The sequence below is a fragment of the Nicotiana sylvestris genome, chromosome 1, assembly GCF_000393655.2.
Source record: "Nicotiana sylvestris chromosome 1, ASM39365v2, whole genome shotgun sequence".
NCBI lineage: Eukaryota > Viridiplantae > Streptophyta > Magnoliopsida > Solanales > Solanaceae > Nicotiana > Nicotiana sylvestris.
Genome location: NC_091057.1, coordinates 181,866,672 through 181,938,760, shown reverse-complemented (window position 1 = coordinate 181,938,760; position 72,089 = coordinate 181,866,672). Strand labels below are relative to the sequence as shown.

General features: G+C 38.1%; 2 protein-coding genes and 1 long non-coding RNA gene across 4 annotated transcripts; 2 read left to right on the top strand and 1 right to left on the bottom strand.

The window, feature by feature from the left end:
• Nucleotides 1-20,339: 20,339 nt before the first annotated feature.
• Nucleotides 20,340-29,466, top strand: LOC104214353 (uncharacterized). 2 transcript variants are annotated; one of them, XM_009764008.2, is made up of 5 exons: nt 20,340-20,749; nt 20,839-21,150; nt 25,256-25,348; nt 28,972-29,039; nt 29,139-29,466. In XM_009764008.2, the coding sequence occupies exons 1-5, from the start codon at nt 20,408-20,410 to the stop codon at nt 29,251-29,253; spliced, it is 930 nt and encodes a 309-aa protein (XP_009762310.1). In that variant the 5' UTR covers nt 20,340-20,407; the 3' UTR covers nt 29,254-29,466. The 2 variants fall into 2 exon arrangements, with proteins under 2 accessions (XP_009762310.1, XP_070017486.1); XM_070161385.1 differs by having other exon boundaries at nt 25,253-25,348.
• An 11,971-nt stretch (nt 29,467-41,437) lies between these two features.
• On the top strand, nt 41,438-49,929 carry LOC138881172 (uncharacterized). The gene is made up of 3 exons (XR_011403379.1): nt 41,438-41,744; nt 41,820-41,915; nt 49,260-49,929. It is a non-coding gene; the product is annotated as an uncharacterized lncRNA (long non-coding RNA).
• A 1,822-nt stretch (nt 49,930-51,751) lies between these two features.
• Nucleotides 51,752-54,935, bottom strand: LOC104214354 (transcription factor bHLH63-like). Its single transcript, XM_009764009.1, has 7 exons — nt 54,077-54,935; nt 53,494-53,730; nt 53,262-53,396; nt 53,084-53,155; nt 52,786-53,004; nt 52,596-52,698; nt 51,752-51,947 (listed from the first exon to the last, which is right to left on the bottom strand). The coding sequence occupies exons 1-7, from the start codon at nt 54,602-54,604 to the stop codon at nt 51,907-51,909; spliced, it is 1,335 nt and encodes a 444-aa protein (XP_009762311.1). The 5' UTR covers nt 54,605-54,935; the 3' UTR covers nt 51,752-51,906.
• Between the last annotated feature and the right edge of the window lie 17,154 nt (nt 54,936-72,089).

Sequence of the window (72,089 nt, the reverse complement as noted above, 5' to 3'; positions counted from 1 at the left end):
GGGTATTTCATGGGTGCCTCCGATCAAAACGCCTACAAGCACTTGAAGGGGTTTGTGGATACATACTGGGGTAGCAAGCAGACAAATGTGTCCGAGGATGCGTTGAGATTGAGGCTTTTCCCGTTCTCTCTTCAGGGTGAAGCATTGGATTGGTTAGAAAGGCTCCCCAGTCATTCTATTACAACATGGGATGAATTGGTGGACAAATTTATTTCCAAGTTCTTTTCTCCAAGTCATATGGCAGCTCTACGGGATGAAATTCTAGCTTTCAAGCAAGAGCCAACAGAACCTTTGCACGAGATATGGGAAAGATATAGAATAATGGTGAAAGAGTGCCCTAATAACGACATGACCGAGGCTATGATTCAACAAACCTTTTATCGGGGCATCAACACCACGAATCAATGCATTGTGAACCAATTGGCCGGAGGGAACTTTATGAAACTTTCTTACCAAGAGGCATGTGATGTACTTGATGAAATGGCCGACACCTCTTCGGCATGGCAAAGCCGAGAAAATGTGCCCCAAGGTGACCCCACGGTCATCCATTTGCACAAGGAATTGCATGATTATGGCCAAGCCATCGCCGAGCTTACAACAACTATGAATCAATTGGCAAAGGCGCAATTGCAACAAGTCCAAAACCCGCGCCAAGTCAATGCAATGGAAGGTGTTTCTATGTTGAAAAGGAGGCAAAGAGGACAACAACCTCAAGGTAATTGTGAATAATATGACAACAACAATGATGGTGGTGGTTATTCAAATGAGTGTTATGATGATCAAAGCGGAGAGGTCCAATATGTCAATAACTACCAAGGAAATATAGGCAACTCTTCGAATCAACAATCGCATCCTCCAGGAAATTGGGGCAATCAAGAACAAGGCGGAGGTAATTGGAATAACAACAATCAACAACAAGGTGGAGGTAACTGGAATAACAACAACCAAAACAACAATTGGGATAATCAAAGCAACCAAGGAAATTGGAATGGCAATAACAATAATTGGGGCAACAACAACAATCAAGGAGGGTGGAACAATAGCGGGAACCAAGGCAACCGGGGGCAAGGCTTTCAAAGACCCCCCATGTACCAACAACCAAACAATCCACCCCTTTTCCTTCTCAAGGTCCGAGTTCGTCCGGAAGTGATATGGGAAGAATTGAAAGCATGTTCGAGCAAATGATGAAAAAGAACCAAGATTTCGAGGCTCAATTAGCTTCGCATAACACATCTATCCGGAATTTGGAGGTGCAATTAGGCCAAATCTCTCAAGGATTGAATACTCGTCCCAAGGGTGCTCTACCAAGTGATACGGTGGTGAACCCGAAGGGTGGGAATAATAATCATGTGATGGCAGTTACAACAAGAAGTGGGAGAGGTAGTGATGTGAATGCCTCGATGCAAAAGCAAGCTATGGATGAAGATGTTAAGTTGCAGGATGATGATGTACCTTTGATTGTTGATGATATGGTTAATCAAAATGTGAACAATGATGTGTGGATTGATATTGATGATGAAGCCGAGGTGGAGACTCAAGATGACGTGAACCCGTCTAGAGAACACGTGATTGACATGCCCGAGCGGATTGTACAAAAGGCTAAGGCACCTTTGCCTAGGCCACCTCCACCTTATCCTCAACGGTTAGCAAAGCAAAAGAGTAACAATCAATTCAAAAAATTCATTGACATGATGAAGAGCCTCACAATCAATGTCCCTTTGGTTGAGGTACTTGAGCAAATGTCGGGGTATGTGAAGTTCATGAAAGATTTGGTTACAAAGAAGAGGTCGATGGAGTGTGAAACAATTAAGATGACTCATCAAGTGAGTGCCATAGTGCATTCAATGGCACCCAAGCTTGAGGATCCCAGAGCTTTTACTATCCCTTGTACTATCGGAAGTGCGGATTTTTCTAAGGCCCTTTGTGACTTGGGGGCTATTATTAATTTGATGCCGTACTCGGTCTTCAAAACTTTGGGAATTGGGCAACCTCGACCTACCTCAATGAAACTTCAAATGGCGGATCGATCGATGAAGCGACCCTTGGGCATAATTGATGATGTTCTTGTCCGTGTTGATAAATTCATATTGTCGGCCGACTTTGTCATATTAGTTTGTGAGGTGGACTTTGAAGTGCCGATTATTCTTGGTAAGCCTTTCCTAGCTATGGGGAAGGCATTGGTTGATGTTGAAGTGGGTGAGTTGACATTCCGAGTGGGAGATGAGAAGGTGGTATGCCATGTTTGCAAATCAATGAGACAACCCAATAGCACGGAGGTGTGTTCATTTGTGGACATTGTCACAGCTGTGATAGTGGATGACACAAGTTCCATGATCAATGTTGAAGATCCTCTTGAGGCCGTGCTTCTTAATATGGATGTCAATGATGATGCTAGTAGAGTGGAGTGCGTGAATGTATTGCATGGTATGGGTTCATATTCTTATGAGCATAGAAGTCTATCTTTAGATCTTGAAAACCACAAAACTCCACCAACAAAGCCATCGATTGAGGAACCACCGGTGTTGGAGTTGAAGCCACTTCCTCCACACCTCAGGTATGAATTCTTGGGTTCAAATTCTACTTTACCTACTATTCTTTCTTCTTGTCTTACTAACATGCAGGTTGAGGCCACCTTGGTGGTTCTTCAAAAGCAAAAAACGGCAATCGGATGGACTCTAGCTGATATTTGGGGTATAAGCCCTGCATTTTACATGCATAAAATCATATTGGAGGAGGATGTGAGGCCTTCACTTGAGCATCAAAGAAGACTAAATGAGGCTATGCAAGAAGTAGAAAAGAAAGAGGTTATCAAGTGGCTTGACGCTGGTGTGGTTTATCCCATTTCTGATAGTTCATGGACTTCTCCGGTGCAATGTGTACCGAAGAAAGGTGGAATGACTATGGTGACCAATGACAATAATGAGCTTATTCTGACTCGGACAGTGACGGGTTGGAGAGTTTGTATGGATTATCGGAAGCTTAACAAGGTGACTAGAAAAGATCATTTCCCGTTGTCGTTCCTTGACCAAATGCTTGATCGTCTTGCAGGCCGGGCTTTCTATTGCTTTTTGGATGGTTAATCGGGGTACAATCAAATTCTAATTGCCCCGGAAGACCAAAAGAAGACCATCTTTACATGTCCTTATGGCACATTTGCTTTCTCTAGAATGCCATTTGGATTATGTAATGCTCCGGCGACCTTCCAATATTGCATGATGGCTATTTTCACCGACATGGTGGAGGATATCTTGGAGGTCTTCATGGATGATTTCAGCATGGTTCGGGATTCTTTTGAGGAATGCTTGGTAAAGTTGGATAGAGTGTTGTCTCGGTGTGAAGATACCAACCTTGTTCTAAACTGGGAAAAGTGCCATTTTATGGTAGAAGAAGGTATAGTGTTGGGTCACAAGATCTCGAAGTAAGGAATTGAAGTTGATAAGGCCAAGATCGAGATTATTTCAAGGATTCCTCCCCCTACTTCTGTCAAAGGGGTGAGGAGTTTTCTTGGGCATCGGGGTTTCTACCGGAGGTTCATCAAAAAAATTTCTAAGGTAGTTAACCTGTTGTGCAAGTTGCTAGAGAAAGATGCCAAGTTTGTTTTCGATGAGAAGTGCATGGAGGATTTTGAGCTCCTTAAACAAAAGCTGACAACTACCCACATCATCACCGCACCAAATTGGAGCTTACCATTTGAGCTCATGTGCGATGCTAGTGACGTTGCAGTGGGGGCGGTTTTAGGCAAAAGGATCAACAAGATGTTCCATCCGGTATACTACTCAAGTAAGACCATGAATGAGGCTCAAAGGAACTACACAGTCACCAAAAAGGAGTTATTGGCTATTGTTTTTGCTATGGAAAAGTTCCGTCCTTACCTTATGGGGGCCAATGTTATTGTGCACACCGACCATGCCACCCTTAGGTATTTGATGACCAAGAAAGATTCGAAGGCAAGATTGATGAGATGGGTTCTTCTTCTTCAAAGTTTGATTTAGAAATTGTTGACCGGAAGGGTAGTGAGAATCAAGTGGCGGACCACTTGTCCTCTTTGGAGGAGGAGGGGAGGCCTTGTGACGGCCTTGAGATCAATGATACATTTCCCTATGAGCAACTCCTTGTGGTGTCAATGATTGGAATGTCGTGGTTCGCTGATGTTGCCAATTACCTTGTGACTGAAATAATCTCGTGTGATCTCTCTTCTAACCAAAGGAAAAAGCTCAAGCGGGATAGTTTGGATTTCTATTGGGATGAGCCGTACTTGTTCAAGATTTGCACGGATGGTATGATTCGTAGATGTGTTCCGGAAGAGGAACAATTAAGTATCCTAGAGGCTTGCCATTCTTCACCATATGGTGGCCATCATGGCGGGGAGAGGACAGCCTTAAAGGTACTCATTTGCGGATTTTATTGGCCTACCTTGTTTAAATATGCTGGTAATATGGTCAAAATATGTGATGAATGCCAACGAGCCTGCGGAATTTCAAAAAGGGATGAGATGCCCCTCAATACGATTCTCGAGGTAGATATTTTTTATGTTTGGGGCCTCGACTTCATGGGTCCTTTTGTGAGCACTTGTGGAAATACTTATATTCTTGTGGCGGTAGATTATGTCTCCAAGTGGGTTGAAGTCGTGGCTTTACCCAACAATGAAGCCTGGAGTGTTGTGGCATTTCTCAAAAGGAGTATCTTCATGAGGTTTGGCATTCCCCGTGCTATCATTAGTGACGGGGGATCTCACTTTTGCAACAAGACTTTTGATTCATTGATTGCCAAATATGGAGTTAGTCACAAAGTGACCACCCCCTATCATCCTCAAGCTAGCAGTCAAGTGAAAGTCTCCAACCGAGAAATTAAGAGTATCTTGTCTAAAACTGTCAATGCTAGTAGGACCAATTGGTCGAAAAAATTGGATGATGCTCTTTGGGCTTATAGGACAACTTATAAGACCCCAATTGGTATGTCTCCGTACCGGTTGGTGTTTGGGAAAGCTTGCCATCTTCCGGTGGAATTGGAGCACAAGGCTATGTGGGCCTTGAGGAAGTTGAACTTAGAATGGGATGTTGCTGCAAATCTGAGTGTTGAACAACTTAATGAGCTCGATGAGTTTAGATTCCATGCATACTCCAGCTCGTCCTTGTACAAGGACAAAATGAAGTACCTTCACAGCAAATATGCTCGGGGCAAGGAGTTCAAAGTTGGGGATATGGTTCTCTTGTTTAATTTCCGGCTACGTCTGTTTCCGAGTAAGCTCAAGTCAAAATGGAGTGGGCCATTTGAAGTTGTGTTCGTGAGCCCGTTTGGTGCTCTTGATCTAAAAAACAAAAATGGTGAAGTCTTTAGAGTTAACGGCCACCGGGTCAAGCATTATCTTGGAAAGTTCGATGGCAGCCACGTAGTGGCGCTTCTTCATCTAAAGTGATATGGTGGTAACATGTGTCGTGCCGCGACGTAAATCAGGCACTTCTTGGGAGGCAACCCATATCTTTTTTTCTTTCTCTTTGATTTTCTTTGTAGCTTAGAAATTTTTGAGCTAATTGTTTGTGAGATGTTGCAGGGATTGTGTTGAAGCAGTGCAAAACAAAGTATGAAAATTGCATAGTCTCTGAAGTTACCAGTGTGGCCACGGTGCACTTTGCGCGGTCCGCACCGGCATGAGTTTAGAAGGGGACTCTCTGAAGTTCTTCACCGCAGCCGCGGTCAAGTTAGTGCGGTCCGTGGAGGACTTACACTGCCGCATTCCACTTGTGTGCGGTCCACATAGGGTGATTACTGAAGGGTCACACAAATAAACCCAGCGCGGTCCACGGTCACTTTTGTGTGGCCGTGCTAGTAGGTGAGTACGGGTCCCACTGGGTATCCATAAATAGAGACCAAGGGTCTCATTTTACCCTTTTCGTAATTTGAAAACCTAGAACCCTAATTCTACTATTCATCCTCTGCCAAGACTGAACTTATTGCTTGTTTGGATAGAATGCATTCATTCTTCCTAATCCTGGTAACATTTCATGCATTCATGATTAATTGCTTTATTATTTTTATTTTATTTTCTTGCCAGTAGTCTGTAACTTCTTTTTTTCTTCATGATTTCTTCGAATTTGTTAGTCTAGGGTAGCTTTCATGTTAGTTTAAAGTAATTAAGGATTGGGTACCTGAGTAGGGACAAGTAGGGGTAAAAATTTGAACAAAAATAGAAGAAAACATGCAACCCTAGCTTAGTCCCTAAAATTGACCCAGTGCGGCCCGCGGTCGCCTTAGCGCGGTCCGTGGTGCCCTAACATTGTCCGCGTTATACTTCCACGTGGTCCGCGATGCTTGATTGACTGAGTAATAACTTGTGTCCAGCGCAGCCGCGGTAACTTTTGTGCTGTTCGCGCTAGCCCAACGCGGTCGCACTCCCTTGTGCACGGGCTGCGGTGATAGATTCTGCAGTAGTGTCTGCAATAATTTTGTTTGTTGTCTGCAACTTTAATTCATTCACCTGTTTCAATGCCTGTGCTTCAAATAACAATGTTAGATGTGTTTGCTTGTAGACAATGGTAAAACAATGAGGAAGAGGTGCCAAACAGCCTGACCGAGGTGACTCCTCCCGGGGAGGAAAAGGGAAACAAGTTAAACTCACTCCCCGACCTAAACTGAAAACAAGGAAACAAGTTGTTATAGATGACCAATCGGGGAGTAAGTACGTACCCTCTCAAGACCTCTCTTCTGACTCAGGCCCAGCTCCTGCAGTCCCAGCTTCACATACTGCCCAAGCCCCACAACGTGTACCTTCTGAGTCGTCTGATGGCTCAGCAGCAGGTAGCGGTGAATACTCCACCTCCCTCATAGCTTTAGTATTTGGGGAGAGTACAAAAAGTGGGTCTAATAGTGATAATGAGGTACCGGACAGTGGAGTGCCCCAGGTTGGGGGTGTTGAACGAACTAGAAAACCTGAAGTTTGGGAAGATCGATTTGTCAGCCAGGTGGCGTTCCACAAGTTTAAGGAATGGTGGCCGTTACAGAAGTTGATTCTTGAGAGAAGCTTCATTGACAAAGACCTTCTACCCCTACACCCCAATGTGCATAGACAGTTTCAGGCTCGAGCGGGTTAGGAGTTCTTTAAAGACAATTGTTTGAAGGTGAATGAGCATATGGTCAAGGAATTTTACAGCAATGTGGCCCATATCTTGAAGGGCACTAAGGTGACCAAGGTGAGAAACAAAAATGTGGTATTCACCGGGAGGGCACTGAATGAATACTTGGGGTTCATTGATGAAGATGAGTCCCTTTACAATGAAAAGTTAGCAATGGGTGAGGAGGTTCGTCCGTGGTTAGCTTCATACCTGGCAATCCCAGGTATGGTTCCAGAGTGGTTACAAGCAGGGGCCAAAATACTTCGGAGAACTTTCAACTTCGAGGCTAGAGGGTGGTTGACCTTTGTGTGCAGTCGGCTCGACCCGACCACCTATGATCAGACTATTCCATGTGCCCGAGCAGTTCTTGTTGCTTTTATTATAGCAGACTATCCTATCAATGTGGGCAATGTGATGTCCCGCACCATTTCTGCAATGGGGATTGAGCATGACCGGAACTACCCTTTTCCCAGCACCCTCACTATGTATTTCCGGGACTTGGAGGTGGAGAAGAGATCGTTTGACATCAAGGTCAAACCTGTGGCTCCGTTCTTCTGGTACAGTTTGAAGGGGTCAGACAACCCCAAGGACAAAAATTACAAGCCACCTGCTTCTACCCCAACTAGCCAGTCTGAGGAGCCAGTTGCGGTAGAGTCTTCTGTTGAGCCCTCCACAGAGCATTCCACCATGCTTGTTGCCACCACTGTTGATGATTTACCTCTATGACCCTCCTCTTCTACTGGCCCTAGTACTTCAGCTGACCCGGGGGTCCTTTTTCCCGGACGTATCTTTCACAGCCCATCAGTTGATCCGGACACTAGCCAGTTGTCTAGCAGACAATGGAGAGGCATCCCGGACGTATCTTTAATCCAAGTTGTCTCAATTGCCTCTCCATTGACCCGGGGGTCCTCTCTATTGTCTGCTATAGCTGAGGCCCACTCAACACCTTCCACTGCTCATATTCCTCAGTCCATTGAGGATACACAGAAAAAGCTCCTGGACAATCAGGAGAAGATTATGAGGACTCAGGATGCCTTGACTAAGGCGGTGGATTCACATGGCAAGGCTTTGAGGGAGCTTGCCAAGGAGCACAAGAAGATGAGGAAGTCAAAGGCTTCCAAGGAGTCGGTGAGAGTACTAAGGACTGATGTGGACAAGCTATTGGCATACCAGATGCCTTTAGACTTGCTATTTGGGGATCCAGCCCCAGCAGCAGCACCAGTGCCATAGCCACAGTAGGAGAAGGAGCAGGCACCCAGGCCTCCAAGGAAGAAGAGGAAGCTCCCCAGTTTAGTTGGTGCAGTTATTGAGCTAGCAAAGCCACAGGAGACCCCCTCCAGTGATGCACCTATCATCCAGTTGGTCCAGGAGCAGGCCCCAGTCCCAGCAACTGAGCAGCAGGAGATCGGGAACCAGTCTGAGGTTCCCGTACATACAGAGGACTTGGAGACCACTGATAATCCCATGCAGACGGACCAGGCCTAGGAAGCTCCTATATCCTTTACTTTGTTTTTTATGCTTATTTGATAGTTGGCATTGAGGACAATGCCAACTTTTATCCGTGAGGGTGCGCCCTACTTTTATCTGGATAACTATATATATAGATTCTTAGTCTATGTTTTTGTTGATTCTTTTTATTTTGGGTTGTATATAACTTTACATTTCTGTATATATTCATCCCCCGTTGTATATTCTACTCCCATATTGTACATATTCATTCTATTTTCTATTTTCACAAAAACAATTCATTTTTAGCTTTGTAGTTAGGCTCGTAGCCTCTCGTTTTGTTTTTGATGCCTCCAATAAGCCCTTGGTTTTCTTAATGACACGGTTCTTTCCAAAGGTGGAGTATTGTGCGAACCGGGTGGCTCTTCCCAATGATAGATGGTGTGACTACCTTCTTAAGGGTTTGAGTCCGTTTCTTTGATTTTTCTTTTGTTTTTGATAGTTGTAGTTAAAGGTACCTCAAGCAAAGCTTCACTTGGGCCTAGCACATTTGCCTTTGATCCCATGGTCAAAGACATAATATTGTGTTTAGGATGGTGAAAGTCGTGGCTTTGAGACTCTTGCATTGACCAAACAATCATCATGTGGTCTTTTCGGACCATTATGTGCTTGAATCGTAACTAAGGTCGCGGTGGGCCCTCGACTCGATGTCTTTAGCAATCTCCTAGCGTGTGTGGTGAGGAATCGAAATGTGAGTCCAAGTCCCGAGCCAATGGTCTAGAACTTGCCCTGAATGTTTGTTGAGGCGAAATCCTAAGTGAAATTTGACTTGAGAAGTGATTATAGGCTCTCCTTGATCCAAATGTTAAGTTGAACAATTCCATAGCTTACCAATGAGATGATCCCTAGTTAACCCTTTTGAGCCTTAAACCTATTTTTTTCAAGAATCAATGCTACAAGCCTATACCCGTTCTAAATGATTACCCTCTCTTGGCACCCAAATTTTCCCTTGAGTAATGGCAAATATATAAGTTTGTGGGGAGAGACAAGAAAGGAAGCAAAGTGGTAAAAAGGTACAAAAGCAAAAGAAAAGGAAGGCAATGAAAAAGCAAGAAAAGAAAAAGACAAAAAGAAAGTCCAATGTGAACAAGAATAAAAGAAAGGGACTCAAGGAAAACAAAAGCGAAAAAGGCGTGTGGAAAAAGTAGAAAAGGAGAAATGTTTTGAATTGTATAAGAAAGAGTGACAATGTGTCTCTCTAACCCCTTGTAAAGAAGTGAAATACTCAAAAGAGTCAAGAGAGTTGTGCCAAAATGAATCAAAAGAAGTGCTTAAGGGAAGATTGAACCCACTTGAATAAAAATATGTCCTACCCTTACCTAAAAGCCTTTACAATGACTCCACAAAAGCCCTATTTGATCTCGAGTTTAAGGGAGCTTACATTAGTGGATACTTACATAAGGGTCAAGCATATGGTATTTAGAGCCGGACTTGTGACCTTCTTCTTGAGAGAGATGAGCAAAATTCCCTTAACCTCGGTTTGTGTGTCAATACTTAAAAGGTGAGGTTCACTTAGGGAGAGTTGAGGATGTGGGAGTTTGGGTTCCACAATGACCAAAGTAAGTAAAAAGCTCTTTGATGAAATGTGTCAACTCTTGATGCTCTTGTGTCACACTTGATCCATAGTTTTCAAAGTTTTAAATGTGTTAATGATGCATTCGTATTGAGGGCAATTGTTAGTCCCAATTGATGCTTATTGAGGTTATTTCAGGATAGTTGGAATTACTTGGACGTTCCTTTAAGGGGTGGGTTTTATTTTGTTTGCTTGAGAACAAGCAAAGGCTTAAGTTTGGGGGAGTTGATAACTTAGGATTTTTACGTGTTTATGCCCCTACTCGCCTATGCTTTGAGTATAAATTGATACAAAATAGTCCCAAAATGCTCACAAGTTGTGCTTGATTGCAGGTTTGATCGACAAAGTGACGAAATATTAAAGATCGGCTCAAAAAGGAGTGAAACCTGCTCAAGTATCAAAGACCAAGAGAATTGAAAAATAAAGGGCCTAGTGCGGACCGCGTAACAGTGACCACGACCGCACTAGGAGGTTCAGAGACATGACATATTCAGGATTAAAGTCACACGGCTGCGATAGGATTTTCGCGGTCCGCGGTGAAGCTTCGAGGCCGCACCCCTGCTTTGTGAGGTCCGCATTCATAAGGTTCAGAGAAGGGCACTTTTGATCACGCGGTCTGCGGTCACGACTGCGCGGACCGTGCCAGTTGTCATCGCAGCCGCGGTACACTTCCAAGCGGTCTGCGTCCCCCAGTTCAAGTTATCAAACAGTTGAAGTCCAAGAGCCAGTGCGGCCGCGGTCCGTTTTGTTCGGCCCGCACTGACCCCGCAGGGGTATTTTTGTCCAGTTTTTCAAACCTAGTATAAATAGAACATTTTACTATTATTAGGTATCGGTTTTTATTTGGGAACTTGAGATGAAAGTTGCGCTTGGTGTTGTAGTCATTTTTAGCATATTTTGCTTCCCATTAACAATAGATTATTGTAGTTTTTTTCTTAGTAATTAATTAATATGTTTAGTTCTTCATTTATTTCTTCAGTTTCTTCTTTAATTATGTGTAGCTAAACCCATTAACTAGGGTTGTGGCTCAACCCTAGTGTGGGTAATTGATGGGGGTTGCCATCTAGGGTTAGATTGATATTGGGTGTTTGCTATTTGGGTTGATTTTATGTTTTTATTCAAGAATTGGTGGTTGCAAACGCTGATTCAAGCTTAGTGGGTTTAACTCTTCTTGAGAAAGAGAGTCTATGTCCCCAAAGTTGACTCAACAAGAAATTGGGATGGACCCATGAGAAATGGTAGTCCCAATTAACGGGTTAAATCTCGAGAGAGTAATCACCCTACTTGAACCCTAGTTGCTTGGTCTCATTGGCCTATCCAATTGGTCTCGAGAGAGTCAATTGGGAAAAATCACTCTCTCTACTGAGAGGTGTGAGAGTGGGTGCAATTGTGCAATGGTTTCATCATAATCCCAAAATATGTCAATCTATCCTTAGTAACATCTACTCGTCAATTAGCCACCTAGGTGATGCTACGACCCTAGTGCTCTTCTTCCCATTAATTACAACTTAGCAATATTCTCCTAGCATAATTTAGCTTTAATCCTTAGTTTTATAATAGTGGTTATAAATACAAAAACTCAAAAAATGTTTGAAGTGACATTAGAAGCACAACCGCAACTCTAGGCTAGACAGAAAATACAACTCCACTATGCTCCCTGTGGAAATTCGATCCCGGACCTCTATTCGGGTAAAAGCTATTGCAACCCGCTCTTTCTACCATAGTGTAGTGTCGAGTCGGCAGCGATCAGCTGGTACTGCTCCCGAGTGCTGATCCCTCCAGTTCGGGCGAGCGTTCGGAGACTACGAGGTAGTTGTTGACGTCCGCAGCCCCGTGTCTACTTTTTTATCATTTCTATTTCCCTTTAAACATTTGTACTTGTTTATGGATTTAGAAGAGTTGTATCATGGCCTATAGACGCTCATAACTTGTGACACCCCGGTTAGGGCTGTGTCGGGTTGTATTTTCCGCACCTTTATCAATATTTTTTCGCTATTTAGTGTTATTAACTCATGCTTAGACTACTTTCATGTTGATTATCTGTTTTAAAAAAGTGAATTGAGTTTAACTGGCTAGCCTTGTCTTCACGAGAGGCGCCATCACGATCGGGTTCGGGGTTAGGGTCGTGACAGAGATTTTCATCGAGCAAAATGAGATAAGTGATTCCCACTTATTGCAAGTTAAATACATGAGTTATATACGAATTTAAACATGAAAAATCATGGAAATTGTAAAATTTTAAGAGAAAACCTAGAAATTGGTATTTTTAGATTTTTACCATGAAATTGGACGTGGAATTTGGAATAAATCATATATTTGAGTTCGTAGCTTTATGGGTAAAGTTTATCTTAAAAAGTTTTTAGAATCCGGGTACGTGGGCCTGAGGGTTAACTTTGTTGACTTTTTTTAGCGGGGTTGAATTTTTTTATAAATTAATTAATTATAATGTTGGAGTATATATTTATTGGTTTTCCTGATAGTTTGACTAGTTTCGGATTGATGGGCATCGGTTTGAGGTATTAGAGAGGAATCAGAGCCGGTTATGGAATTTCAGAGCGAGGTAAGTTTCTTGTCTAACTTTGTGAGAGGGAAATTACCTCGTAGGTGTTATATTTATTTCATGCTACATGTTGTGGGAGTTATGCACGTATGAGGTGACGAGTATCCGCGCGTATGCTGGAATTATTGATTATAACCGAGTAGAATAAGATTCACGCTATGTTTTAAATGTACTATTTGAGTTATCCTTGCATGTTTGATTACTTTATTTCGCATTACAACCTGAGGTTAGACTTGCTAGAGTAATGGACTCACTATTGTAGAAATTGGACGAGCCACTTGATTAGCCGTGCAAATTGTGCTTCCCTTACGAATTTCTCCCGCGTTGTGCACATTCATCGCAAAGTTTCCTTAAACTTTGTAACTCACATGTATATCCATAAGTGGGGTCAAGGACCCGTTAAAGCTTCTTATTCCAATGGGATCAGGTTGTTCGCCTCGGCAGGATTATGTATCACACTCTTATGGGATCGGGTCGTTCGCCTCGGTAGGATTATGTCGCACACCCTTATGGGATCAGGCCATTTGCCTCGACTGTATCTTGTATCATATTCTTATGGGATCAAGTCGTTTGCCTCAGAATTTCTGTAGAACACTCTTATGAGATCGGGTCGTTCGCCTCGACAATATTATGTATCACACTCCTATGGGATCGGGTCGTTCGTCTCGACAACTTTATTAAATACTCTTATGGGATCGGGTCATTCGCCTCAGCAGAATCGTACATAATATTTGACAAGAAACCATTGTATCTATGAGTTTTCCCTGACTTGAGTTGTGATGACTTATCTGGTGGGAACAATATTATATATACTCAATTTGCGAAGGTAACTGATATTGAGGACTTGTGTTTACCGTTCATAGGAGGGTCATATCATGTACCTATACTTGTTTTCACTGTTTAATTAACATGATTTATACATGTTTACTTTCTACTGTACTTGATGTATTGGACCACTAGTAAGTGTCGATGTCGACCCCTCATCACTATTTCTCCCGTGTTATGCTAGATACTTACTAGGTACGTGTTGATTTACATACTCATGCTACACTTCTATACTTATTGTGCAGGTATATATATTTTTGGTGGTCTTTTGGGTGCAAAGGCGCAGTTATTGTGGGGGCTTTACAGTGAGCTACAACTTATATTATGATCCACAGCATATGAAGTCTCCAACATAATTATTTACATTTTCCTGTCTATCTTGTATTCCAAACAGATGTTGTATTGTTATTGTACCTTCTAGTAAATGTTCATGCACTTGTGACACAGGGTTTTTGGGGTTCCTAGTAGATGTTCACTATTGTAGTTCACATTATTATTATTATTTCACTTTATGATTTATTTATATTCGAAAATTGTAAAGTATACCACAAGTTTCTATGAACGCCAGATTTGACTCTATTTTTTAATGGGATTCATGATTTCAAAAATAATAAATGAATAATTAAGTTGGTAGTTCATCGTTGGCTTGCCTAACGGCGACGTTGGGCGCCATCACGACCTATAGTGGATTTTGGGTCGTGACATCTTGGTATCAGAGTTTTAGGTTCACTTAGGTCTTCATAAGCAAGTCTAGTAGAGTTTGGCGACCTTAATTCCATCTAAGATTATGCCTTCATTTCCTTCCTACTCATTCTTATACGGAGTGGAGTGCTTGTTATAAATTAGGCATCGACGAGTTGAGAAGATGCTACAGATGCGGTGCAGGATGCTATTCCCTGCAAATGCGGACAGACCATTATCATCACCTTGTGGAGGAGTATTTTATCATTTCAACCTATTTTTGATATTGCCTACGGTCGAGATTTGATATCTCCAAATTTGGTAGAATTCTTGTTAATATTGTGGTATCGTCGTCCTTGATTGAATGCATTGAGGATCATCGACATGTTGGTCTTTATTTATTTTCCTCTGGGTGCGGTGTTGTGAGATGGAACCTAAGAGGAGGTCATCAGAGATGGTTGTATATTGTGACTTCAGGATCGAATAGACTTTTCTAGTGTTGATGGTTCGAGGGAGATGATTTCTATGCTTAGAAAATTTTGAATGTGATGAGAAGGTCTTGATTGGAATATAGGAAAAAAATGAAGTATTCGATCATTGTCTTAGGTGCAATACGACTTCGAGTTTCAAGCACGTTATTGGACCTTCGAGTGATGTTAATGAATGAAAGGATTCTTACGGCTGGTGGATCAGTGTGGGCCCAGGTAGGTTAGTAGATTTCATGATGGATGTAACTATAGCAATGACGTGGGAGGAGGTCGATATGAGGTTACACATATGGGGTATCTCTTGTGAGCAGGTTAGCGGTTGTGTGGTTTGATGAGGTCCCTACGAAGAGTTCTACTTTCTGCCCAACATGGGATGAATGTATTGCTATATAAGCTTGGATCTCTTGAAGAAGATAGTACAATAGTTAAGAGGTCGAGTGTACGATTGTGGCTGATAATTCGGGATGTGTTATGATTAGTCCAACAAGAACTTATGAGAACTTTAGTTTACCAACGGTGTGGGATCATGGTAACTAGGAAGAATAAGTCATTGTAGGGTCTGGATCTATGAGGTTGTAGCGAAAAGTTAAGTGAATGAGCCCATCGTCTAGGATCGGGTCACGTGGTTATGTGTCCTTGTAGTTTTTGGCTAGCGGTATGTTGGAGGATTTGTTATGATCGAGGAAGAGGACATAAAGGGAATTTTGGGCAAGGAATTTGACATATATGTGCTATATTTCACCTTATCGGTTCATGTGCAAATGTTAGGGCGACTCAGAATTTATGCTTCTTGTGGATATGTTGTGCAAGGAAGAGGATTCATCTAGTTGCTTCTTTGAAGGTGTTTCATATGCTAATGGAGCATTAGAGATTGGTTATATATTGGGTACCAGGTCAGAGTGAGTGAGTTTCAACAATGGTTCTCATGGCTTCAATAATTAAAGTGCAATATTTAAAGATTTTGTGTTCGTTATGTGGCTGAGGACTGGGTTTTGTAACAGAGTGTGAAGAATACTTGGGGGAATTTCTAGGCTATCATCGGGTCCACGTTGCAGTGTTAGAGAAATGGGAGAAACAACATAGGATTCGCGGAAGGTCTTTCAGAACGGGTGTATCAGTTGGAAATACTATTGAGTGCCTAAGGAGTGTATGAGATGGCTCATAGGTATTGAGTCTCATGATTTTGGTCACTCGAGATGAGTGTTGTTTGAGGTCCTTAATATGTTTGAATAGAGATCATATTTCAAAGGCAAAGTCAAGAGTAAGTTGGAAGAAGCTAAGTTAGTTCGTAATGGTTGAATCAGCCTAGTTATGGTAATGATCAGTTTCTTCAGTATGGTAAGGCTATACCAGTGGTTTGTGTCCGTTTGTGCGGGTTTGAAAGTCGTCGTGGTTTGATTGATTTGGAGGTATTTGATTATGATGGCATGTTATGTGTAAATGGATCCCAAAAGAGTTATATTGGTTTAGACCACAACTTAAGGTTGGATTTTCTACGGTTATGGAAATTTGGTTGTGTGTTGCAATGGTTCTTCTAAAATAAGGAGTGTAAAGATTTCTAGTCGATGAAGTGTTTATTCTACTAGTGGTTAGTGTTATTATGGAATTCTTGGACTCTCATATAGCGGCATGATAGGTTCAGTGAGCGGTATAGAAATTGGAAGTTGAGTATCAAGGTTGCGATTCGGTTTTGGTATGAATGTCACAAGCTCGGAGGAGCGGGGGGGGGAAGATTTCAAATGTTCAGAGTATGCTAGCACTATTTTTGGGCAGCCTGAGGATGGCTTGTTTTGGTGGAAGAAGTGTTGAGTGTTGAAATGCATGTTTGGCTAGCACTATGGAAATAACATGGTCGATGGCCATTAATGTTCAAATTTTGCTACCTGGTGCGAAAGGTTTTAGGGATATATCCCACGAAAAGATCATATTAGTGTGACGTGTTAGTAATTCAATTGTTAGAGATTTAAATCAGGTATGGAGATTTTGGCACGATCGCCAATGAGAGAGGTTATGACTGAGAGGCACTCCATCCCTTTGGTTGGGGACTGTGGAGTTTGTTCCAGATTTTATGGCTACTCTTATGTGTCATGGATAGGGTCATGGTGGATCCTTGAAATATTATTTGCCAATATGGGATGACTGAAGTCGGCTTGAGGTCCGTTAGTAGATCTAGTGTGAATGTCTGCTCTACATCAGGCCGGATGTGTTCATTCAGCATAATATTGCTTATAGAGGAATCTTCAGGTGTTGGATGATGTTCCTATCGTCAGCTATTCTCTGTAATACTTTATGATGCTATGTGGTTGTGAGAAAGGCTTGACTATTCGCACGTGTGTTGTGGTCCTGTATAGCTAGTCGATATTGCACCTTAGTCGTGCTTGAGTTTTATATCTCAGGGCGTTATCCGTTACCTAGGGTCGTATTCATGCACTTGGTGTACTTGTGGTCGATATTCAAGTGTTTCGTAGTATGAGCATTATGGCTTGATGTGTATTTCCTTATTGATTGTTATATGTGGATCGGGTGGCACGTCGTCACAGGTATAATTTTTGGATCGGGTTGCATGCCGCAACAGTAACATGTGTGGATCGGGTTTCACGCCGCAATTGAGTACGGTCCCCTACACTTATTTTATGTGTCTTGTTTCTCATCCCTAGGGAAGGTTTAATAGCATCTGTTGGCCGTTTATTCGTTATGCGAGCTAGGTAGTTCTTTGTCAAAGTTCGTTCTTCCTTATGTGTCATATTTGAGTTGTAGTTTGTTGGCGCATTGGTAGCGTCATATGAGATTTTAGTCGGTGTTTGAGGTGGCTATTATCTGAGCAACTTGTACTAGGTAAGGCGAGGTCATTGGACCTAAAAGCAGTATGATCAAATTTATGTAAGGTATATTCAAGAGAAAATGTCAATGATCCGTTCAAAATAAGGAATGGTTCTTGTCGAGTGGAGAAAATCTTGGAAATTTTGATTTGGCAGGTGGTTATGAGCTTCTACGTGTCGTTTTCATCATTGTGGTATTGCTAAGGTTAGATAAGGGCTTATACACATTATGAGGTATACTACGGGCATCGTGTTAGTAAATTTGCAGTTGTTGTGCTTGGAGGAGGTTACCATGAGAAAATGAGATATGCGGTGCATTGAGTGATATCATCATTGGTGTATGATCATGTTTTTGGTGCTTGTGGAGATTGATAAGGTGTTTGTATGTTAGAATCAGGTCTTGTAGAGAAATTCAGATGTTGGAATTTGGTCCTAAGACTTGTTGGTTAAAGTAAAAGGGAGGATCTTTAGTCTGGCTTGAGCTAATGTACTCACGTGCGTTCTGGTGGCACGGGCAGGTGCACGAGGTGTTAAATAGTGATTTTTTTTGTCAACCCCAGAACGGTTCTTGTCACATTCGAGGACGAACGTATGTTTTAGTAGAGGAGAATGTAATGGCTAGACCTGTCATTTTGAGCTCTACCACGTCGTTCGGTGGTTTGAGGCCTTTAGTAGCTGCACTTCATGTATTATGACTTGTACGTGTGGTCGGAATTCAATTTGGGGGTTGATTCGGATAGAAAATTCTCAATTTAGAAGCTTTAAGTTGGAGGAGTTGACTAAGGTTTGACTTTTGAGTAAACAATCTCGGGATCGAGATTTGAAGGTTCCAATATGTTCATATGATGATTTCAGACTTGTGCGTATGTTCGGGTTGAGTATCGGGTCGCCCGGGAGCATTTTGGCGCTTATTGTGGAGAGTTTGCATTTTGAAAGTTTTAGAAATTCCTAAGTTTGACTTGAAGTGGACTCTTGTGTTATCGATGTCCGTTTGGAATTTCGAGCCTAGGAATAGGTTCGTATTGTGATTTATGACTTGCACGTAAAGTTTGGTGTCATTCCGGATGTTTAAGTATAATTCGGACGTGTTCGGCGAAGTTTAAAAATTTGAAAGCTTAAAGAAAGGTTTTGATCGTCAATTCGTAATTTTGATGTTGTTTGACTTGATTCGGGCTTCGACTAAGTATCGTATCATGTTTTGAAACTTGTTAGTAAGTTCGGACGGGGTCCCGGGGGCCCCGGGTGTGTTTTAAACGAGTCGCAGATCATTTTAGAACCTTGTTGTATTGCTGAAGGGCTTGAGTACTGATGCAATCGCACCTATGGAAAAAGGGTCGCAGATGCGACGCTACAGAAGCGGCCAAGCAAGCGCAAAATCAAATTTTGGTTGGGCAGTGCTGGGACCACAGATGCGGTCGTTTGCCACAGGAGCAGAATCGCACCTGCGGATGAGGCAACGCAGAAGTGCTACAGGGACCGCAGATGCAGTCGACGACTTGGGCTGGGTTCTCGCAGGTGCGAGCTTTATGCTGCAGAAGTGGCTGTCGTAGAAGCGACCATGGAACCGTAGAAGCGAGATTACCTGGGCAGATTTGGATTTAAGACGGGATTTTCTTTCATTTTCACTTGGGTTGGCCGGGAGCTATTTTGAGGAGATTTTCATCGAGCAAAAAGAGGTAAGTGATTCCTACTTATTGCAAGTTAATAAGATGAATTATATACGTATTTAAACATGAAAAATTATGGAAAGTTCAATGTTGGCTTGCCTAACAGCGACGTTGGGCGCCATCACGACCTATAGTGAATTTTGGATCGTGACAGCTTGGTATCAGAAACGATGCCCTCAGAGTTATTTTATGATAACCATGCTGCATTGCATATTGCATCCAACATGGTTTTTATGAGCGTACGAAGCACATAGAAGCGGATTGTCACTTTGTGCGCGAACATATTGCCTCGGGGGACTTGGTCACTTGTCATGTTTCAACAAAAGCTGAGTTAGCAGACATGTTCACTAAAGCGTTGGGACAACGAGATTTTCATACATTCCTTGGCAAGATGGGTATTTTTAATCCATATGTGCCGCCTTGAGGGGGAGTATCAACAAGAATCGGAGAGTTATACTAGGACTCTAATGGATAAGTAACTCATCCTTGTAGATAACTCATTCATGTAAATAGGATTATCACAAGCTGTAGATATAGTTCATCCATGATGGTGTATGTATTTAAACGGTACCATGACTACAACAAATTGACGAGTTAATTCTTTTCATATAAACTCTAGTTTTCACATTATTCATTTTAAGTAAGTTATTTTTTAGGTTTTAGAACTCATAAATTCAAATGTTGGATCATCCTCTAGCCGATTCTAGCTAAATAGTACCTCTCTCAGTTTCATTTCATAAATACAATTCAGAAATTCTTTAATTTTAAAATTTTCAATTTGTTACAATGCAAGTTTGGGTAAGTTTCATGGGATATTTTCGTATCTGTCAAAGTCCATTTTTTATTAATAAATTCAGATCTGATGAAGGATCGCCATATAATAAAATAATAAATTTAATTTGAAAAAAGTAGGTCAACCCTCGAGAACAATGGGTTAGAATTAAAATGATTCTAGTCTATTCTATCGTATAATATAATACAAAGACAACTAGACAAGGACATAAAAAGATATGCCAGCCAAGCTTGTACGGTATTTTATATATATATATATATATATATATATATATATATATATATCTTGTCGTGTATACGAGTAATTGGCCATAAAACTCACAGCTATATATCATCTTAGTAATAACTCCTCTAGAGAAAAGGGAGATATCAAGAGTTTGAGAGAAAATGGGAAATGTATTTGCTATAATGAAACCAATAATTCATGGTGTATTGAAAGCTATTGGAATGACATCCCAAATGGTGGAAATAGAACCAGGAACTACTATTCATTTTTGGGTTCCAACTGAAACCATTCATTACCATAACCCAAACAATAAATTACCAAATTATAAACCTAAGCCTGCAGTTGTATTTGTTCATGGATTTGTTTCCAATGGAATTTTGACTTGGCTTTTTCAAGTGCTTTCCTTAAGAACTTCAGGTGCTGATTTTAACATCTACGTCCCTGACTTACTTTTCTTCGGAGATTCCTTCACTGATCGTCCCGAACGGTCAACGAGTTTTCAGGTATTAAATCGCGTGACCATTTTATCTAAAAGTTAAATCGTTGTTGTTTTTTTATTTTCTTTTTTCATGGAACAAACACGTGAAATCAGGCAGATTGTTTAGCAAAGGGAATGATGAAGCTTGGAGTGGAAAAGTTCTCTCTAGTTGGACTTAGTTATGGAGGAATGGTTGGGTTCAAGTTGGCTCAATTGTATCCTCACATGGTTGAGTCTATGGTTATGTCAAGTACGGTTATTGAGTTGACTGAGTCTATTAGCAATGTTTCGTTGAAGAATATTGGGTTCACAAATTGGCCTGATTTTCTTTTGCCCAAAACTGTCTCTGGAGTTAAAGTGCTTCTATCTATTGGTTCTCATAAGTTGCCATGGTTGCCTGAATTTTTCTACAGGGATTTTCTTGAGGTACCTTCCTCTTTAACTTACCATTCGTATTCCATATGTTAATTATATTGAATTGTGTGACCATCTCATTAATTGAGATTTAAATTTAAAATCTTTGTCGGTGCTGATATCATGTGGAATAATGTGACCTGCTCCTTTAAAAGATGAAGATTTAACCAAAATAACACATTCTTAATTACTTAATGACACATTTTTAAAAGATTAAGTTGATAAATAACACATTTTTAATTACTTAATAATATTCATATGAAAAAATGAGCTACATTATTGTAAAAATTATGCTAAGATACATGAATCTATCTGATGATCAATGACATGCATATAACTGTTGAGCCGAGGGGAAGTGGTAAAAGCAGCCCAAAAGAATAAGATTTAAGAGTCAAGTCAAAGTTGATGTCGCAAAAAAATGTCAAAAGTGGACAAATAACTTTATTTGGTGTATAAACTTCTAAGGACATCTCTTAAATCAGGTACTATATATCTTTTGGTATTTTTTGATTCATCGTTAGAGATACACTAGTGAAATTGAACGCGCTTCACGAAAGAATCACTAAATCTAATTATGACTTTAATCGAAATAGAATATATTAAGTTTTTTGTATATAGAGATATGAAATTTAGTTATTTTCAAGAGATAACAAATATAATTATTTTCCTTAGAATTAGAGCATAAATGATTGCAACTTTTATTATAGTAACTATTTTGAATAGAAAACTATATAATGGGTGTTACTTGGTTTTTAATACACTATTTTCTTATTTAAATTGTATTTTGGATACATAAATATAAGAGTATTTGATTTCTTTTAATTTCATCAAATAGTGAGACTTCAGCTTTCCTAAATTTCTCTTCTCAAATCAAAGAAAAACTAAAAAAAATGTAAAGAAAAGAAACAATAAATAAATTAATTAAATAAGTGCCAATCCAAGTTGTGATGTTCATCCATTGAGTTGCATTTTCATTATGTAATTTTCTCCCATCCTTTATTATTTTTCAAATACTTTCTTTCAGGTTCTTTTTCTTCACTTCTTTTTTTATCCTTAATCTTCCTCTCAAGTTTTAATTCTATAAATAATCTCATATTCCATAAAAGTCAGGTGCATTACTTCTCTATCCTCTATTATTATTATTTTCCTACCTTTTTCTCTCTATGTCATTTTTCTCCTCTAAACTCTATTTTTTCTCCTCTTTCCTGTTGTTGTTTAGCAAAATTTCTTAATATTGATCGTGAAATTAGATACAAATTATTCAAGTTTTTGAAAGTAAAATTTACATATTTAAAAATTACATTAAAAAAATATTATAAGTCATAATAATTTATAATTCAAATATTTATAAAATATCTAAGAAGAATATGGTCAAAAGATCAACCTTGTAGACTTCCTAAATAGTAATGTTCTCACATAAACCGAATCATGGCGTAGAATTTTAGGCAAATACATAGGAAACAATAAATATATCAGTAACACAACTTAAAAGTAATGCAAGTATTAATGCTACTACGAAACCAATTTAAAGTCTGTGTAGAAATTGATCAAATACGGTTGCTATATGAAAAAGCAAAAGTTTTAGGGACACATTAACTATGACGCTATTAAAATTGTCCGAATTTGTTGGTGAACAGAGAATCTAAACAATAAAAAATAATACGAAGGACAAAAAAAGCATATTTCACATGTAATAAAAGAAGACAAACTCATATTGAGAAATGACAAATTTATCATCCGAATTAGAGATAATGCAAGGACTTAATCAGCCAACCCAATATCTTCAGACTGCAGAGGCTTGGGTAGCATTTTTAGATTGTGTGCAACAACTTGAAAGAACATGAAGAGCGATGTAGAAGAGAAAACAAAATGAACTTAAAGATTGATGGTGGCTTTTCAATTCTCCATTAGTATATACAATAACTAATAATAATTAATATAGTAATTTATATGCAATGAATTTATACGGAATTAATTACTTTGTGTAAAGACCATAAATAAGGGAGGGGGAACGAACCATAACATTTATTCTTACAATAAGATAAAAAAAGTAGAGAAAAAGGCAAAAAAGGAGAAAAAAGATAAATCCAATATCCTTGGCCTAAAAGAAGTGACACATCATCTTGCATAAGTGTAATGTTTATGTGTTTCTCCAATCTTTACAAAAATATATTTCTCCAAATTAGAACCTAGAGTAATAAAAAACTTTTAAATTTCTTGTACTACCACATTCTTTTGCAGCACAATAGAAGAAATTCTTCGGTTAACCCAAAGAGATGTACAATAAGCCTCTTAACGTTGTGTTGACTCCATTCATCTTCTGCTTCATAAGAAAAAAGTTAGTCCATAAAGAAGTTGAATAGTATTTCTTTCAGCAAATAGACATTTTTAGGCTAAATAACGAACATACATATTGACTACATAAACTGATTCATCAAACTTTAATTTCTATGTAGTTTAGAACCCACTTGATTCCAAACTAAAGATCATAGAAGGAATACAAATAAAATAAAATGATTACAAGAGGGAACTTTGTTCTTATCAATAATTTTACTACACTAAAAAAAAGGCATATATGCATATTCAAGAACAGTCTTGCAAGCCCAATAAACTAATTTCGTCATATAAGTAAATAAATGAACAAAATCCGAAAAGGAAAAAATAAAACGAGAGACAGTCAAGCAAAATATAAAGGCAAAACACAAGTAAAAAGAGATACATTGTATACATTAAATAGAGGATAGTGACAAAATTCTCTAAATTTTCTAAAATTATAGCATCCCAAAATACTACGACATGCAGTAAAACAAAAATCTGAGAATATGTCATAAATAATGTAATGCCGGAAATTTTGAAAAAACCTGTAAAGTTAGTCAGGAACTGAGGATAAAAGAATACAAACCTGGCCGAAAGAACCATTGCCTGGAAGTTATGTTTTATGACAGGAAGGGAGCCTATATTTGTAGATAAGTCTCTGCTCACTACAGGAGATTGTAGTAGTTCTTTTTTCTCCATAAATATGAAACTGAAAGGTTACACCTTGCAAAGGTAGCAACCATTATTGGATTATTATGTAGAGACAGATGAAGCCATGGAAATTTATTTAATTGAGGAAAATCAATAGGTGAAAAGTTTTTTGTAAGTGATGTATGCTATTCATTGAGAGATAATGATGCGATGTAATAAATGAGATTAACAAAGGCATCAGTTTCATATTCCTTTCAATGATAATAGGTAAAATATAATATGTCTACCTGAATAAGAGAATTTAGATTTTAAAAAAGCAAAAAAAGGAGAAAAAAGATAAACCACTTCTTTGAGCAATAAGATGTGTCACATCATATTTTCTATTTCTAGCTTTATATATAGATATTGATGAACCAACCAAAATATAAAAGTAACAGTATGGAATAATTATTGCATCTCATCAGCATGTAAGAAAGACTATTTGAATAAGGAATAGATAACTAAAGAAAGACGGAAAAAAATGTTGGATATGAGTTGGTGTAAACATTTGGTGTGGGTAAATTTTTTAGTGTCGATATAGTGTTATCATATACGTTAAGTACTATATATCTTTTGACATTTCTCCGGGGCAGTGGCGGAGGCACGATTTTTGCTAAGGGGTTCAAGAAATAAAAAAGTTGAAAAAAACTAGAAGAAATTGTGGCCAATGGGAATTGACCGAGCAACATAACAAAGATTTTGAACCCCCTTGACCATTGAACTATACTTTTGGATGTTTTTTAAGGGGATTCAAAATACAATATATATAGAGGCATAAACCGAATTTTGCCTTATATACACAATATAATTTTCCGGCAAAAATTGTTCGGGTGAACACCCCTCCGACCCCTAAATCCGCCCCTGCCCCTGGGAATGTGTATATAAATATCTTTTACGCGATGACATTATGGTGACATACCACAACAGGTGATATATTAGTAATGAACTTAATTTGGTAATTGATAAAATTCAAAGCTATTAATATTCTGCTAGCTATAAATCAGTTAAAGCATATTGTACTTGTGTACAAATTCATTACATTATCAGTATTTATAAACTGAATTTTGCATTTTTATACCATGATTTTAATAACAAAATGCTATAAAAGCAGGTTATGTTTGCCAACAGAAAGGAGAAAGCCGAACTTCTTGACGCTTTAGTAGTCAGTGACAAAGACGCTACTATTATCCCTAACTACTCCCAGGTATTTCCTCTTGTTTTTGTTACGCACGCAATGACCAGATTGAGAAGAAATCACCTAAGTTCTTTAATTGTTTTGTCTATTTAATATTTGAATATTGATCTTTCGTGGTTTTCATTTTTTTTTATTGACCTCAAATCATTCCATTATTATTTTCTCTCTCCAATTTTGGATTCTTAGAGCACATTACTGAACAAAACATCTTGAATGTAGGTAAATTACCCAAAATTCATAAGTCAATCTCCTACCGAATAGGGGTGGGCGTCCGAGCAGTTCGGATTAGATATAAAAATTTCGTTTTCGATTTTAGATTTTAGGATTAAAGAAATGACAATTCAAATCCAATCCAAATAGGCTCGAATTGGATTAGATTTTTTAAGTTTGATTTCGGATTAACCGATTTGAACATTTTGGACTTTTGGGTTTGAGCTTATAAGTTGAGAACTTGAGATATTTCTTCTTTTTATAAAATATGAATATCCAAATGAAGTAGTCATATTAAATTGCATGAATAGTTTATCATTCTCACCGCAATTATTCAAATAAAGTATTCAAACAACAAAATTATTATCAAGAAAATGCAACAAGAGACATTAATATGTTCGATAAGAAGTATAGTAAAATTATGTCCAAGTAGAAATTATGCTGAGAGTAACGTAGTAATTAATATTGAATATATGAGATAATATCTAATGGGTAGGGTATTGAAATTATTATTATTGACATATGGATAATTGACTAAATATAAAGTATAAAAATTTCGAATTTTCGGATATCCAAAATCCAAAGTACCAAATCCAATATCCAATCCGGAATCTAAAAATTTAAAGAAATTAAATCCAAACAAAAAATCTAAAAATTCAAATTTTGGTTTGGATTTCGGATTTGCCCAAACTATGCCCACCCCTAATATCGAATAAATAAAATATCAATTCTTAGCCAATTACTCGGTAAAGAAATTGAAGGACATTTTAAGGGAAGAAAAAAAAACGACAAAAACATGCCCCAAAAGAAAAGAAAAAATAAAAAGTAAACTAGATATTGAAGTAAATGTCATATTCCTCTATGATTTCTCGATGATAATAGTATTCATGAGTTTAAAATTTCCAAAACTTGGTGTCACACCCTTTTTTTACAAACTTCACTAACTCTCTTAAATTAATAAAAGAATTTGTAAAGCTCAAAAAGCATTTTGTGTTCAAAAGGATTAACTCAGAGTTGCCTCCTGACATTTGATTTCGATGTGTCAGGTCATGATTTTTTTTTTTAAATATTTTTTTTTCTTTTCAAAACATTTGAGAGTCCAAAACTAAGTCTGCACCAGAGATTTGGATAAGGGGGTTCATTTGACTCGGGGAGAAGGTGTTAGGTACTCCCCAAGTCTTGTAACTAGTATGGTTGCATGCTTGATCTAGTCGCCTTTTTAGAATATTCGAATTGAGGTAAAACAAACACAGAAAATAAACACACAAAAAAGGCTCCAAATAAAAGTACTACGGTGCATTCCCCGGAATAAAATATATACAAGTTGTTCAGGGCATTCCCCGGATAAATTTAACTAAGGGGACAGCCTCTCACCTCAAAAGCTAACAAACAATTCTAAGGATTGCCTACCCGAGTGTTGTCGGCCTAAACATGCTACTAGCGGTGAAAAGAGAAAAGTAAAAATAAAAACAGAACCAGAACAAGTATAGCAATGTTTAAACTGGTAAATACTTATCCACACCGGGTGTTTACACCAAACTATATTAATTCACTATGGTTAATTAATTTAATTAGATGAGAATGCATATAATTTACTATGGTTAAATAATTGAAGTCAATATGCAAGACACATGTCATATATTTATTGGTTTGGTGTAAACACCCGGTGCGGGTAAGTTTTTACCGTTTAAACTCGTCTATTCCTGTTTAAAGCCCAAATCCCGCGGCCCCAATTTCATCTTTTAAACACATTCACATCGAGTGGATAAACAAACTTAAACAACCAACATGGAATCAACAAATAAAGAAAAATGCTAGTACACAGAATAATAAGAGATGGATTTAAGGCATGATAATTTAACAGCCTACTAGCTTTACGTGACATTCCTCCAAGTAACGTTGAAACATGTAACTAGAACTTTAATCAACCTGCTTGAATGCCAAATACAACTAAAGTTCGACAACGAGAATTGAAGCAAAACAACAACCAAATTCAAACAAAACTGGACTGAATTTGCGCGGCAGGAACAGAACCGCAAATGAACCTCGATTTGTAAGCACTGAACAGCTCGAACGACCTCGACTCCACGGCAAACCTCAATCAAATTTTGTATTGAAATCGAAAATCGAAACGGAAAGAAGTAACAAAAATATTATGTATATTTTTTTTTTGATTTTTTCTTTTCTGACTTTTGAGAATCAAAGTAAAAGAAGTAGAAGCAAACCAAGAAAAAGGAACAAAAATCCCTGAAAACCCTAATTTCTTCAAGTGCTTTTTCTCTAAATATTTGTCTCTTAGTCCGAAATTTTTCCAAATTTTCCTCTAATTTCTCTCTCCCAAAATTTTGTCCAAAAACCTCAAATATATAGCTCTCTCTCTCGAAGCTTCTATCCTTCTTCACCAAGAAATCACGTGGGACCATAAAACAAATCCGAAATATCTTCAACCAAAATCCGAAAAAGAATAAAAACCAAGAAAACTCGAATTTTATCCCTTTTAATGGCAATAAAGGACAGATGGAGGGGGTAGATCGAGTGTAACTCGATCCTACGCCTCCCATTTTTTCGTTCTCACCTAAAACGATAAAATCGAAAATGAGATGAGGAAGAAAACGCGTGATAGAGGTGACGGGGAAGGAGGGGACCAGCGAGGGGAGGGGACCATGTATTGATTGGAGGGATTTTCCGGCGGGTTAGGGTGGTCGCATGGCGGCAGACGCGTTGAAGGGTTGGGGCGCCGTTTGGGTGGAGTTTTTAGGTTTAGGGTTAGCGAATATTAGGTTTATATTTGGTTAGGGAAAAAGATGTGAGCCAATGGATCAAATAACATAGATGACTAGGATTTAAAATAGGAATTGGGGCGGGTCGGCGGACTGGGTCGGCAGGTCAGCAGGTTTTGGGTTTGGGGCGTGGGTCAAGGCGTTATGAGATTGGGCTGCCCAAATTTGGGCCTCTTCTTTCCCGAAATTGGGCCAAAAATTTGGGACTATAACCCTTTAAATCCATCAATTCAAAAAACTTAAACCTTTTCTTTATAAAAATGATTTAAAATTAATTCTAATTAATTAAAGTAAAATATATATATATATATATATATATATATCACTTTTATATAAATTATTATATTCAAAATAAAAGTGAGAATCATGGTAAAAACAAAAATATATTGCTATAAAAATATTAATAACCTAAACTAAATAGAATAAGATAGAACATGAAACTATTTTTGTATTTTTTCAATTTTTTGTACCTTAAAAATAGAATTAAAATTAGTAATAAAGTAAAATCCTATAGAAATAAACTCAAATAAATATCCTAAAAATACTAGGACTAGTAGAGGTGATTCTAATGCGTGAGTTAAAAATTACATGTCTACACTTGGATGGTACTTTACTAATATCTTTGTTTAATCTTTCACACAGAGGATTTACCTTTTATGTGGAGACGACGACAAGATTTTTAATGTGGCTGTGTCTGATAACATGAAACAGTAAGTTCCTAGCTGCAGAGCAATTTTGGAATTCAAAATTAATGCTTTTATTGATCAAATCTATCGAATATCTAATTTTGGGTACAATAATGAGTGCAGGAAGTTGGGAGAAAATGCGACAATCGATTACATAAAAAAGGCAGGACATCTTGTTCAGTTGGAGCGACCCTGCTCTTATAATAATTATCTCAAGAAATTTCTTTCCTACTCATGAAGTGGCTGTGTGAGTTACGATTAACGATTGTCGTCGTTTATATTGGGAATTATTTTTTTCTTACTTGTAAACATAGGCATAATTGGTTAAATCACGTAATTGTTGGTGTCTCGGTTATTCTTTCCAATAGTATTGTTCTATTCAATCAAAATGTAATGGTAAATTTAATTGGTTAATACTAAGCTTCTCAAGTATAAAGATGTTCTTTAGTATCGCGTTCATAAGTTAATTTATTCATATAAAGCATGAGTTGTTTTGTTTAGTCATTGGGTAATATTTTTTTTTTTTTTTAACTTTCTCAAGTCTGATTTTAATACGTTACTTTTCGTGAATTTGATATTGAGTTTCCTGAAATAACTAGGTCCCGTTCCATAAATCTTTTTTCTTTTTTTGTTCAAAATATTTTCTCCAAAATGGTTTAGTCCATGAAATTTTGCAAATTTTTCGAAAATGAGTTTTTTAAAAATTAAAAAAGCAGTTTTGACTACTTTTTCAAATTTTTCAGAAAATAATTTTTCCCACTCACAAAACTGTAATATTTTTTCAAATGAAATGCATGTCCAAACATAATTTCAAATTCTAAATATCATTTTTCAACTTAACTACAAATAATATTTTTTTTCAAAACTTTATGTCCAAACGCCTACTTAGTCTCAAGAGTCTACCTGTTCAGGAAAATGGTTTTCTTTCTTCTTTTTGCACCAAAAATATACTCTACACCAGAAAGATTGCAAAAGATAGCTCTTGCCAATGAATAATCGATAAGAGATCAGAAGAAATTACTTAAAATTTTCTATTTGCTGAGATTTCAAATCATCTTTCCACGTCTTGAGTGTTAATATCGTATTTAATTATCAATTAATGTATGTTTAATTATAATATATATCATCACAATTTTTTATAAAAGAATGGATAATTTTAAAGTATAGTTAGTTTTTTAATTTAAACATCTAAAAACTGAAAAGTGGAAAAAGTGTCAAAAATAATACTTTATTCCATTTCGATTTATATAGCATCATTTTCTTTTTAGTCCGTTAAAAGAGAATATCTTCAAAATTTGAAAACATTAATTTAAATTTCTTATTTTCCTCGGAATAATAAGTTTTTATGATCACATAAATATTAAACAATAATTAATACCATAAATTTTAAAAGTATTATGAAATATTTATGATTGCAGATTTAGAAAAAATATGTCTTTCTTAAATCCTGTTTTGCCACATAATTTGGAACTAACACTCTGTTTGGATCATTGTTATTCATCATTTCATAATGTATTATATTGTATCGTATGGTATCGTATTGTTTTAATTTATTAAAACAACGTTCGGATAGATTGTATTATTTGATGATGTTAAATAACATTTTGCTTTTAGTTTGACTGTGTCGAACTGTATTGTAACTGATAAGTTTACTAAAATACCCTCAATTATTTTAAATATTAAATTTATTAAGAATTACGGATAAAAATAATTTAAGAAAATCCCTTTCTACTAAAATCAAAGTTTACCTATCATTAGAAAAAAAAGATGATAGAGAAACGAACGAAGACCGTGCAGTTGGCCGAACAAAGGAACGAAGATAAATAAGTAATAATATGTACACTTGAAAACAACTAATATTATATAGCTAATTGGAGATTAAAGCAGTTAGAATTGGAGTTAAAATCAAAGTAGGAGAAAAACGAAACAAAAAGAAAGGCAAAACCTATTCGTACTACCTTTGCGTTGGAGTTGGGAATAGTAAGCGGCAAAAGAAAAAAGGGATGAAGACAAAGTAAGTCAAAGGTTGGAGATTTGGAGTTCAAAAAAAAGGTAAAGGGTAAAATATAATTTTAATGTAATAAGCCAGAGCATAACTGAAAAGAAAAATAGGAAACGATCCCACCACACCAATTTGATTGTAACGACCCAACCGATCGTTTTGAGTTCTAGCACGTTGTTCAACGGTTTGACGTCATGAACAGCTTCACTTCAGATATTATGACTTGTACGCAAGGTCGTAATTGAATTCCGGGGAATTCGGAGTTGATTTGGAAAGTGAATTCTCATTTCGGAAGCTTTAAGTTGAAAGAATTGACTAAGATTGAATTTCAGAGTAAACGACCTCGGAATCGGGATCTGAAGGTTCCAGTAGGTTCGTATGGTGATTTCAGACTTGGGCGTATGTCCGGATCGGGTTTTGGAGGACCCGGGGGCGTTTTGGCGCCTATTGTGGATGTTAGAATTTTGGAAGAAATTTCATAAGTTTGGGTTGAAGTGCATTTCAGTGTTATCGATGTCCGTTTGGGATTCCGAGTCAGGGAATAGCCCCGTATGGTGATTCTAGTATTGGGAGCGCGATCGAAATTGAATTCGGAGGCCCGTAAGTCATTTTGGAGTCATTTGGCTAAAGATAGAAATTTAAAGATTTTTGGGAAGTTTGACCGAGATTTGAGTTTTTGATATCGGGATCGAATTTCGATTCTGGAAGTTGGAGTAGGTCCGCAATGACGAATATGACTTATGTGCAAAATTTAAGGTCAATTCGACGTGATTTGATAGATTTAAACACTGAAAGTTGAAGTTTGAAGTTCTAAGTTCATTAAACTTAAATCGGGTTGCGATTCGTGATTTCGATGTTAATTGAGGTTATTTCAAGGCTCGACTAAGTTCGAATGAGGTACTAGGACTGGTTGGTAGGTTTGATTGAGGTCCCGAGGGCTTCGGGCGTGTTTCGGATGCTCAACGGGTAGATTCTTGCCTTGTGAGGATTGTTGGTTTTCTGGTATGAGTACAGCAGGTTTTTACTCAATGTGATCGCATGAGAGGGTCTGCGATCGCATAGAGCAAGAGTTGGAGGCAGCTGGTATTGGCTTATGCGATCGCAAGGTTGTTTATGCGATCACGTAAAGGAAGAAATTGGAGACTGTTGGCTTTGGCTTATGCGATCGCAGGGGTATGTATGTGATCCCATTGTGCAAGAATTTGGAGGCCTTGGGTTTGGCTTATGAGATCGCGGAGCATTGGCCCTAAGAAGGGTTGCCTCGGCAGTGAAGTGTTTTAAAACGGGGTTTGACTCATTTTTATCTCAAATCTTTCATGGGAGCCAATTTTGGAGCAACTTTGGAGTGCCATTTTCATCACCAAGCAAGAGGTAAGTGATTTCTACTAATTTTAAGTAAATAAAAGGTTTATATATGGATTTAGACAAGGAAATTTGTAGAAATTTTGGGATTTTGAGGAAGACCTAGAAAATTCGTATTTTTAGATTTTGACAACGATTTTTGGTATGAAATTAAGAGAAAATCATATATTTGAGTTCGTGAGTTCATGGGTAAGCTTTATCTTCGAAAAATTTCGGAATCCGGGCACTTGGGCCCGAGGGCAATTTTGTCAACTTTTCGCTCGGGGTTAGGAATTGTTATAAATTGGATTATAATGAGTAATTGAACATATATTAATGGATTTGCATAATTATTGGCTAGTTTTGGAGCATTGTGCATCGATTCGAGTCCTCGGAAGAGCGTGGAATGCCGGTTATGGATCTTCGGAGCGAGGTGAGTCTCCTTTCTAACTTTGTAAGAGGGAATTGTCCCCATAGGTGAATTAATTGGATTTGTGCTCCTATTTGTGGGGGCTACATACGTGCGAGGTGACGAGAGCCCGTGCGTAGCTACTATTATGTTTAAGTCCGGGTAGTCTAGGACCCAAAAGCATGCTATACTTGGAATATATAATCTTATTGACAGTTGAATAGTTTAAATCTTATCGAATTGATAAATGAATTTCTAAAAGGATTAAACTTCATTTTATAAAATTGTTAAAAGATAATTGGCTTTTCTTTGGATAATTATTCCATGTTGACTTCTTGATTGACTGTTTGTATGTGTTTAATTTCGGAACGGGCCGAACGCCGCGGTAGATTAAATAGATGCATCTATGGTTCGCGTCGTTCGACCCTCGGCAATGCACATTTTACATTTATGTTGGATCGGGCCGAACGATCTCGGCATGATATGCGCATGTTTGTATTGTTGCTTGAGATTTATAAATGTTGACATTTGCCTTTCTTGGCCGGAGATAAATTGATAAAGATAATGAAAAGTAAATCTTTGGAAATCCATTAGTATTTGGGAAGTTATTTACCTGCTATCTGGATTTATGAATTATAATTGTTGTTTTAATAAAATTCTCTGATCTTCTCACGTTTTACTATATTATCATTGGACCACTAGTAAGTGTCGAAGTCGACTTCTCGTCTCTACTTCTTCGAGATTAGACGGGATACTCATTGGGTACACGTTGTTTTCGTACTCATACTACACTTGTTGTGCATTTTTTTACACACGTCCATATGTGGCTAGTGGCTTAGTGGCATAGCAGCATGGTTGATATGAAGACTTAGGTGAGCTGCAATTATCGAGACGACCCGCATCCAACAGAGTCCCCTTTAGAGGATGGTAATGTATCTTCATTTCTGTCCACTTGTATTCCGGACTGTATTTTATTTTATTCCCTAGTAAATGCTCATGCACTTATGGCACATGGTTCTCGGATGACCACGGGATTTTTCAGTAGTTAAATTTGTAAAGACATCCTCATTTATCCAGCGAATTTTATTATTTATTATTTATTTGCTTAAGGGAAATGATTTCAAAATAATAAAAAAATGAGAAATTGCTAGTAAATGGTAGTTTTCTTGCCTAACAGTGTTGTCCGGCGCCATCACGACCCTTAGTGAATTTTGGGTCGTGATAACATGGTATCAGAGCACTAGGTTCCCTTAGGTCTCATGAGTCATGAGCAAGTCTAGTAGAGTCTCGCGGATCAATACAGAGACATCTGTACTTATCTTCGGGAGGCTACAGGGCTGTTAGGAGTACTTCCCTTCTTGATTCCTCATCGTGCGATTTGATTCCTTGAGGCTTATGCCCTTGTTTCATTCCTACTCGATCTTACGCGACACGAACCGCTGGTTATAAATCGAGAATTGAAGGATTGTAATGGCACTACAGATGTGGTGCGAGATGTTTCTCCCGGTATTCTTGATTGGGCTATTGTCGTTGCCTTGCAGGAGGATATCTTGTCATTTCAGCTCAGTAACAGTATTCCTGAGAGGTTTGAGACTATGCACAGATCGCTATGATTGTTCATGATTGGTTATCGCATAGTATTGACTTGATGGTAAGATACTTGCCTATGTGTTGGGGCGGTGAATAATTTGAAAGGAAGTCTACTCAATGCATGATTCAGAGATATGATATTTCATTTTCGGCAAAGGAAAAGCAATTGGACTATGAATGTCCAAATTTGGGGTAATGGAGTAACGAGACTTGGTATTTTCGACCGTGGTGAAATCTTCATCTGCGATGTAGTGTTGTCGTCCTCAATTGTATGTGTTAAGTTCTCCGGTGTTATGGTCTTCTGCAATTCGCCCTTGGGGTAGGATATTGTGAAATAATATTGGATAAACGATGGTGGGATATCGCGGGGTGGGGTGGTTCAGGATTGAATCGGTGTTTCTAATATCGACGACTCGAGAAAGATGATCTCCGGAAAGGTTTAGTTAGTAGCGATTTGTGGGTTCAAGTGTTACGAAGATAGATTTTTATTTAAGGCAACAACTTAATGGCAAAGGATGAGGAAGGACATGTGGGGAGTGTCAGGCGGTGGTTAAAATTTTTAGAAGGCCAAGTATAAGAAGCAAGGGTCGAGTAGTTGATTAAAGGGGTGAGTTCTGCCAAAGTGGAAGAGTGGCGGAGTTGCATATGGGCTTGGTAGTAGGATGACTATGCACCTTGAGGAGAGTTTGGAATGATTTGGGAATTTTAGAGATTGGTGATTGGAGCCTATAGATTTAATTTGGAGTATGGGTTATTATGCGATAGGAGATTTGATATAACGGAAATGAGCTGCTTGAAATGAAGAAGGATACAACATAACTTTGAATTGGAAGGATGTTGCCGCACATCTAATTGGTGTCCACGAGGGGTGAATGGACTTGTGCAGCTAGAGAGTGAGATCGGACTCAAGATGGATTATTGATGTCGTAGTAATTGTACCCCGTGCAACAGCGTTGGAAAATGTCGGAAAGTGATTTCCACAAGTGGGTTATTCCTTGTGAGTAGGTTAGTGGTCGTGTGGTTGGCGAAGCTTCTGCAGAGGATTTTACTGGCCATTTCGGTAAGAGATCGAATATGTGAATGTTGATGAAAATTCAGGGTATTCATGAAGTGCTAATGGAACGATTTCAAGGAATCTGGCAGTTTAATTGCGTGAGGTCATGTCAATAAGAGATAAAGAATCTTGGTGAATTTCAGAGGTGTGTCATAGTGGCTTAAAGCTAAGTGGGAGAGTCCCACCGCCTATGATTGGGTTGCATGGTTAACTACTTGCGAGGTTTCTGGTTATTAGCATATTGATGGGTTATTTCAGCTATGGAAAAAGGACATAAGTGGTAATTTGAGCAAAGGGATTGTTAAAGGTATTCTATGGTTAGCCTTATTGGCTCATGTTCAGACTTGGGGAAGGATTCATAATTTATGCCTTGTACAGATGCGGGTTTCAAGGAAAGTGATTTTGTCGGGTGCTTCATCGAGAGGGTATTCATGTGCTAGAAGATTCATGGAGTAGATTATATTCGGGGCCAAGTCAGAGCGGGTGGCTCTTAACAACGGTCCTGGTGGATTCAAAGTGATAAAATGTGGTACCTGATGATTTCGAGCTTATAGGTACGGTTAAGGATCAAGCTTTGTAGCAGCTTATGAGAAGAGGCCCAGAATGTTCTATGATATTTTGACTTGCAGTGCTGCATTTGGGAGGAAAATGAGAAAGGACTTCGGATTCATAGAGAGATTATCAGAATAGGCGTACCAGTTGAGGATGCGAATGTGTGCACAAGGGAGGTATGAAATAGTTCGTGGAATTGGAGATAGCGTGGTCTCGTGATTCAAGGTCACTCGGGATGAGTGCGGATGGGGTGTATTATGTGTTGAATGGAGTTATTATTATTTCTAAGGCAATCAAAGATAAATTGGAAGAAAATAGATTGATTAGCCATAGTTGAATTGGCATATTGGTGGTAGTGATCAGTTCCTGCAACGGGACCAAGTTATGCAAGCAATTTGTGACGGTACTTGTGAGGTAATTGATGTTATTCAGAAGTATTCTACTGTTATGGCCTATTATGTATAGGAGGATCCCATAAGGGCTATGGTGGCTTAGTCCACTACTTAGAGATTTGCATATTCTACGGTTATGAGAATTTACCTGTGTGTTTCTATAGTTCTCCTGGAGTGAGTTTATTGAAAAGTTTTTATATGATGAAGTGTTGATCTATTAGTGATTCCGGAGTGATGATAAAAAACGTGTTCTATCGTATATTGGCATTTTGAGTGCAGTGAGTAGTATGGAATTTGAAGTGAGGATCAAGGTTGCAGTTCGGTGTTGACAAGGATGTCACGAGCTCGGATGAGCAGAAAATGAGTTTCGATGTTTAAGGTAAGTTGGTATTGTCTTCAGCGTCACCTGAGATCGGTATGTTGTGAAAAAGGCTTTGCATCCTGGTTAAGGATTCTTGATCGCTTTTCAGCGTTAGTACGGCTGGTGGTTTGGATGCACAGACCAGTTATCTGTTACGGAAGGTTATGGGAGCATGCCCCACGGGAAGGTTGTATAAGTGAGGCATGTAGTCACTTGATTTGTTAAAGAGTTGAACCAAGTATGAAGGTTGTGGTGATGTTGTTAAATTGAGAATTGATGCCTGGAGGGCACTCGGTTTATTGGGTTGTGGATTGCGGAGGATTACTCCGGTTATGATGGTTGTTCTTGTGTATTATGAGAAAAGCAGAGTTATTATGGACCTTTGAAAGGTTATTAGCTTAGTTCAGTGTGATCAGAATCAGCTTGAGGTCTGTGGATGGATCTAAATGTGAATATGGGCTCAACATCAGGCTAGATGTGTTCATTTCAGCAATGCACTCTTTATGGAAGAGTAGTCAGGGTACTATTTCATCGTCAGCTATTTCATGTAATGATATATTGCGCATATGAGTTGCGAGACGGCTTGGTGAATTTCTTATGTGTTGAGGTTCCGTGCAGAGGTGATGTTATATGAGCAAGATGGATCTCGAGATTCAGATCGTATATCGCACCTCAGTTGTGCTTGAGTTTTGTAGCCTATGGCGCTATATGTCTCCCTAGGGATGCACTTAGCGTGCTTGTGACTGATATTCAGTATTGTGTTGTAATGAGCAATTTAGCTCAGTGTGTATCTCCTTATGTGAGTTTTATGTGTGGATTGAGTGGCACGCCACCACGGGTATGTTATTTGGATCGAGTTACGCGCCGCAACAGTGTGATGTTGAGTACAATTACCTATGTATGTTTTTATGTGTTTTGTTTTTTATTTTTTTGAGGAAAACTCATATTAGCTGTATGAGTGAGTAGTCCCTTCCAGATTTCGTTTTCATTTTGAATAGTGTACGAATTGGTAGCCTATTGGCACATTGTGGCATCATATGAGACTTTTGGTCATGTCTGAGTGATTTATTTGCTGAGCAGTTCGTTCTAGGTGAGGCGAGATTATTGGATCTAAGATCAGTGCAATCGGATTATATGAAGAATATTAAAGGGCAAATACCATTATTTGGTTCAGAATGAGGTGATGATTCTTGTCAGGGGTATAAACTCAATGAATTATTGACTCGGCAGTTGGTTATGAATTTCTACGTGCATCTTCCGTCATTATGGTATTGTAAAAGTGAGAGCAATATGTATATGGGTCGTGAGATGCATTAGGAGCATCAGATTCGTGGAATTTCGGCTAATTATGATCAGAGGATATTATTATAGTTGTGTGAGTTGTGCAGGGCATAGTGTGAATTCAGCAAAGGTATGCAATCTTGTATCGGTGCATCATGGGGTGATTAATGCGGTGTTCATATGTTGAAAGCAATGGCAGAGAGTTCCGGATGTTGGAACTGGGCTCTAAGCTTATTTGCTTGAATAAAAGAGAACATCTTCAGATTTGCTCGAGCTAATATGCTCAACCGAGTTGTGGTAGCACGGGTAGGTGCACGAGGTGTTAAACAACGATTTTAGACAACTCCAGCGTAGTTCTTAGCATGTTCGAGGACGAAAGTATGTTTAAGTGGGAGAGAATGTAATGACCCAACCGGTCATTTTGAGCTCTAGCACGTTGTTCAGCGGTTTGAGGCCATGAACAGCTTCACTTCAGGTATTATAACTTGTACGCATGGTCGTAATTGAATTCCGGAGTTGATTTGGAAAGTGAATTCTCATTTCGGAAGCTTTAAGTTGAAAGAGTTGACTAATATTGGATTTTAGAGTAAACGACCTAGAAATCGAGATCTAAAGGTACCAGTAGGTTCGTATGGTGATTTCGGACTTGGGCGTATGCCCGGATAGGGTTTTGGAGGACTTGGGAGCATTTTGGAGCCTATTGTGGAAGTTAGCATTTTGAAAGAAATTTCATAAGTTTGGGTTAAAGTGCATTTCAGTGTTATCGATTTCCGTTTGGGATTCCGAGTCTGAGAATAGCCCCGTATGGTGATTCTGGTATTGGGAGCGCGATCGGAAGTGAATTCGGAGGTCCATAAGTCATTTTGGAATCATTTGGCTAAAGATAGAAATTTAAAGGTTTTTGGGAAGTTTGACCGAGAGTTAACTTTATGATATCAGGGTCAGATTTTGATTCTGGAAGTTGGAGTAGGTCCGTAATGGCGAATATGACTTGTGTGCAAAATTTGAGGTCAATCGGACGTGATTTGATAGGTTTAAACACCGAAAGTTGAAGTTTGAAGTTCTAAGTTCATTAAACTTGAATCGGGTTGCGATTCGTGATTTCGATGTTGTTTGAGGTGATTTCAAGGCTCGACTAAGTTCGAATGAGGTATTAGGACTGGTTGGTAGGTTTGGTTGAGGTCCCGGGGGCCTCGGGCGTGTTTCGGATGCTCAACAGGTCGATTTTTGCCTTGTGAGGATTGCTGGTTTTCTGGTATGAGTGCAACAGGTTTTTACTATATGCGATCACGTGAGAGGGTCTGCGATCGCATAGAGCAAGAGTTGGAGGCAGCTGGTATTGGCTTATGCGATCGTAGGGGTGTTTGTGCGATCGCATAAAGGAAGAAATTGAAGGATGTTGGCTTTGGCTTATGCGATCACAGGGGTATGTATGCGATCACATTGTGCAAGAATTTGGAGGCCCTGGGTTTGGCTTATGCGATCGTGGAGCATTGGTTGCGATCGCATAGAAGGATCGCCTGGGCAGTGAAGTGTTTTAAAACGGGTTTTGGCTCATTTTTATCTCAAATCTTTCATGGGAGCCAATTTTGAAGCAACCTTGGAGTGCCATTTTCATCGCCAAGTAGGGGGTAAGTGATTTCTACTAGTTTTAAGTAAATACAAGGTTTATATATGGATTTAGACAAGAAAATTTGTAGAAATTTTGGGATTTTGAGGAAGACCTAGAAAATTCGTATTCTTGGATTTTAACAACAATTTTGGGTATGAAATTAAGAGAAAATCATATATTTGAGTTCATGAGTTCATGGGTAAATTTTATCTTTGAAAATTTTCGAAATCGGCGCAAGTGGGCCCGAGGGCAATTTTGTCAACTTTTCGCTTGGGGTTAGGAATTGTTATAAATTGGATTGTAATGAGTAATTGAACATATATTAATGGATTTGCATAATTATTGGCTAGTTTTGGAGCATTATGCATCGATTCGAGTTCTAGGAAGAGCGTGAAATACCGATTATGGATCTTCGGAGCGAGGTGAGTCTCCTTTCTAACCTTGTAAGAGGGAATTGTCCCCATAGGCAAATTAATTGGATTTGTGCTCCTATTTATGGGGGCTACGTATGCGCGAGGTGACGAGAGCCCGTGCATAGCTACTATTATGTTTAAGTTCGGGTAGTCTAGGACCCAAAAGCATGCTATACTTGGAATAATAGTAATCTTATTGATAGTTGAATTGCTTAACTCTTATCGAATTTATAAATGAATTTCTAAAAGGATTAAACTTGATTTTATAAAATTGTTAAAAGATAATTGGCTTTTCTTTGGATAATTGTTCCCTGTTGGCTTCTTGATTGACTGTCTGTATGTGTTTAATTTCGAAACGAGCCGAACGCCTCGGTAGATTAAATAAATGCATCTATGGTTCGTACCGTTCGACCCTCGGTAGTGCTCATTTTACATTTATGTTGGATCGGGCCGTACGACCTCGGCATGATATGCACATGTTTGTATTGTTGCTTGAGATTTATAAATATTGACATTTGCCTTTCCTGGCCGGAGATAAATTGATAAAGATAATGAAAAGTAAATCTTTGGAAATCCATTAGTATTTAGGAAGTTATTTACCTGCTATCTGGATTTATGAATTATAATTGTTATTTTAATAAAATTTCCTAATCTCCTCACATTTTTACTATATTATCATTGGACCACTAGTAAGTGTCGAAGTCGACCTCTCATCTCTACTTCTTCGAGATTAGACGAGATACTCATTGGGTACACGTTGTTTTCGTACTCATACTTCACTTGCTGTGCATTTTTGTTGCATAGGTCCATATGTGGCTAGTGGCTTAGCGGTATGGTTGATATGGAGACTTAGGTAAGCTGCAATTATCGAGACGACCGCAGCCAACAGAGTCCCCTTCAAAGTATGGTACTGTATCTTCATTTCTGTCCACTTGTATTCCGGACAGTTACTGTATTTTATTTCATTCCCTAGTAAATGCTCATGTACTTGTGACACCGGGTTCTGGGATGATCACATGATTTTTCAGTACTTAAATTTGTAAAGACATCCTCATTTATCCAACAGAGTTTATTATTTATTATTTATTTGCTTAAAGGAAATGATTTAAAAATAAAAAAAAATAAGAAATTGCTAGTAAATGGTAGTTGGCTTGCGTGACAATGGTGTCCGGCGCCATCACGACCCTTAGTGAATTTTGTATCGTAACATTGATTGTTTCAAAAAATGGAACTTTTCGTTATTACAGAATAATAAATTTAACAATACAATACTATACAATCAATTTTAACTAAACAATCAAAACAAACATTGTTTTGGAATAAAAATCCAAACAAGTAAAAGGGAGTAGGCACCATCCAGCTTCCGCAATGGCGCAACCTTGTTCAACGCCGCGGAAATTCAAATACGGCCGCCTCACTTACATTTAAAATGGGATCACTTTATCAGTACTACATATATCGTATTATCCAAACACAATCTCACACAAATTGCAAAAGCAACAAAGTCATGGAAACGGTTATGGAGGGAGAAGAGTAGAATTGGAGAGAAGTGAAGCTTCCTGTCCTCATGCACAGTGTCAGAGCCGAAACTCGAGAGAGAAATCGGCGAACGACGTCGCAATAGATCACCGTCCTAACAGCAAACATGCTTTTGATTGGGACATTACTCACCTTTACCGTCTCGCCGATACACTTCATTTCATATCATTCACGCCGTCTCCAGTTAGATTCACATCCTTAATTTCCGTTTGAATAACCGATTGCTCGTAATAATTGTTAATCTAGAGCTCCATTTAGTCTAATTTTGTTTCAGGTCTGAGAAATGAGATTGTCTATGAGACTACACAGGCACTCATGGAGAAGCTCGTTGTCGAAGCTTTAGAGGTTGCTCTGGTCAGTCTCTCTCTCTCTCTCTCTCTCTCTCTTTTCGGTTGCTTTAAGAATTAGGCTATGATTAATAATTTTGCGTTATGTATTATCAGATGTTATGTATTAGTATTAAAATTTGCGTATACAGTGTATTATCAAAAAAATTACTACTTAGTTTGATTTTTAATTGGATTAAGATTTGTACTAATAACACCCTGGCCTATGTTAAATTTATCTAATCTGGTATTGATTTTATGATCATATATGATAAGAATGATTAATATAATACAATTGAAAATTAATTTTTTTGATTAGTCTAAATTTTTAATCATCTTAGACATGCACTTCTCACGACTCTCGTCCTCAACCTGATGCATGCAAATATTAAATTGGTATACTTCTCTTATAAACCATGGTTGTAACTTGTAATGACAAAGGCATGATTACATGTTGCGATAACATTTTCTGGGAAAAAAATGAACCACTTCACATTTAAACGTTCTCACTAGATTAAAGATAAGTCATTTTTTCTGTGCAGCATGGAAGATGTATGCTGAATTTTTTAGAAAATGAACCTTCAAGGACCCTTGACAATTAGGATAAGAAACAATGGTTCCTTGGAGAATTTTCTAGTTCAATGAGCAAGGAATAATTCGTTGGAGGAAATATACATGTATGATTTTCAGGACTGAACTTTGATGGGGTGGAATTTCTTACTCACCTGCGATCCCTTTCTCCCTTGCTGGCCACTAATCCTAGAAGTTAAACACATTGTTGGGAAATCTTTTATTACAAAATTTGAGTATTATCATTCTGATTGTCGCTTGTTCTTTTGCCTGATGTAATCATTCAAGTAATTAGAAATAAATGTTGTCTTCTTAACTTTCACCAAATTGATGTACTGAGGAGCTCGATCGAACAGCATTGAGAAGAGATAACGAGAGAAGCGTAGAGAGGTTAACTAGTGACAATGAACAAATATCCAGCTATTTATACTAAAGGCTAATCATAACTAACTCTAACTAAATCTTGTTAACTTAACTGACTGAATACACCCACAGTTAGTCAATTCCTTACATGTCTAAAAACCAATATTCGAATATATGAAGAGTTACTATTCGCTTTGAATGTGGTACTTAAGCAGATGATACATGGCTAATAGATAGTTAACCTGAAGGACATGCTGTTGTATAATTGATCGTGAGAATTTTACTTTGCAACTTCTCTCTTGATTAGGCATTCTATGATTGGTTCCTGTATACTATCATGGCAATGAAAGCTTACCTGTCATTAATATTGCAGCGTGAAATGTTCTATAAATGCATAACTTGATTGAGTTGATGCACATCTTTATAATCAATAAGTTTGGATGAAGTAGATGGATTGAGGCTGAGAAAGTGTACTACTGTGTTTGGGATGCACCTTTCTACTTATGCTTCTTCTTTTGGGGATCGAGTGTAGTCTAAAGTTGTGGAGGAAAGCATTTTCGTATGAAAATGTGGAACTTGCAGTGCCCAGTTGGGCATAATTAAGATGAAGTTATGGAAGTCGCAATTCCCCAGTTTGTTGTCCATTGTTATCATTGAGAATCAATGCTAGTCCACTGAGATTTCTGCCCCTGACTGAGACGTGGTCCTAAGGTCTTAAAGATTTCCAGAAATTTATCTGATTGTTGCCTGACTGACGCACATATCGTTAATTTTCTAAATTTCAAGTTATTTCATGCATGATACGGTATTCCTATGTGTTGCGGAAGCCAAATGTATAGAGTGTGAATAAGTCACAACTACTATACCAAAAATTATGACAACCACCAAATAATAAATAAGACAATAAAGCAATAATAAAGGGAACACCAGAATTTACGAGGTTCGGCTAATTTTGCCTACTCCTCGGACACAACCAAATATTTTATTCCACTCCAAAAATACAAGTGAAATAATACTAAAGAGAGAAGATACAAATGCCTTAAACAGATGAGAAGGCAAATGAGAGGTGTGTTTCAATCCTAAACATTAGGCCTTCTTTTATAGGGGAAAAATCCCCCCAAACTTAACTCCCAACCAATGTGGGACTTTGGCATTTTGCCAAACTTCAACAAATCTCCACCTTGGCAAAATTCCACATTTTCAATTCTCTCTCAATAACAAATTTTGGTTGTGTCTTCATCTTCAATCTTCAGTGTTCAACAATGTTGATCAAATCCAAACAATGTTGAAACTTGACCGCAGTCACCACCTTTGTCAGCATATCAGCAGGATTCTCTGTAGTATGAATTTTCTTCACCGTGACTCCACCTTCTTCTATGATTTCTCGTACGAAATGATACCGAACATCAATGTGCTTCGTCCTTGCATGATAAACTTGGTTCTTCGCTAATTGAATAGCACTTTGACTATCACAAAAAATTGTGATACCTTTTTGTTCAACACCAAGCTCCTTTAGCAATCCTTGAAGCCAAATTGCCTCTTTCACAGCATCTGTAATAGCCATGTACTCTGCCTCTGTTGTAGACAAAGCAACTGTTGACTGCAAAGTAGACTTCCAACTAACTGGTGCCTTTGCAAAAGTAAACACATAACCAGTAGTTGATCTTCGTTTGTCCATATCACCCGCAAAATCTGAGTCACAATATCCAACTACAAACTGATTGTCTTCCTGCTCAAAAACTAACCCGACATCTACAGTATTATGAATATACCGTAGAATCCACTTCACAGCTTGCCAATGCTCCTTCCCTGGATTGTGCATATATCTGCTAATAACTCCAACAGCTTGTGAAATGTCAGGCCTTGTGCAAACCATTGCATACATCAAGCTACCAACAGCATTTGCGTATGGTACCTTTGACATATACTCTCGTTCAGCTTCATCCATTGGCGACATAGTAGTACTTAGCTTAAAATGGGAAGCAAGTGGAGTACTAACTGGCTTAGTCTTGTCATCTATGCCAAAACGTTGAAGTACTCTCTTCAAATATTCCTTTTGAGATAAACAGAGTTTCTTTGAACGTCTATCTCTAATTATCTCCATGCCAAGAATTTTCTTTGCCTCACCCAAATCCTTCATCTCGAACTCCTTCTTCAGTTGAATCTTCAACTTATCAATTTCTTCCGAATTCTTGGAAGCTATCAACATATCATCAACATATAGGAGAAGATATACAAAGGAACCATCTTTAAGCTTGTGCAAATACACACAATGATCGTATTTGCTTCTCTTGTACCCTTGCCGTAACATAAACTCGTCAAATCGCTTGTACCATTGTCTAGAAGATTGTTTCAATCCGTACAACGATTTTTCAAGTTTGCACACCATATTTTCTTTTCCAGCAACTTTGAATCCTTCTGGCTGAGTCATGTAGATTTCCTCCTCCAAGTTTCCATGTAAAAACGCAGTTTTTACATCCATCTGAACTAGTTCCAAATCCAATTGTGCTACCAAAACCAACATAATTCTAATGGAGGAATGTTTTACAACTGGAGAAAACACTTCATTGTAATCAATTCCCTCCTTTTGAGCATATCCTTTGGCCACCAATCTTGCTTTGTAGCGAACATCTACTTGGTTAGGAAATCCTTCCTTCTTTGCAAATACCCATTTGCACCCAATTGCTTTCTTTCCCTTCGGGAGATTGGCCAATCTCCATGTATGATTCTGATGAAGGGACTGTATTTCATCATTCATGGCAATCCTCCACTTATCTTCTTCTGAACTTTGGACAGCGTCTTTATAAGTAGTAGGAACATCATCAGCTACAATTGAGGTTGCACAAGCAACCGTCTCTATGAGACGAACAGGTTTCGTTATTGTTCTTTTTGGCCTGCTGGTTGCTATTGATTCAAGTTGTTGTTGAGATTCCTGAGTTGGAATCTCCTCTACTGGCTCTCCTTCCAGAGGGTAATCTTCATTTGTTTCCTCCTCTGCTTCTTGTGTAGGAAAAATAAATTTTCCCTCAAACTCCACCTGCTTAGAAGCACCTTCATTTTGTTTGGTATCTTCTGTTACCTTATTTACCATAGCAAATTCATCAAAGGTAACATCTCTGCTGAATATTACTTTCTTTGTCATAGGGCACCATAAGCGATATCCTTTGACTCCAGAAGTAATTCCCATAAAAATAGCCTTCTTTGCCCTTGGATCCAATTTTGACTCCGTCACATGATAATATGCAGTTGAGCCAAACACGTGCAAAGAGTTATAATCTACAGCAGGTTTTCCGTACCATTTTTCAAATGGTGTTTTGCCATCAATAGCAGCAGATGGTAGACGATTAATGAGGTGACATGCATATGTAATTGCCTCAGCCCAAAATTCTTTGCCCAAGCCAGCATTGGACAACATACACCGTACCTTCTCCAGCAAGGTCCGGTTCATACGTTCTGCCACTCCATTCTGTTGTGGTGTATGTCTAACAGTGAAGTGTCGGACGATGCCATCATTTTCACAGACCTTATTGAAATGATCATTTTTGTATTCACCTCCATTGTCTGTGCGAATACACTTGATCCTCCTGCCTGTTTGATTCTCCACCATCGTCTTCCATTTGAGAAAAATTCCCAGCACTTCATCTTTGTTTTTCATTGTATACACCCACACTCTTCGAGAAAAATCATCAACAAAGGTTACAAAATAGTGCTTCCCACCCAATGAAGGTGTTTTGGAAGGACCCCAAACATCAGAGTGTACATAATCCAAAATGCCTTTAGTATTATGGATCGCTGTACCAAATTTAACCCTTGTCTGTTTCCCTTTGACACAATGCTCACAAAACTCCAAGTTGCAAGCCTTTACTCCTTTTAACAATCCTTGATCTGATAGAGTTTTCAAGGATTTTCCTCCAGCATGTCCCAAGCGCATGTGCCATAGCTTGGTTGCTTCTGCCTCTTTGTCGTCACTGGATGTTACTGTCGCTGTCCCAATAACTGTACTGCCACGATAGCGATACATATTATTATTCTTTCCGATTAGCCTTCATTACCACTAGTGCACCGGAGCATACTCTCATCACTCCATTTTCTGCAATGATTTTGAACCCTTTTGATTCTAGGGCTCCCACAGAGATGAGATTCTTCTTCAAATCCGGTACATATCGAACATCTATCAATGTTCTGATCATTCCATCATGGTTCCTTAATCGTATTGAACCAATGCCATATGAGGTAAGAGGGCTGTTATCCGCTGTGTGGATGACTCCATATTCTCCTTCTTGAAATTCCATGAACCAGTCCCTGTTGGGACACATATGATAGCTACAAGCCGAGTCCATCAACCATATGTCTGATGATGTTGATGACTCTGTTGTAACTAATGAGAAGTCTGAATCATCACAATCAGCTACATTTGAATCCATAATGGCCTTTCCATTGTTATGTTTGGCCTTATTCTTCAACTTCGGACAGTCTTTCTTCCAGTGCCCTTTTTCTCGACAAAAGGCACATTCATCTTTGCTGGGTCTGGATCTTGACTTGGATCTTCCCTTCTTTGTCCTCGTTTGATTTTGAGGACGACCCCTCACAAATAGTGCTTCTCCTTCTCCGCCCTTCTGTTTTTCTCGCTTTCTTTGTTCATAGCTGTACAAAGCCGAACAAACTTCTCTGAGAGAAACTTCGTCATTTCCATGGAGTAGAGTAGTTTCAAGGTGCTCGTACTCATCAGGAAGTGACGCCAACAACATCAAGGCCAAGTCACCATCATCATAAGTTGTATCCATATTTTGCAAATCTGTAACCAACTTATTGAAACTGGTGATATGTTCATTCATCGTGGTACCAGGAACATAGGTGAAGTGAAACAGTCTCTTCTTCATGTACAATTTATTTTGACTGTTTTTCTTCAAAAATTTATCCTCCAGTGCTTTCCATAATTTACTTGCAGAAGTTTCCTTTGTGTATGGATATTTCTGCTCTCTAGCAAGGTAGGATCGAATGGTACCGCAAGCAACACGGTTGATAATTCTCCAATCTTCTTCTCCAATAACATCTGGTTTCTTTTCTTCAATGGCCAGATCTAGCCCTTGTTGAAAAAGGACATCTAGAACCTCGCCTTGCCACATCCCAAAATGTCCGGACCCGTCAAATATTTCGACCGCAAATTTCGCATTTGACACAATTCTTGTCATAAGCGAAGATGCCAATGATGACGTATTGTTGACACTTGATGTAGATTCTTCTTGTTTATTGTCTCCCATCTTTGACACAAATATTATTTAATAGCTGACGACACAAATCAAGATTATTTCCTTTCTGGTGTGGAAGATCAGACTAAGCTGCAACCACAGAGCATACTCAGACAGAACCTTGACTCAGTTACCAAGATAAATCTTTTCTGATGTGGAAGATCAGACTATGCTGCAACCACAGAGCATACTTAGACAGTACCTTGGCTCTGATACCAATTGTTGCGGAAGCCAAATGTATAGAGTGTGAATAAGTCACAACTACTATACCAAAAATTATGACAACCACCAAATAATAAATAAGACAATAAAGCAATAATAAAGGGAACACCAGAATTTACGAGGTTCGGCTAATTTTGCCTACTCCTCGGACACAACCAAATATTTTATTCCACTCCAAAAATACAAGTGAAATAATACTAAAGAGAGAAGATACAAATGCCTTAAACAGATGAGAAGGCAAATGAGAGGTGTGTTTCAATCCTAAACATTAGGCCTTCTTTTATAGGGGAAAAATCCCCCCAAACTTAACTCCCAACCAATGTGTGACTTTGGCATTTTGCCAAACTTCAACACTATGCACGTTTTTGTGTTATGCAATAGTATCATAAGGAGTGTTTCCCTACATTTTCTTTCATATTTTTTTTGACGATTGGAAAGTATGCAAGTTTTAGTTCCTAGCACATATGGTGACTATTGTTTATGGATAAGCTTGTATCTAACTGTATTAGTTATTCCCGTGTCATGTGTAACTAGTGCAACATCTGTATTCCCACTTCTACTATGGAACACAATTGCCTTGTGTTTTTTTTTTTCACTTTAAAGCCTTTAAGCTTTGAAAGAAGGTCTTTTTCTTCACAGAAAGATGTAATGTAATACCCTGTAGAAGTTTGTTATCACCTTTGTTATTGTTGGTTTTATTGAGCTTGACCTCATATACAGCAGTAATCAAAATAGTTTTGGTTCCATTGATATAATCTCTAGGAATTGATAACACACTGAACTCATTAATCTTCTGTCGGTGAGTATTGTTTACACAACTGCAAGATATCATCCATCATAATAGTTCCTGGAAAATCTATAATGTTTACACTTTACACTATCACGTTCATTAGCTTTGGTTCCATGTTTCTTTTATGAAATCAAATAGTTGCAAAAATCTAAACTAGTTCAATCTATTGCCAAACCAGAGGCTAGGGAAGAATCTGTAATTTAATGGGACTTGCAAAGTTTGAGGAACTTACTCTGAAGTGGTGCCCATCCAAGGAATGCTACTTGCTGCGAGACAGTGGGAGCGGTATTACTGGTGGCAGGTTCTTCCTCTAAATGCCTATGCTTGTATGAAAAGCTTGTGCTATTTTATGTATTCAGTATTTAAATTTGTTTGAATGTAATACCAATTTTGTGAATGGTTGCTGAACACAGTGAAAAACCTCATCTACTTACACATTGGATATTGTTCCTAAGAGTTAGAAGGCTTACAATTTGTGCTGACACATTTCTGTCATAAAGATGTAACACACCACTTCTAGCCCCAAGAATCATATAAGCAGGAAAAACATAAAATAAGATCTATTTGACTAGCTCAATCAGAAGGAATCTAAACTATATATAATAATTGAAGGGGAGTCTTGGAGCAACGATAAAGTTGTCTCGACCTATAGGTCACGGGTTCGAGCCGTGGAATCAGTCGCTGATGATTGCATTAGGATAGACTGCCTACATTATAGACCCATGAACGCAAGATCGTGTACCAGGCTATTGAACGTAGAGATGCAAGTTCTTCAGTTGTTCACGGATTCTAGAGGATTACTTAAGAAATTGAGAGCTGGGGAAAGGGCATAAACATAAAGTGCTATGTAGAAATGTTGGCTCGAGTTTGCTGTACTACACACCACATATTTCGACAACCTTCTTAGATTTTTATGAAACAAGAATTACGAAGATTTTGATTAATATTGAGGATTAGAAAGGAATTTCTTTATAACCTTAGTGGGTCCAGAAAGACAACAAGCAAAACCATCTATCAGTATCTATTCAGACAAGAAGAATCCTGTAGATTTTGTCTGCAGAAAAGACCAGGTCCGTCTTTGCTCACTGAAAATGAAGGTAAGCAGATGTTAGAACAAAGAAATAATGGTGAAAGGCACAAGATGACATAGACTAGACCCAATGGTGGTACTCGGATTATTGAGTCTGGTTTGCTCTGAACCATCAATAATGAAAAGATGCCCTCCTGAGCATAATGGAACTATATATTCCATAATGCTGACCGAAAGATGAAAAGCAATAACAAAATCTTGCAAGCTTGTTAACCCCCCCCCCCCCCCCCGGAAAAAACTAAAAAAAGGATAAATGAAATGAAAGAATGAAAAAAAAAGAAGAAATAATGCAAGGAAAAAGAAACTCCCTCACTGAAGGGAAGGAGTAATGAGTTAGATTACAAGACAAGTAGTAACTAATATGAGTTTGGTTAATGTCTTAATGATAATCCACAAAAATCCATTCTTTTCCAATTCAAAGCCACCAGTATGTTATTTACTCCATGTTGCCCTCAGTGGAATTTGGCTATGATTATAACAAATTTTTAGTCCCTTATAAACTACGTAAGCTACTTATCCCTTTTTTTTTTTACCTTTCTTTGTTCAAATGATCAAAACAATATTTAAAGACTGATGTGAAATGTAATGTTGTTCTATCTGCAAAGTTTATTCTAATTGTGTGACAAAAACATGATCTGCCATATGATTAGGCACTAATTTTTTTTTCTTTCTTTCAAATAGAGAAAGCATGAATCCTAATATCTAATTCAGATGTCTCAACATCACCAATTTTTTTGAAAAAGAAGAAGGCTTCTCCCTTTATTAATTTTCCAGGTCTTAATCAAAATGTCTTGTTCTGTCCAAAAGGCAACTAGGCTAGCCACTATGGTTTACTGGTTGGCTCCCTTTCAGTATTCTCATGGGCTGCTCAATATTGCCATTCAGGTTCTAGTCAACAGAGTACCAGTTTGTGCCACTTGATGAGTATGACCCTTAATAATCAATCTTTAGAATAGAACTTTCTCTACTACTCTTGACCACAAAATATTGTGTTTCCTAATATATTAGAATCAACCAGCTTTTAAGCATATTTACTGGCAACTCTATTATGATGGATTTCCATTAAATTTTATGGAGTTTAATTTGTACTATACAACTGACAGTAAAATGTAAAATTAAAATGATATCTTGATTGATTACAACCATAAGTTACCATACGTAAGAACAACATGAGCTGGGGTCGGCTAAATAACTCAAATTGGTACCAAATTCTCTAAAGCTTATGGCCAGATTGAGAGGTTTCAGCTGATTTTGATTTCAATCTAGTGATAACTTCATGGCCAAACAAATTATTTCTAAAGGACTGAATTTTGCGCTCGCCACTAGCCCTCGGAGATTTCTCGGTTATCAAATTTAAAAAAAAAAAGAAGAACGAATTTTGTTCTTCTGTTGAGATTTCTTTTCTTTCATTTTCCCCCTTCAGTAGTTGCTTACTTTTACCTTTATATATAGATGAAAATTAGATTTATGTATATAGAAAAAGGCGGATTTCTACTTCGTTTCTAGCTATTTTATACTGGATATTTTGGGCATGGTTGGCTCCAGTTGCAATTTGATTAATTGTTTTAGAGAAGACAAGATTTCCAATGAACACTGTCATAGTATTGCTTGATACTCTTGAACTGCAACATTTACATACATAATATACTATGTTATGTACTTGGAAAAAAGAATCAGGATCCATGACATCTGAGGTGAAGTCATTCAATGATCTTGAATGTTTAAAACTGTAAGATCACATTTCCATCTTCAGGTCATTTCCAGCTTCAACAAAACCTGCACAACAATCAATAGTTTTTAGCTTCAACACTTGCACAGAAGCCTAATTTCTATTATTCTGGTGTTAAACTAAAGATTAGTGCCGCGGTAAGTGCTCCCTTTTCAGATAAGTATTGTAGTTGAGATAGATAGGGGTCATAGGCCCTCCTTTGAGAGACCAGGGTTCAAATTTCAGTGGAGTTAGAAAGAACACTAAGTTTGGGGTAGGCAATACTCGGTGGAATAGTTGAGGTGCACGCTACGTGGTCAAGAGACTACTATTGTCAAAAAAAGAAAAAAGGAAAGACAGGGCCCTCCCAGAACTCGTAAGTCTTAATAATGTAGTTGAATAATAACTGTTCATTTGTGTTGGATGGTTACATCTTGCCTATCAACAACTACTTTGGGAATTTTTTGCCGTGCAAAAGTAACATAGTTTTGATCATTTAAGGTGGAAGACAGAAAAAAAAGGGAAGATACCTAATCAGCAGCCTTTTTCAACAGGAGTATAAATCAAAGGGAACCCAACTATTCTCAAAAGCAATATGATAGGTTCTGAGTCTCTAACATGGAAAGTATCACCCACCTTAAATGATTTTTAATCTCTTTTTGTTGATTATCATAGACATGAAAGAAATATCGACTAGACATGTCACTTGTGCATACCTGTACACGGATGGGGAAGAAACTGTGCTGATCTTCCTTGTTGAAGTTCCATTGCGTACATGTTATCTAAGTCATTGTCCCAAGTTGGAAAGCTCTGAACTTGCTGTATTTTGAATGAAACTTTCGTTAAACAAATTGAAAGAAAAAGGGAAATAACAGTTTATTGACTAAGATGGGTTCGAATAATTACATTGATATTGGATGAGTCGAGAAATATTTCAGGGATTGATACAGGAGCGCTAGTGGTTCTACGTAGAGCCATTTCACTAAGATTTAGAATACCCATTTCGAATCCAGAACTTGACACTATTTGCTGCAATGAATTGAACTGGCGTTGGGCCATACTAAGCATTTCAGATGATGTTCCAGCTCCCACTGTAGGAAAATTAGACGTGCTAGTTGCAAATATCTGGAGAAATAAAATGTGAAATAAGAACATGTTTTTACACTGAAGAACGAAATAATTTCTTCATATGATATTCCCTTACATCTTTGTTTAAGAAATTGTCTACGTCGATATCAAGCCTTGGATTAACAGCAGCCAGTTTCATGGATAGGAACTGTCATGATATTGAATTGTCAAATATAGAATCTCAAATCATAGTATTTCTAGCAACAATAGCAAATACAGAAGGGACTATTGTTTCTTGATTTTTTTCTTTTTACCTCTACTTGTCTTTGGAGAGACTGGACATAGTTGATTATTTCATCTAGCATTCCTGCTTTCCCTGTGATCTTGTTACATCCTGGTACTAAATCTTGCAGAAATCTCATTCTCTCACTAATCTTTTCCCTTCTTACCTGCCAAAAATATGAATTAAGTTGCTGGTTAATTTGTTCACTGGAGTTAAATATTAATACGTAGTAAAAAAACATTTGGACCAAATCTATAACTCACTCGTTCAGCTAAGCTGTGGCTATCAGTGGCTTGACCTCGACGTGCTCGGACATGAATATAATCAGGCTTTTTATCTTCAGTAATTTTGGACTTCTCCTTTGAAGATTCATAGGATTCCTTACTGTTGTTACTGTTATTGGAGCTCCTTTTGTTGTATTTCTCTGTTGTTACCTTGGAATCTCCCTCAGCTACGCATTCTTTCAGTTTCTTGTCTTTGATTTCTTCTTCTGCAACCTCCTGAAAAATGTCCACCAATTGTTAGATTACAGGACAGTTGCAACTATTGAATTGTGTAACCATCTCGTACTTTCAAGAGCACACTTTTAATTACTTAATTATATTATATATCAACATGCTCTCTCTCGTGTGGATCAGAACATGTAGTAATATCTTTTGCTTTTTGGATGGCAGTGAGAGTGTTGTGCAACCATGTTTATTTGGGTGACCAGCTCATCTAAAGATTTAAATTCTTAGAGAGAATACGCTTTAAATTACTTAATTATATTATGTCTCATTGGCATTAAAATGTAGGGACTAAACATAGACAGGGCAGAGGAACAGTTTCAGTTGGAGTTGAACATACCTTGAGATGTTGATTCTTGTCTGCTTTTCTCTTCTTGAAACTCTCTCTTCCTCTATTAGAGCTCAGCATACTTTCTTTGGCTTTACCAGCAGACACAGAGTTGTCCGCCATGTTAGGCGGGCAACTTGTTGTTCTGGAAATGGCATAATCCAATCCCAATTGTGGCGTAGTTCCTCCATTTCCAACCCCAATTGGAACATAGCCTAAACCATCAGTACCAATGGTCCCAAAATCACCCCTATTGTTCTCTAAACAGGGGTCCGGCTTAATTGCCCGAGTCACAAGCTCATTAAGACTCTGATCATTTACATTGTTGATCAGACCATGAAACTGTTGAGCTCCAGCTGTTTGACAATAAGAATGCATCAGTTGATGATCATTTTGTCCATCAAAATAACTCATCATTTCTGGTTGCTGCAGCTGTTCTTGCTGCCATTTCATTCTCGCTCGTTGTCGTTCAAGCACGCTCATTTCTGAGCTTCCATTTCCTGTGATACTGTGTAACATTTCTGGTAATGCAATATTCATTAATAACAGAGATCCTTTTTTTCCAAAAAAGTAAGAAAAAAGGGACTTCCAAAAGCTGCTAAAATGCTACTGTCCTTTGTTTTGCTTTGCGGAAAGTAACAAAAGGCTGTTCAAAATTGTACTAGAAAAATATTAGGTAGCTTCCTAACTCGTTCCTTCCTTGTTACGTCCTCTTGAACCAACTCCCTCTTTCTTTCTCCTCAAGTACTATGAATACACAGCTTTTAGAATAGAAGAAATGGGATTCCTTCTTTTATTTTCTTTTTTCTTCTTTTTTCCTTCTCTTGTATGGCGAGAGAGAGAATGGGGAAGAATGCGTGAAGGTTAAAGGTTTAAGGAAAGTGGGGTATATATAAATTTGAGAAAAGGTTAGCCAAATAGGAGAGGTGAGCCTATGAGAGGGGGAGAGTATTTACTTTTCCGAGACATTTAAAAATTACTCTTAAAGCTTGTATTCTTAAACATTTTTTTTTTATGTGTGAAAAATTCCAGGAAAACCGCACTAGGCACACCCAGTGCAACGAGCTCTAACTGAGGAGGCTGCTGGTGAGAGGAATCGATCACAGGTTTTCCATGTGGGAAATCACTCACCCAACCAGCTCAGCCAAAATATGTTGTAGTTATAAGAATATGTCATTACATATAAATAAAAATTTTAAAGTTGTAAAGGCTTCCAAATATAAAAGTATAATTATTTTAGAACAAATAAAAAGAAAAGCGTGTCAAATAAAAAGTAACAAAGACAGTGCCATTATTCTTGCATGGCTCAACAAGATATTAGTGGAGACATAATGTTAGATTTGAGTCCTGATACCAGTTATATGACAAATATATTTCAATATATTGCATACAAGAAATAATACAATCTACATAGGAGAAACCAGATTGCTTATTAATATATATTAATAATAAATAAATAAATAAATAAATAAAAGTATTCACCACTCATATAGTCGAGGAAAATAATTTTAATTCAGCTAGACTTTTTACTAGGTGCTAGGGCTATGGAACGTAACCATACCAAAATGGACCATGGCTGGTGGGCCCAGGGAGATATGACCAACCACGTGAGACTGTCCCGCAAGAACGCAAAGTGTGAGAACAGTGTGATACAATTGGTCTTCCACTGATACGTGTCAATCAATGGACCCGTCAAAGGTGACATGTCAGAGGGATGACGTGGACACCAGCCCAAAAAGGCGGAAAACGGGGTTTCAGAATTCCGTGCGATTGGTGTTTGGTACCTGAAAGTTAGAGAAAGGGTCCCTCTGACGCGCGTATGATGATCGTGTATCAAACGACTGCTTGATATTGGAGCATGTGGATGACGCACCTGTAAAAGCAGTGAGCATATGATGTACTGAAATAAATTCCGTAACACCAGAATCTCAGATATTACGGGGTTGTCAGTTGCTAAAAATAGCATTCCTTTCGCTTCAACTTATTTCCATATTTAATTATTTGTTGCCAAAAAAAAAAAGAAATTTCTAGAACAGAAGACAGAAGTACGCAGTACAAGAAGTAAACCGAGAATCTTGGTATTATAATTTGAATTGCCCCCTAAAAGGTTTTTTCCATAACATTAGAAGAAGGAAAAAGAGGGAGAAGATGTTACACTATTGATACGTTTGAACTTTCCACCTTTTTCTCCGATGTCCGGTACCAATATTGGGACCTGATTAAATTTGGATTCGCGCCGGAAAATCTCACATTGGGAATAAAACACTTCATAACAAAGGCGACTTCATACCCAGGACTCAAACTGAGACCTGTGGTTAAGGATGAACCATCAGGAAGGTAGGGAGCTCAATAAGAAAAAGAAAACCTTAAGTTTATCTCTAGTTTTATCAATGATATTCTTGCAGTAAAACCAATATGTGCAATCTATTGTTATTATACAAAATCTCCTAAGATTGCTTGTGAGTTCGATTCTCAGTGTTCCATTTTCCCCTTCAATATCCCTCCTTAATTCTCTAATGTATTACAAAAAGATTTGAACAGAAAATTTGCAGATATGTGTAAGTTGTAACTATTAATGGATGTTTATAAAGTTACGGGTGAGAGTTTAAATTAATGCACAAAATTTGGAGATATGGGTAACTACCAAAGTTTATGTTAATAACCCAATTAGGTACTCCGATTTGACTGGTAGGAATAGAATAAGGGATGTTTATAAAGTCATGGGTGAATCATTATATATAATAATTGAGTAGTTAGTAGGTCAATAATCAAACATAAAAGTTTTCCAAAAAGGTAGCAAAATGACTTATTAATAGATAACATAATATAAGTATTTATTTGGATAGTGAAATGGAGGACCACAGGGAGAAAAAGGGGGGTCGGGTTGGGGTTTTTTTTTGGGGTGGGGGGTGGGGGTCCTGGGCTGATTTTCTATGCATGCTATCACTATCAACGGACAAGATAATCGAGGAAAGATTTGATTTCATTTTCATTCAGCTTTCTAATGAATTTTTGTGACCACTGACTCTTTCCCTTTTCGTAGTTAATGTTGCTTGATTATCCTAATTTGCTTTCATAACTAACTGTATCTTGTTCTTTTTAAGTAATTTTTTCATGCTTTTACTTAATTAACATTTTCTAATAATGTTTACCGGATATTATTAACAAACAGTTAGGGTCAACTATGACTGCAAGTTGTGATGCCTTCAAAATCATATTAGCTAGCAATGCGTTTATTTCAGCAAAAGAGACTACTCAGGACCTCTATCTGTTTGTGTCACAACATCGCTATATGGATGTATATCAACTGGTATGTTTGCTTTCAAAAATAAGGAATTGGTTAAGATATGACATCTGATGATTTTGTGTATTAGTGCTTAATTAATATTGTGGAAACAACCTCTTCTAGAAATGCAAGTTAAAGCTGCGTACAATAGATCCTTGTGATCCGACTCTTCCCGAATCCCGCGCAAAATAGAAGCTTATTGCACAGGATTGTCCTTTTTCTAACACTTAGCACATCCTTATTTTGTCTAAGAAGGATGGATCAAAGGTACATTAGTAAGATAAATTACCAAGTTTGCAAACTCAAAATTTAATGGTATTGATCCTTATCTACAATAGTAAAAAAGCAAATAATTTAGAAAGGTGTGTATGGGGTGGTACCCCCTATATATTGGTTGAATTAATTGTAGTCCAGAGAGGATGAAGGCTACTACCATTATCCTCAGATGACCACTGCTGGGCCACACTCGTTCCCTTCTATTCTAAAGGCCACAATTAGAGGCCAGGATTTCAAGTTTATAGGTTCAAAATTCTAGTCGTTTAAACTACTGGGTTCTAAATTAATAATTTATATATATTCATGAATTTTTGAAGACAAAGACATAATTCGAACCAAAGCAATGAGTTCGACCGAACCCGCTCGGGATACTCTAGCTCCGCCCCTAGCCACAAACATATCGCTAATGAATGTGGGGGTAGTTAGAATTCCTTCGTCTTTAATTAAATATTTCAAGTTTGAGCCACAAAAATAAAAATAAAAACTAAAAGAGATTCTTTATTATTTAATAGACTATATAATACGAATTTAAATTAGTCGGATCAGTAATTTCGAATATTATATATTTGTAAAGAAAAGAAACTATAAACTCTTTTTTTCTCTCGCATACACACAGATAGATATCCTTATTTGCAGTAACACATGACCTTACACCAAAACCAATAAGGGAAAAATGGGGCCATTTTATGTGTCTTTCTCAATCTCTATTCTTCTATCGCTTTCTATTGTGGGCAAAATTAACGGAAAACTACCGCCTTCTGCCACTAGCTCTCATATCTACATATGCCCTATACCATCTATTTACTCATTTAGTAGTTATAAATAAATAATATATTTATTAATTCTTTCTCCCCACTCCCACTCTCCCCCTTTTAAGTTTTTATAATTTTTCGATATTAGACCACGTACAATGTACTACCCCACAGTAGTGCTTTTGTTTTTATGCACCATGTCCACGTGAAAACATGGGTAGGATGTGTTATTGGAAACACACTAAAAGAAGAAGAAAAAATATCATCAAATTAAATGAAGTGAAGGAAAAAGAGAATCTCTTGTTAGAAAAAAGAGTTTAATTCGATGCACTATCAGTATATAAAAGTTTTGCACGGAGTACTCCTAATAACCTATAATAGTCACTTTAATTGAATAATAATACAAAAATTATTTATACTATCTGTTAATATTATTCAAATTCTTACTTCTAAGGAAAAAACTTAAATCCTTTTATAAAATTATTACTACTATAGTATATGTTGTCACAAATATCAAGAAAGAAAGATCATTTGGTGTATTATATTATAAAATTAGAAAATGAGCTCTTCATGTTCGGAAAAGGCCAAAGAAGTCTCAATTATAAGGCTGACAGCTCCAGATTTCTATGCATGACATATAATTTCCAACTTCAAAATTTACAAAAGAGCGCCCGCAAACAGAAGCTAGAAAAATGGTAGACGTGAATTTATTTCGTTGAAGTATTAATGAAACCTCTTATCTTATCATATCTGAAATCATGAATCGAAATGGGTATAACGTATGGTAACATATTACAAAAATTAATGGGCTAACGAGAGATGGGGCTCTGAAATATTGCAGCAGATCCGAGGTTTAAAAGATTCCCTTCTTCATTTTTTTGTTAAATTTTTATTGTAAATTTAGCATGTTGCAATTGCATATGTATCAGTATTTCTCATAAAAAACTAGTAGTATATTTTATGTTTGAGAATTTAATAGTTGAAGGTCAGCTACTGATACGTACCTTGGACTTTTAGCTTCTGTCATTTGTTATCATATGACAAAGGGCTTTACTTTCCCAATGTAACAGAAGTGAGAAATAATAACATTTTACGGCAAAGCCCTCGTACTTTAAATCGATGGATTGAATCCCCTAGAACCACTATCTATGATTTTGCATCCTTATTTTACTGATAACACTTATCGAGTTCCCAGACTAACCCATCACTAGGAGTGTACATGGATCGGGTTGGTTTGGTTTTATCAAAATCAAATCAAACCAACTATATCGGTTTGGATTGGTTCAGTTTTGTCGGATTTTTTGGGTTTTCAGTTTTTTTTTTTTTTTATTTCATGAATATTATTTCAATCGTACTTTGTTAAAATTATAGATAAAGTTTTGATAAATGAATATATGTTTAGTAAATATGGACAAAAATTGGCAAACATATGATCTATTAAAAATTTTCTAATGGGAGAATTTTTTAGTAACACATGATAGTTATTTGCTTAGTCGTCTAACAATAATACGCTTTCAAGGTTAATACATGAGATGATCCCAAATATTTCTATATTTTCTAAAGAAAATTCACTATAAAGTCTTAAAAATATAAATAAAATTTATATATTTATATGTCGGTTTGGTTCGAATTTTTTTTACTCAATACCAAACCAAGTCAAACCAAACCTAGTCAGGTTTTTTAATCGGTTTGGTTTGATTTTTCGGTTTGGTGCGATTTTCCGGTTCAGTTTGAACATCCCTACCCATCACTACCTTATGACAAAATAGATCAAATAACACAAGAAAAAAGTTATAAAACAAATTTTGAATGATAATACTGAAGTTCATATGCATTTATATGGGAGATTAGTATTAGCTAGTATAAAATAACAAGTTTGGAATAGCTACAAAATAATATGCTTAAGAGGGAGTTTTCAACGTAAGGAGAGTTAATTTGGAATTTACAACCTTTTCAAAGGGCAGGTTGTATTTGTCATGTAAGGGATACATTATATTGTCACGTTTTCGATAAATTAAGGGAATTACGTGATTCACGTACTAAACATATACTAATCCATAGAGTAGTCAGTTTGGTGCGACTGAGTTTCTATATACAATGTAGATTATGCAATATAAAGTCGACGAATCAATTGAAAAGAAAGATACTGTCATACAAAATGAAACTAGAATAATGTACTTGTGTCCAGAAGTGGATTCAAAATTTAAACCTTATGGGTTGAGTCTTTAAGATTTTTAATATTGAACCCATTATATTTTATAAAAATTATGGATCGTTATTTACTCGTTATTGCAATTTTAATAACTTTTTACATATAAATTTATACTCTGCGTAAAACGTTATTAATTTAGTTGAACCCTCAATATTACACTACATCCGTCGCTGCTTGCGTCTGCATTATATGGCCATGCAAGATAGTGTAAGAGTAACGCATGTAGGGTTTCATTCGGACAATCAATGACTTAAAATAGAACAGCTTCAATATATTCATCGGTACTAGATTGCAAGCAAACCAAAGATAGATTCCAACGACGATGATCATTGATAGCTTGCACGAGTGGGTTGTTTCTAAATTATCAATAAAAAAAAGGTTTCAATGGCGGCATATAGATAGTATCGTCGGCTAACTATGCATGGTGTCTCACGTTAAGAAATAGAAAGAAGCTACAAGTTCCAAGATAGCACAACCAAGCTCCTAGGAATGGCTATGCACTCTATTCCCCATACTTTGCCCTTACTTCCTAAGATCTATCTCCACTTCTCTTTTTGTATGTTTATACTTGCGTATGTGTTTTTCCTATTTCTTCCTCCATCCCATTTATGTGATGGTCTTTCAACAAAATACGGAGTTTAAGAAAAAAAAAATATTATATAAATTTAGACAGAAGCAATAGTATATTATTTTGAGAGGAAGAAATACATAATCTTAGGAGTGACTTTTAAAAGAAACTTCGTTAAAGGAAAAAATGGAGATTCCAACGTTAATGCAATACTAAGGAAGAAGCCTATTTGTGAGTTCAACTGAACTCATTAGTTTCAGGTCAAAATTCAGATCACACTCATTTTGAACATCAACTTTAGATCTCGAATTCACCCCCTATAAGTGATGGAAGGTACTAGGCAACCTTTTCCCGGCTCTTCATCATTATCCGTGGATTGGTCCTCTCTAAAATATAGCGTCTAAACCACTAACCATTAGGACGGTACATAAATAACAAATTTATCAAAATTCGTTTATTAAAGGAGTTGATCGTGTTCTTAAGTGTGTATTCATAAAATGATACAGTTAAATTTGTTGTGTGATTTATAGACATGCGAATTAATTTGATCCAAAAATAATAAAGAAATAAGATTAAAATTGAGATTAGCAATTGAAATTAACAAAGAAGACAAGATGGGTCCGAATGCAATGCCTCCAAGGACAAAAGTGAAAGCAACAATAAAATGCAAATAAAATTGTATTCAGAGCAAAAGTAGTAAGATATAGCCTTTTTGGTGTAGAATGTTTCATTTCCTTACAATAGCTGATGAGTTTGCTATTGTCACGTCCCAAACTTAGGGAGCGCCGACTGACGCTCAATCGAGTGAACTCAGCGGGCGCCGGTCGTGCTTCCTAAGTTTGGGGCGTGACAAGCTTGGTATCAAAGCCTAAGGTTTTAAAATGTCCTAGGATGTCTCGGAGCCGTGTCTAGTAGAGCCCTTCTCATCTGTGTGTTGTCAACCACAGATACAATTAGGGGCTACTTGGACATTTAGGAATAACACCCTTCTTTGATGTTCTATATTGTGCGATAGAGCTGGTTGTGAAACCGTTCCTCATCTAACTCGTGCTAACTTTCAGTACATGGCACCTAAGAAGAAAGAAAGAACTGGCCAAGGAGCCCAATGCCGCCCAGGAGTGGCAGTTGATCCTTTACTTCATGATGCGGGTGAGTGCCCTAGGGGTGAGGATATTTCCCCGACTACTACACTGTCTGATTCCACTACACCTGAATAGACTACATCAGTTCCTACATCTACTGAGGGTGCAACGATCCCTCTAACTAATATTCCAGTTCCACCTCCAGCCGCAACTTCTGGTCCCAGTGTTTAGGGAAGCTATACAAATACTGGCTCAGATAGTGGCTTCCCAGGCCTGGAGATCTAAAGTTGCACCTACTTCTTCTAGACAACAAGGGGATTCTATAGGTTCCAGGGTGAACAGATTTCTCTAGTTAGATCCTCCAGTGTTCACAGGTACTGATCCTGGGGCGGACCCTCAAGATTTCATTGATGAGATGCACAAGACTCTCTGAGTTATGCGTGCTACTGAGACATGGAGTGGAGTTGGCCTCCTACCGCCTGAAAGGGGTAGCCTATTCATGGTTTAAGATGTGAGAGGATTCCCATGAGGAAGGGAGCCCTACGACGAGGTGGAGTGAGTTTGTAGATGCTTTCATGGATCATTTCTCGCTTGCCGAGAATAAGGCAGCCTGTTCTACTGAATTTGAGAACCTAAAACAAGGAAGCAAGAGTGTATGGAAGTACCATATGGAGTTCGCGCGCCTGTCCAAGTATGTTATTCATACAATGTCTACTATGAAGGCTATAGTGCATCGGTTTGTGCAGGGCCTTAGCACCTTGGTTACTAATGAGGCTGCCACAGCTGCGTTGAATTCTTATATGAACTATGGAAAGATTGTGGCATTTGCTCAAGCTACAGAGATCGTAAGTTAAAGAACAAAATGGAGCGAGGGGGTAGCAGTAAAGCCCAGTCCGCGGGTAACCTTGGAGATTCATTTGGTGGTAGTAGGTCAGCATTCGGGGGGAGGTCATCAGGACCACCCCATTTCTTTTCTCAGTCTTTAACCGGTACACCGCCATCAGGGCCCAGTCAGCAGCAGTAGAGTTATTTCAGGCCCAGTCAGGGCAATAAGAGACCCCACCAGCAGGGTCGGTCAGGAGGGAGATTCCAGCAGCAGCGAAGGCCTCCATGCCCTAGGTGTGGGAAGATGCACTTGAGGGTCTGCTACGTAGACTTACCCAAATGCTACGGGTGCGGATTGAGGGGTCATATTCAGAGAGAATGTCATTCTTCCTGCCTGGGCGCGGGCAGGGGCATAACACAGCCATCTAGTTCAGCAGCTGCTACATTCTCAGCACCCTATCCAGCTCGAGGCACTCCAGCACCCGCAGGGCATGGTGCAACTAAGGGTGGTGCGTAGAGTTCGGGAGGACCCAACCGTTGTAGAGGCTTCTCCAAATGTTGTCACAGGTATATTGACTGTCCATGTATATGCTCTTATTGATCCCGGTTCCACCTAGTCCTATGTTACCCCTTATGTTGCTATGAAATTTGAGATAGAACCGGAATAGCTTCATGAGTCGTTCTTTGTATCTACTCCAGTTGGTGAGTCTATTATGGACGTGCGGGTTTATAGAAATTGTGTTGTCACAATACGTGGTCGAGATATCATGGCCAATCTCATTGAATTGGGGATGGTTAATTTTTATGTAATAATGGGAATGGATTGGCTTTATTCATGTTTTGCCAAACTCAATTACCGAACTAAAACTGTGAGGTTTGAATTTCCTAATGCACCAGTTGTTGAATGGAAGGGGGATAATGTGGTACCAAAAGGTAGGTTTATTTCTTACCTTAAGGCCACGAAGATGATTAAAAAGGGGTGTATCCATCACTTGGTCCAGGTCACAGATACTGATGCTGAGGCACCTACACTTGAGTCTATGCCGGTTATGAATGAATTTCCGGATGTCTTTCCTGATGAGCTCCCTATGATCCCACCAGACAGGGAGATTGTTTTGGGATTGATGTGATGCTAGGCACGCAACCTATATCTATTCTACCTTACAGAGTGGCAGCGGCAAAATTGAAGGAACTAAAGGATCAATTGAAGGATTTGTTAGAGAAGGGTTTCATTTGACCGAGTGTGTCTCTTTGGAGCACACCGATTCTCTTTGTAAGAAAGAAAGATGGGTCGCTACGAATGTGTATTAACTACCGGCAGCTTAACAAAGTCACAATCAAAAATAAGTACCAACTACCGAGGATAGATGATCTGTTTGATCAATTATAGAGTGCGAGGTACTTTTTCAAAATTGATTTACAGTCCGGGTATCACCAATTGAAGATCAGGGAGCAGGATATTCCGAAAACAACTTTCAGGACCTGGTATGGGCACTTTGAATTTCTGGTATTATCTTTCGGGTTAACATATGCGCCGACAACTTTCATGGATATGATGAATCGAGTCTTCAAGCCTTTTCTTGACTACTTTGTAATAGTATTCATTAGTATTCACGAAGTCGAGAGGACCATGCCGACCATCTCAGGGCAACTCTGCAGACTCTTCATTAACACCAATTATATGCGACGTTTTTGAAATGTGAATTTTGGCTTGAATCAGTTGCATTCTTGGGTCATGTCGTCTCTAGATAAGGAATTAAGGTTGATCCTCAAAAGATTGCGGCAGCTTAGACCTACAACTCCAACAGAGGTTCACAGTTTCTTGGGCTTAGCAGGGTATTACAGAAAGTTTGTGGAGGTGTTCTCTACTTTTGCCTTTCCGTTGACTAAGTTGATGCAGAAAGCGGTTAAGTTCCAATGGTCCGATGCATGTGAAAGGAGCTTCGAGGAATTGAAATCAAGATTGACTACGGCGCCGGTGTTGACCCTGCTAGAGGGTACCGATGGGTTTGTGGTATATTGCGATGCTTCAAGGATTGGGCTTGGGTATGTACTAATGCAACATGGCAAGGTTATAACTTATGCTTCTAGGAAACTCAAGAATCATGAAAAGAACTATCCAATACATGACTTAGAACTTGCGACGGCGGTTTTTGCATTGAAGATTTAACGTCATTATTTGTATGCGGTCCATGTGGATATATTCACGGACCACAAGATCCTTCAATACATTTTCAAATAGAAAAAGCTGAATTTGAGGCAGAGAAGATGGCTGGAGTTACTCAAAGATTACGACATCGATATTCTATATCACCCGGAAAAGGCCAATGTTGTAGCAGATGCTCTTAACTGGAAATATATGGGAAGTTGGCTCACTTGAAAGCATATCAGAGGCCGTTAGCCAAGTAAATTCACCAATTATCTAGTTTAGGAGTTCGTTTTGCGGACTCTAGTGAATGAGGGGAATTGTACAAAATAGAGCCAAATCATCGCTTGTGGTGGAGGTTAAGGGGAAGCAATACGACGACCCATTGTTGGTACAATTAAAGGAGGGGATTTATAAATATAAGACCACAACTTTTTCTCTTGGCATGGATGATGGTATACTACGATACTAAGGGCGACTATGTGTTCCAAATGTGGATGGTTTTCGGGAAAGAATCATGGCTGAGGCTCACACTTTTAGGTATTCCGTGCATCCGGGCTCTATGAAAATGTACCATGATCTTAAAGAAGTCTAGTGGTGGAATAATATGAAGAGAAATGTAATGGACTTTGTAGAAAAATGTCAAAATTGTCGATAGGTGAAGGCCGAGCATCAGAGGCGCGGTGGGTTGGCGCAGAGCATAGATATTCCAATGTGTAAGTGGGAAATGATTAACATAGACTTTGTGGTAGGACTGTCGCGCACTCTGCACAAGTTTGACTTGATTTGGGTGATTGTGGACCGACTCACATAATCAGCACACTTCTTACTAGTTAAATCTACCGATACATCGGAACAGTATACCTAGTTGTATATCAAGGAAATAGTCAGGTTGCATGGCACTCCAGTTTCTATCATTTCGGATCGAGAAGCACAGTTCATACCAACTTCTGAAAGAAATTTCAGCAAGGTTTGGGTATTCAGGTGAATCTTATTACAGCCGTCCATCCACAAACCAATGGGCAGGAAGAGCGAACTATTCAGACGCTTGAGGATATGTTGCATGCTTGTGTTCTTGACTTCAAGGGTAGCTGGGATGATCATTTGCCACTCATATAATTTGCTTACAATAACAGCTACCATGATAGTATTCAGATGGCACCATTCGAGGCGTTATATGGTAGGAGATGTAGATCTCCCATTTGGTGGTTCGAGATTAGGGAAGCTGAGTTGATAGGACCATACCTCGTGAATCATGTAATGGAAAAGGTTAATACCATTAAGGAGCGGTTGAAAACTGTTCAGAGTCGTCAAAAGTCCTATTCGGATGTTCGTCGTAGAGATTTGGAGTTCAAGGAAGATGATTGGGTATTCTTGAAGGTTTCCCCCATGAAGAGTGTAATGCAGTTTAGAAAGAAAGGGAAATTGAGTCTGAGGTATGTCGGGCCATACAGAATCATTCAGAGGATTAGTCAGGTGGCGTAAAAGCTTGAGTTACCACCTGAGATGTCATTAGTGCACCCGGTATTCCATGTGTCTATATTGAAGAAGGTAGTTGGAGATCCATCGGCTATTGTGCCAGTTGAGACTATAGAGGTTAATGAAGAACTGTTATATGAAGAAATTCTAGTTGTCATTCTTGATAGGCAAGTTCGAAAGTTGAGAAATAAAGAAATTTCCTCCGTGAAGGTGTTATAGAGAAACCAGCATGTTGAAAAACCTATTTGGGAGGCCGAGGAAGAAATATAAAAGAAGTACCCTCATTTGTTTGAATAGCTATGTAATAGTTTCTATGAAGTTACTTCCTATGAATTTTGTATCACTTGTTCAGTTGATGTAAAGGCGTTCCTTTTTGGTTATATGTTGCTTTTGAGGCCACGGTTGGTGTTGTTATGAGTTATATTACATCATTGGATTACATATATTTTTTTTTGAAATGTGTTTCTAGGGCTCTCTAACAGGTGGATAGACCCAGTTATAGGGGAAACTCTGGTGAAATTTTTGGAAATTTAGGGAGTTAGTCAAATTTGGAACTGCGGGTATGTGGTAGGAAAATTGAGTTGCATGAGATGCTAATAGTGAACCTTGATCCTCATTCCAGGACGAATGATCTTAAGTGAGGGAGAATGTAAGGCCCCATAAAAAAATCTTTCCTAAAAACCGTGGTTTCGTGGTACCGGGATAGGCGTAGGCGGTTCGGAGTTTTTGGGTGTTGAACAACGCATTGAGGAGTTAAATAAAAATATTGGCAGAAAAAGGCATTTCTGCGGCCCACTATGCAGACCGCAGAAGCATTATGTGTGCCACACTATGATCGCATACCCAACCTCAAAATCTTTTAGATGGTAATGCGCCGCAGAACAGGTATGCGGACCGCAGAACAGGTCTGCAGACCGCAGACTAGTCGCAGACTGAAGCAGAAAATGCCAGTTATGGAGGGCCAATTATACGGACCACTTTGCGGATCGCAGAAGCATATGCGACCGCAGATCTGTGTTGGGGCTCCTATTTTGCTAATTTTTAAACCCAACCCTATTTCGTTAAAACATATGTCATAGTCTATTTTGAGCATTTTTTGATACTTTTAGAGTGAGAGAGAGTTCTTAGAGTAAGGAAGTAACCTTCAACCTATTATCCAATAATTCTTGCTCAGTCCTTGAAGATTAACAAGAAAAGTCCTCATCTTAAAGGTAAGAATCTATGTCATAACACTTAATTCCGAAATTATACTAAAAAGGGAATAATTAGAAAGACAATTCTTGGGTGTGAGGGTTGTTATCTTGCATGCATGTGTTATCAAAGAATCTAGGAAGGTTGTGAGCTAAAGATGGTAGAGAATGGGTTAAGGAATGATGGAATCTTTCACAAAAAGGCCTTAAAAATATTAATGCACACCTAGTGTTTGATAATGTGCTCAAATGAGCTAGAATCATGATCATCTTCCTAATTTTGGTCCAACTTGTTATATTTGTAAAATAGATCGAAGTTGATAAGAATTCTGGAACGTTTTAAAGTTTAAAGGAAGCTCAATCGAGGTATGTTTGCTAACCCCCCTCCCTTTTCTTAGAATTGAATCCCATGGTATTCATGCAATCGGTATAAGTCTCAAATTGATCGTTATAGAAATTGCTATTCCGAATGTACTTGCATTAAAAAATATATGTGCAATATGTATTCCAGTGCTTTTATCATGTTACCTTATCATTTGGGGATGTGTTCAAAACATGGAATATGTGCGAAAAATACCCAGATTTCAAGTTAAATTCGAATAAAGATTGTTGTGCCAAATTGTGTGAAAGACCTCTATGTGCCTTAGATTCTAAACTGCTCACATGTGTAATCAAAGTTTTGAATGAAAAGACTTGTTGTTGTTGATGATGATATAATGTTGTAATGCGGAAAAGAACTTGAATATGAAATACGGCCAACATGCCAAGTGAAATAATATAATCAAGGTTGATGTCTCTTATGAGATGGCCTAATCGATCGGGTCATGATCAGACGCCATGCCGTACACATGGTGGTGACTCTAATGAAAAGTGTAATTGGAATTGCAACTGTAGTTGATGTCTCTTATGAGATGGCCTAGTCGATCGGGTCGTGATCGGATGCTGTGTCGTACACATGGTGGTGACTTTATTGGAAAATTGTAACTGAAAGCGTGACTGTGGTTGATGTCTCATATGAGATGGCCTAGCCGATCGGAACATAATCGGACGCAATGTTGTACACATGGTGGTGACTATATTAGGAATTGAAATTGAAATGGTGAATAGTGGCATATTGGCACTAAAGACTTTCCGACTTAAAATATGAAATTTTAATTGAAAACTTATTGTATCCCTTATTTAATGATTGGTAAATGTTCAATGTTTTAACTAATATTATAATTGTTCTTACTTGCATTATTGTTCATTCTACTGAGGTGACGTTTAGTTATACATATTAGGGCTATTCGACGGTAATAACGTCCATTTTTTTTGGGGCGCTGCATCTTTAAATGGATGCAGGTGGTTCCACAACATGTAGCATTGATCAATGATAGCGGTACATCCTCTTCCCAGCAGTCTTGGTGAGCCCCATTTCATTTCAGGGTTATGCATCTTTTGTTCCTTATGTATTGTACTTGAGGTATAGCTGGGCCTTATTGCCGGCACCTTTGTTGTACTCTTTTGTATCTATTAGAGGCTCTGTAGACATAGTGTGGATAGTATATGGGTGCTGAAAGTCAGGCGAAATATTATTGCGTTTGAATCATTTACTCCACCTCAAACTATGAAAAATGTGTATATTTTGAGGCTTTAAGATGAAGTAACTAATGAAATGATATAATATTATATACATGGCCTCTCTATTATCCAATTAATGAAGATATGTCTTCTCTTTGTTCACGAGTGAGTTTGGTAGAAAGAATCTAATAGGCTTGCTCAGCCGAGTTCACTCGGTTGAACGCCAGTCGTGCTCCCTAAGTTTGGGGCGTGACTACTATTTATAATTTTATCTAGGAAAACAAAATCTTAGGATCAAGCCCGTATTAAATGATAATAAAAGGGTCATTAATGAACACGTAACGACAGGCCATGAATGCTAATATTCTCTGCAACGGTCGCTCATTTAATACTAGTGAATATTTCCTCATTGAATTCATCCGATAGCAAACCGTTGATCTTTTTTCGTTGACTACGCTCCCTTCGTGTTTGATCCAATGTCGATTAAATTTGTCGTGTCCGGTACTGGTTCTTACATGACTTACCTTTTGCCTATCTTCGGTTCCACCTATCATGTCACCATTCGAGCATCTGTTAAACCAATTTTATTTCATACAGATAGTCCCCCTACTTTCTGTTGACATATCTTCGTATTATCAGAAAGTTGGTGAAGATCCCTTTCTTAGCAAGAAAGTTCCTTAATAATTTCTGGCGCTTGAAAGGGCGCACATCTTCTCACATTTAATACTCCAAAAATGTATTGCCCTACGTTTCAGCAAATATTTTCTCCAATTTTTTAGGTAATCATGACCACGATTTTTGCCGTCTATAACTTTTCTTCTGCTCATTATTTTTACTTCTTTACTTCTAAAATCTTCACAAGTTTTTATTCTTCCTTGCATTTACTTAGAAGCTTTTTCATATTCTTCAACTATCTCAGCAAAAATTTTACCGATACTTTGTTATCATGGCTTCTTTCACTGCTTTCTTTGGAAATACTGGTCTTCTCTTCGGTGGAGGTCCAAAAGAAAAATAAAGACAAGGAAGCTGAAGTCATTTCTGAACCTTCCACTTTTAGCGCTATCATACCACAACAATTCAGCACCTCTAATGACTTTTAAGAGAAGGCTCCTTCTACTTCTTCACGGACTTGGGCAGTTAGCAGGTACCCTTCATCCATTCGCCCTTCTAGTATCCCAACTGTGAAAGAGGACTGTAACAACTCCAATCTCGAAATCCTTGCTCCGGATATGATAGAGCGGGTTACCTTCTCCAAGGAGGGGTTTACGTATATTTATGCGAATCCTTTTACCTTGGATACATTTACCATATGGTCGAGTGAAGGGCTCGACCCAATAATTTTAGAGTTTTGCCACCGGTTTCAGGTTTGTTTAGCACAAGTAGACCCCTCTATATGGCGGATGGTGTCCTGCCTTCGTCAACTATGTTTGGAGACCGAAAAAATTCTAACCCTTGCACACATGATGAACCTTTGTTCCCTCAAAATTTTCTGTGGAAAAGTAATAAACTTTAGCTAGCGTGGCCACCACGTTCTCTTTATCGTAGACGATGACAATAATAGTGGATGGATGGAATAATTCATCGTTATTGCTACCAGGGACATCATCCCAGCCACACCTCCAACCTTTCCCGAGTCATGGAATCGCTTTCGGAAGTTTCAGGTCATTCATTTTCCTTCCTTCATGAAAATATTATTTCCTATTGTTGTTGACTTTCTTGTTTCTTTTGTTTCAGCTACCCGTTGGGAACCACCACGGGTTCAAGGCCTGAAATAGTGGGTTCCAAAAATTTCTAAAAATCACGATTCCAAAATTCTGCCGGTAGAAGAAAATATCTCTTAAATATGAGTGGAAAACCAAAAACCATGGTAGGCCTGGTCCTTCTGTTCTTTTTATCCATATACAGACATAAGAAATTTCGTGAATAAAGTGCTAACTCCATTTTTGCTTTTGCAGGGCTTCTGAGGGCTTTGTTGTAAGTCCCGAGTTCGACGCCTTAGTTGACCCCGAGGAGGCCAGGAGGGTATTGGAAGGTGCCCTTGCCCGGAACAGAGCTTGTGGATCTGCCCGAGCCACCGGTGAAGGTGCTTCCTCAAGGAGTAAATAAATTAAATGAAACGAGTATATATAATGAATGGCTGGGTGAATTATATCTTTGCAAAGTCAAATTTTGTACTGTAAACAAAACAAAAAAATTGCAGCTTATTCTATTCTATACCATGGAGTGAATCGATAAGGTCGCAATTGAAATCGTTATAAGAGTCATTCTTCAAACGTGAAACAAGAAAATTGTTTGTTCGAGGAATCATTCTCAGTAAAAATTGGCTGCACAAAAATTCGATTTGTGTTCACTATATATGTTGTTTTTCCAATTTCCCCTAGTACTGCTGTTTGACAACATAGTAAAAGTCCAAGAAAAATTTATGGCAATTCTTTCTTTATTATTCTCTCTGTCAATAACGATAAACAAAATCAAGAAACTATATTAAATTAAAATGGAGTAGCTTGTCTCAGGAGTAGGACAAAGATTTTGAAACAATACATGAATGTAGTTGTTAGACAATAAAAGAAGATAGGATAGGGGTCTAGATTCGTCAACGGGCCCTGGTCAAAGTATTAAATACTATATATTGACCGGCTTTTACGGTGT

Coding starts and splice junctions, on each gene's coding strand:
- LOC104214353 (XM_070161385.1), top strand. CDS start 20,408: ATGGGAAATGTATTTGCTATAATGAAACCAATAATTCATGGTGTATTG. Junction 21,151..25,252: donor TCTACAGGGATTTTCTTGAG/GTACCTTCCTCT, acceptor ATGCTATAAAAG/CAGGTTATGTTTGCCAACAG. Junction 29,040..29,138: donor GTGTCTGATAACATGAAACA/GTAAGTTCCTAG, acceptor TAATGAGTGCAG/GAAGTTGGGAGAAAATGCGA.
- LOC104214354 (XM_009764009.1), bottom strand. CDS start 54,604: ATGAATATTGCATTACCAGAAATGTTACACAGTATCACAGGAAATGGA. Junction 53,397..53,493: donor GCCACAGCTTAGCTGAACGA/GTGAGTTATAGA, acceptor TATTTTTGGCAG/GTAAGAAGGGAAAAGATTAG. Junction 53,156..53,261: donor CTCTCCAAAGACAAGTAGAG/GTAAAAAGAAAA, acceptor ATATCATGACAG/TTCCTATCCATGAAACTGGC.